General features: G+C 44.9%; 1 long non-coding RNA gene across 2 annotated transcripts; it reads left to right on the top strand.

Annotated features, from left to right (window-relative positions):
* The first annotated feature begins 15,518 nt into the window (after positions 1–15,518).
* On the top strand, positions 15,519–70,172 carry LOC108352313 (uncharacterized). Of its 2 annotated transcripts, XR_015633355.1 has the most exons (5): positions 15,520–15,591; positions 50,272–50,441; positions 50,791–50,964; positions 52,950–53,146; positions 69,840–70,165. It is a non-coding gene; the product is annotated as an uncharacterized LOC108352313 (long non-coding RNA). The 2 variants fall into 2 exon arrangements; XR_015633354.1 differs by lacking the exon at positions 52,950–53,146 and having other exon boundaries at positions 15,519–15,591; positions 69,840–70,172.
* The last annotated feature ends 1,917 nt before the right edge of the window (positions 70,173–72,089 follow it).

Genomic DNA, 72,089 nt, shown 5'->3' with positions numbered 1-72,089 from the left:
TCTCACTTCTTGTGAGAACTCTCCATTAGCAAAAAAAAATCATTCTTCCTTGCAGATTATAAAGTCTGTCTCATTAGACCAATGTGCTAAAAGGCAATAAACAAAGAGAATTTAAGGAATACAAGGCCCGGAAGAACAGAATTATTTTGTTTCAGCTGTGTTCAGCAGCCACTGGACACTTAATAAACGTTCATTTAGTTAGGGGAGGAAAGAAAGAATGTGTAAATAACTAAATTAATCTTGCTGACTCCTGAGTGGTTGGTGTTGGAAGTTGGAAGGTGTCTGTCTGAGAAACACAGCACATAGGACGACTGTACCTAGGGCTAGACCATTGGGTGTGGGAAGCTAGAGAGGAGAGCAGGAGCTAGCCCATCTGACCACCACCCACACATCACCTCCCATTCATAATTAGCAGGGGTGAGCTGAAATTCTCATCCTTTTGTGTCTGGTTTGGTCCTCTGATAGGAAACGAATTGCTTTAAGGACAGGAGAGTGTTATTTATTGGAATGTGCATTGATCAGACTGGGGAACCACTAAGTAACCAGGGCTCAGGCAACTCATAAGGAAGTTGAAACCTTGTCAAATGGCTTTGACCAGTACTGTCACCGTGCAAGCTCACAAGGCCTGGTCTCAAGGTCAGTAGGTGGTGTTTATGGGGACAGAGGAATAAAGACTGCAGGGACACAGAGCAGATCCCACATCATGGGGGAAGAAGTCCTTTGAGCAAACTGTCCTTGTTTGGAGGCACGGGGGTTTCATCTGTCTTTTGCTGCAGCTCAGCAGAGCTTTATCCTCCTCCAATGGAATTTAATAAGAGATGGGCTTGGTATTCAACTTCAGCCTGTTGACATTTTATTCCCAGATCATCTTAATGTTGACATTTAATCACATCTCAGAATCTTATATAAAGCTACGTTGGCAGTGTGGTTAGGTAACACGCAAAGCAATAAAGATAGGAATAAAATCTTATCCTGGATTTCAACATGGCTCAAAGTAAATTTGAATATTTTATTTGAATATTTTATTTGCTTCTTGCATATATATATTTCTCCTTGCTACCGGAAGTCTCAAGAAGATGCCCCAAGAGAAAGTGGTCGATGCTGAGGAGCGAGCCGGCCTGGCGAGGGGCTGGTGTGACATTTACCACGAAGAGGCACATAGCCAGGCCACTCTTCATCCCTGCATCCTCTGAAAGCACAGTTGAGTAACCGTGCTGGCCTCTCATTCCCCTCTTGCTGACCCTTTATCTGAGGAGCGATGTCTCATCTGCGGTGACAGCCACCCTTGGCGTATTGTCCATAGGTTAGGTGAAGACAAGTTATCGCAATACTGTAGACAGCTGGCAGTAGGTCTCTTCCCTTTCCTCACAGGACCGGTGAAAGACAGCAGTCTGGGTAAAATGTCTGACTTTAAATCCCCAGCTTACCCTCCTGGGATGCCCCAAAACAGACGGCAGAAGGGGTGAGCAGAGGTGGCAAACCCATCCAGGGACTGCCCTTTGATGAGCAGCAGAGCTGGCCTCCTGATCTCCATCTGTCTGGCTGTCACGTTGACTTCACAGTTGGCTCACAGCTCCAGTGGGAAAGAATGTTATTACAGACCTGTGGGAAGCCCCTCACGGTGGCTCCTACTGAGTGGGCACATGGGCCCATATGGCAAACCACTGCCAGCTTGGCTTTAGGAGGGTCTGTGCTGTGTGGGACCAGACCTGTGGTCATGTACTTTCCTAGGGCCCCTGCTGGTACCAGCTGCTGTCTGATGCTGAGGGAGCCTGTGAGAGGCTGGGTCTCTCTGGTAGAACTGCAGAGAGCGGCTGGGTGGTTGTAAGGAGTAAGTAGTATATAGACACATAAGTGCATGTAACCATGTAATATTGTACATATTGTGTGTCTATGCATATATGTAGATGTCTTATATATGTTGTGTATGTGTGTGTGTACTTGTACATGTGTATGCTTACAGAAGCTGTATGTGCACTTGCACATTGGTCATGTATACTGTTGCATGTGATATATACATATATATACATATATATATACATATATATATATATATATATATATATATATATATATATATCATGAGTGTATGTATGCACCTGCACATGCACCTCTAAAGTGTGGAAGTTGATGTGACGCCATTGTGGCCCAGAGCCTAGGGAAACCCCCTCCTTCCATAGGAAGGATAGCAAGTCCTCTTCTGTGACTCTCTTGGAGTCCCAAATTGACCCGGAATGTCCTTAGACATGGCCCCAGCCTCACTCATTCACGGGGGAAGAAAACGGCCCTTCTGTTTCCACAACTGTACTATTTAACATCAAAAAGTTCATTTTGCAAAGTGGGATTTAGGTTAGGAAGAAAATGGAGACATATGTGTCTCCCCCCCCAACCCAAAACTACATCGTCCTACAATGCTACTTCCTGTCCATTCCATGAATAGGGTTTTACTTCTTCAAAACTTTTCTTTAATAAGTGCGATGCCAAGGACCATAAGGATTGTGCATGCTTGGCAAGCATCTATGGCGGAACTGCATCTCTAGCCCTCGGGCTGTCTGTTTGTGACAGGGTCTTGCCATGTGGCCCAGACTGGCTTTGCAGCCTCTTCCTGCATCTGCCCCTGGAATGCTGGCATCATAGATACACGTTGTCTCACCTGCCCCAGCAAAGTGCGTACTTCATAAAATTAGAAAGTCAAGTGAATATGCTAGTAGTGTACACACAATGCCAGCACCCACAACATGTCCCTTCTAGGGGATCTGAAGTGTCATTACTGCCCTGGCATACGGGAGCTAACCAAGGAGCATGAACGACTGGCACAGACAGTCCAGGTTCCAACTTAAAAACCTTTCCAATATGATTATTTCAGTGCCGTTATGGACGGAGGCAGTAACTCCAATCACAAAGCCACAACGGTACCCAATCAATCAGAATCAACCTTACCTAAATGATCTATGAGATGCACCGGTGTGGTTTTGAAACACCAGAGTTAGACACCAGAGCTGGTGTCCTCCCTGCAGAGAATATCAACCCCAAGCTTCCCACCCCGAGATAATCGGACTCCTCTCCACCCACTGCCAGCTAGAGCCCTGAAGTCACCCCTCCGAATCAGTGTGTCAGATGTCTGGAGCTGTGATGAATCTGCGTGGATCCTTTAACAGCAGCCTGCTGCCCGTTTGTCTTCATCACAGCTGCTACAAGCGATGGCTGCAGTGTGTGGCTGTCAGCAGCTAATGCTTAAGGGAAACATGGCATTCGGAACAAGTGGTTGCCTGATTGCTAAGCAAACAGTCTGGGTGATATTTTTGGACAGAGGAGTCATTGTTCAACTAGGACGCTCCCAACAGGGTTCCTGCTAAAGGCTTCACTCACTGTGCTACTATGTCAGCACTACGGGGCCCTGAGGGGTGTAGCTCTCTGTGGCCTCTGGCACTGTGGTCATACTTTAGGTGGAAAACTATAGTGATTTCCTCAGAGCATGGAAAGAACTGTCGACAACAGCATTGCATCAGGTGGTTCAGTCAGGCGGGAAGCACCGAGGTACACTGCCCTCCTCTTCCTTCTGTGGGATAAATGTGGTCTAGGGAGATTGCCTGGAGGGACCCGGGAGGAACAGCTAGCTTTCTGCCTGCACACACACACACACACACACACACACACACACACACACACACACATCCAACAATACCGAGAGAACCAAAGTCCATTCTGTTAGAATCCCGAATCTACCTTTTAGAAGATTCATATCCAACCATGGGCGAGGTCTTGAACCCCTATGTCTCAGCTTCCCTGTCTTTAAAACAGGTTCAAGGCAATGAATGACTCTAGTTCACAAAGATGAGGTAAGACTGAAATGGGCACTCTTCCACCACAGTGCTTGGCACCTGATAAGTAACCAAGCAGTGTTAACTATTGTTATTATCAACAAGACAGGAAGGCAGTCCACACTAGAATATTCCATAGGTATCATCTTCTTCTAGAATTGTCATGAGTCTTTAGACCAAATAAATATTGAGGAGGTGGTTTCCAGTGTGTGAAGATAATCTGTCTGTAAAACAAGGACTTCTGCACATCTTTCTTCAGATACCATAGATTAAAGCTTGTGATGGCTGGGTTCTGACCCTCACTCCTCTCCCTGACCCTGGGATGTCCTGACCCACAGTTACTAGACTTGCTAACTCTAAATTTTCTCTACTGCTACAAGAGGGTGTGGTGCATACATAATCTCAGACATTGTCTCCAAAATAAAATTTCCATTTAATCAGTGTAAATCCTGTGCCTTAGAGAACTCATCTGCCATGCTTCCTCCACTCTCCTCGATCCTTGGGAGCCACAGGACGCTCTGCAGTTGTCTACAGAGTCAACAAGTAGGCAAATGGATTAAATCCTCCCAGGAAAGTCAACGCTGATTGATTGCTTCCCTCATGAAGTGACTCTGGTCAAATGCTTCACCAGAAGTCAATAATCTTGCCTGCTCTGTCATGTTGTCCATAAATCAAGACTGTATATCAATAACAAGAATGCTTCCTAGAGCTACAGCAGATACAATAAAATAAACTTCAGGGGTGTTTTATAGTGCATGTAAGTTCTAAACAAAGTTAACTATTTTAGTATCTTTACACTCCAAAAACACAGCTGATAGGCACTAGTTAGACAATTCTTTTACTAAGCTGATGTTTATGTTCATTTCTTTATTGCAATGTCTACAAGAATAGCTACTTAGCTTTCAGCAAGGAGGCTAAAAATACCTTCAAGAGAAATCGAAGAGAACAAGGACTTATTTTGTATCACGGTGGTGGAAATGTCCACCTGTCTATCACATTGGAGAATATGTGGAGGGAGGAACAGAACAGTTCACATGGTAGCCAAGCAGGGAACCATGGGAATGCTGTCTCTTGTGCAAGCTTCCTCTTGTTCTATCTGTCTTCCTGGCCTGATCCATGGAAAGGTGCTACCCATATCAGAGTGGGCTTCCTTAACTCAGTTAATCCTTTCTACACACACCCGAAGGTGCACCCCAACAGTCTACTAGGTGTTCTAAATCCAGAGGCATCTGTAGTGAACCATGGGGGTTTTGTTTTGGTTTTTTTGTTCTGTTGTTGTTTTGTGTGTATTTGATTTTAAAAACAGCATTGTGACAGTGACAAGAAATATGACATTGATTTCAAATTTCACCTTTTCTTTCCATTTTGCCCCAAGTTCAGCTTCTTTGTCCATCTAGAGAGAATCGAATCCCCAGTGTGATTGTTCTGGAGAAATCCATCCATTAAGGTCTTTAGGGACCATCTCAAAGTAGTGCTACTATTGTACTAATTGAGGCTCTGACACATTCATGTTACTTTGCTTTTCATGCCTGAGCTCATGACCCTGAAAGATGATTCTATGTGAGTTCCATTGTCTTACGGTGGTGTTCATGATGAAACTACTCCTTCCCCTGATTTCTTTATATATATGTATATATGTATATATATGTATATGTGTAAAATATCACTTGTTTGCCATGGCTATGTGCAATTGCTATGTGTCAGTTAAAATAAATTCAAAACGTAAGTCTAGGTGCTAAGTAAAGAATCGTGTGTGTGTGTGTGTGTGTGTGTGTGTGTGTGTGTGTGTGTGTACAAATACACATGGTGTATTACCCTTGGGATGCCTTCAACGGCCAGAGTTGAAGTGGGCTCGGGGGATCAAACTCCTATCCTCAAATTTGACCATTTAGCCATCTCCCCAGCCCCAAATTCACCTCAAAATTTTTACTTATTTGATAAAAATATTTATTTGTTATCACATGAGTATGGGTAGAGACCAGAAGAGGGAGTCCAATCTCCTCCTCTAACATCCTATCCCAATTTCCTTCTAGGCAGGAACTTTTAGTGAACCTGTGGTACCATGGTCACCTCTGAAACTGTAAGCAAGCCGTCTATTAAATGCTTTCCTTATAAGAGTTGACTTGGTCATGGTGTCTCTTCATAGCAATAGAACAGCAACTGAGACACACTTTCTCTGATTACAGAAGATGGCTGGTTCAGGCTCTGTATCCTCCATTATGTGGAGTCCTCGATAAGTCACCCTCATAGATTCCAGGAAATTTCCACTGCACTAGGTTTCCACAAAAGCCCCCCAATTCCATCATCTCTCTACTCTCTCTGCCTCTGTCTCTCCCTCTTGCTCCCATTCTCACCCACCTCAAGTCGATAAGCAAAATCCATTCTGTTTCTCCTTCCCAGTGAGATCCATGGGTCCTCTGTAGATCCCTCCTCATTTCTTAGCTTCTCTGAGTCTGCGTGTTGTCAGATGACTATCCTTTATAGCTAACATCCACTTATCAGTGGGTACACACCACGTTTGTCTTTCTTGGTCTAGATTACCTCACACAGGATGCTACTTTTTCTAGTTCTGTCCATTTGCCTGCAAATTTCATGATGTCTTTGATTTTAACACCTGAGAAATACTCCGTTGAGTAAATAGACCACATTTTCTTTATCCATTCTTCAGCTGAGGGACATCTAGGTTGTTTTCAGTTTCTGACTGCTATGAATAAAGCTGCGGTGAACATAATGGAGCAAGCGTCCTTGTGGGATGATGGAGCATCTTTTGGGTATATAATCAGGACTGATATAGCTGGGTCTTGAGGTAGATCAATTCCTAATTTTCTGGGGAACTGCCATATTGATTTCCAGAGTGGCTGTATGAGTTTGCATTCCCACCAACAACGGAGGGTGCTCCCCTTGCTCCACATCCTCTGGGGTTCGTGTTATTGATCTTAGTCGTTCTGACATGTGTAAGATGGACATGTGTCAAAGTCATTTCGATCTGCATTTTCCCAATGGCTAAGGAAGTTGAACACATCTTTAAGTGTTTCTCGGCTATTTGACACTCTTCTAACGAGAATTCTCTGTTTGGATCTCATTAGAGACCTCCTTTTTAAATTGAATCAGTTGGTTTGTTGATGTCTAGTTTCTTGAGTTCTTTCTATAGTTTGGATAAAGATGGTCTGTGAGGCAGCAGACCCTGGCAATCTGTTTCTGTCCTTGGAACTGTGGCTACATGTGTGTAGGACCATACGGCTGATTGTACCAATGCTGGGATCAGAATTCCAGCCCTGTGCCCTCAGAGAAAGTGTTCTGAACAACTGAGGCAACTTCGCAATGCCCCCTCAACCCTCAGAAACCTCACAAATGGTTGCTTTGTTTTGAGTTTCCAACACGGGAATTTTAACGCCAGGCTGCTAGGTGGCAACAAACGCTGAGACACCTCAGGGAAAGTTTCATATTAATTTGGACAAATAAATAGTTCCATTTTCCTGTGGTCATATCTGTGTCACAGAGATCTCTAATGCTATCTTCTCTGGCTTGAACGTCCTCTCCAAAACTAACAGGGAGAGTGACACTGCTCGGTGGGGCATCCCTGGAGGTGATTAGGCTGCAAGGCTCCACCCCCATAAAGTAATCCATGGACGCTGTCACCCCAAGAGTGAATGAATTCTTGAAGAAGCAAATGAACTTGGCCTGGCATTCTCTTGTTCTTACACCTGATGTCACGAAGCCGTACGAAGGGCCCCCCCCCAATAGCAGCTCCATGTGATTGGCCTCCACTTCCACAGCCATGACCCAAATGTTACCTCCTGTAAGCATCCAGTCTCCCATGGCCTGATAAACTAAGACACTGACCCAACACCAATGAACTCCTTTATCTCCAAGCTTCTTTCATGGCTCCAGTCATGTGACTTGGATCTGGCCAATGAAGCTCACTCTCACTTGTGTCCCATTCAGTGATGTCCTGACCCTAAAGGCGGTGTCACACAAGAGGCTCGACAGGCCAGGAGAGTGCCTATGTGCCAAGACACACTGCCCAGGTTAGGGATGGGTTATCTCACACTGTGCTCTCACCTCTATAAGGAATGCTCCCTCCACTCTACAGTCTGATTCTTACGTGCTGTGTGCAGCGAAGGGAACCTTTTCTTTGAGGGAGTAGCTACTGGCCATGCTGTGGCACTGAACGGGCAAACGCTGGCGCTTTCTGTCATTTGCTCGATTTCGCATATTCTAGCCAACTGTATTTATATGTACCCAGTCGGTCTAATTTCGGGACACATTTTCTCATTTAAGTAAATCAACTCTTGCAAAATGAGAAACGGTCCTAAAGAAAGCCTTCGAAATACCAATGATTTTCTTCACAGAAATAGTGGGAAATGATCCTAAAACTCACAGGGAACCACAAAAGGCCCAGCAGAGGCATCACTGTGCCTGACTTCAAAACATTCCTAAAACTATATAGAAATCATCGAGGTGTGGTAGGAGCAAGACAGATGACACGTGGGCTCCTGTAGTGACAGAGTTCTGTGTGCACACAGCAAACCGACCTTTGACAAAAATGAAAGAAAATGTATACAGTGGGAGGGAACCACCTCTTGGGTAAATAGTGCTGGCAAAACGGATACGCACATGCAGAAGCAGGAAGCCATGTGCTAACCTCCCACCATACACGTCAACTCAAACATACCACAGACCAAATCGGAAATCCCGATTCTGGAAGCTCTATAAGACAACAGAGGGAAACTCTTGAAAACGTTTGTGTGGATAGAACTCTTTAATGGGATCTCAAAGGCACAGGCTGATTTCTTTTTAATTTAAAACAAATAAATGGGATTACATCAAAGTATCAAGCTTTTAGCAAGCAGAAGAATCAGCTAACAGAGCAAAGAGGCATCCTGCAGAGTGGGGGATGCGTTTGCAAACCATTTGCCTGATGACGGATTTGTATACACGATAAAGAACTCAAAAGCCTGAGCACCAAAAGGAAGCCCAAATAATCAGTGTGGAAAAATGAGCACACATTTCTCAAATAGAAGGCATGCAAACTCCAGCAGTTGGAGGTTCTCCACACCACTAATGGTCAGGGAGACACGAGGAGGAAAACTACCATAAGGGATGATGTCGCCATAGTTGGACCATTCAAAGATAAAAAAAATAATAATAATAAAAGCTGAGGAAATGAGGAGGAAGAGGACTCCCATGTAACACTGGTAGGAATACACATTAATATAAGTGCAGTGGGAAAAGGACGAGGGGTCTACTGCTGTGAACAGACACCATGACCAAGGCAAGTCTTAAAAGGACAACGTTTAATTGGGGCTGGCTTACAGGTTCAGAGGTTCAGTCCATTATCATCAAGGCGGGAGCATGGCAGTGTCCAGGGAGGCATGGCGCAGGAGGAGCTGAGAATTCTACTTCTTCATTGGAAGGCTGCTAGCAGCTTCCAGACAGTAAGGATGAAGGTCTTAAAGCCCACACTCACAGTGACACACTTCCTCCAACAAGGCCACACCTACTGCATCAGGGTTACACGTTCTAATAGTGCCACTCCCTGGGCCGAGCACATATAAACCATAACGGATGGCTCAGCAGTGAAGAGCACTGGCTGCTCTAGCAGAGGACCTGTGTTCAGTTCCCAGCTCACAACTGCCTGGAACTCTGGTTTCGGGGTATTTAATTCTGTCTTCTGGCTTTCATGGGCACTGGGCATGCATGTGGTGCCCATACACATACATGAAAATTAATTAACTAAAACTAAGATTGTGGGCTGGAGAGATGGCTCAGTGGCTAACAGCACCAACGGCTTCACAGGAGACCTGAGTTCAGTTCTCAGCAGCTGTCATGGATGGGTCACGACCCACTATAAGTCCAGTTCCCAAAAGATCTGACACTGCTGAGCTTTATAGGCAATGTCCTTGCACGCACATAATCACAGGCATATGCACGCACACACACACACACATACACACACACAAACACACACACACACAAACACACACACACATACACACACACAATTATAAAATACTAAAAATAAACTTTTTTGTGGATAGAGGATCCTAACGAAAGTGACTTGTTAAGAGCTGACTTCCCTTACAGATGGCCCGTGTTTGCTTCCCAGCACCCACAAGGCAGCTCACAATCATCTGTAATTCCAAATCCAGGGGTTCCAATGTGCTCTTGCAGCCTCCAGGGGCGCCATACTTGTATGTGGTGCATGTACATGAATGCAAGCAAAGCACCCATACACAGAAAATAAAATACTCTTTTAGGAAAAGGATGGAGATTCTTAGAAAAAAAACAAAAAACAAAAAAACAAAAACAAAAACTGAAAGCAGAGCTGCCATAGATCCGGCAGTCCTGTTTCCAGGTGGGTGAGGCTACCACACCAGAGACGCTCACACCGCTGAGCTTACTGCACAGCAATGCCTACCAGCATAAGGAAGATGTGCAACGGGGCTGAAGAGAGGGCTCAGAGGGTAAGAGCACTTGCCGTGCAAGCACAGGGGCCTGAGTTCAGCTGGGTGCAGAGGGTCATAGGACAAGTTCCTGGGGCTTTATTTTGCCTCCAGCAATTTACAGGTGTGTGCACACACATACAATAGGTACACACACACATGCACACACACACACACACACACACACAAACAGGTACACACAAAACAGGCGCACGCATACAACAGGTGCACACACATAGACATACAAATAGGTGCACACCCATAAACAGGTACACACACATAACAGGTGCACACACACAACAGGTGCACACACATACACATACAAACAGGTGCACACCCATAAACAGGTACACACAAACAAACAGGTGCACACACACACAAACAGTTGTACACACATACATACGCACACACAAACAGGTACACACACAACAGGTGCACACACATACACACACATACAAAACAGGTACACACATACACAAACAGGTACACACACAACAGGTACACACAAACATATACACACAAACAGAGGTGCACACACACAAATATAGAAGTGTCATACAGAGAACATTCATACACAGAAAGAATGAACTATGTCATTAGGACCCAAGGTCATCCTGTTAAGTGAAGTAAGCCAGTTGTAGAACGGTAAGTCCTGAGCTGTCGATCATTTTCAGAAACTAGATAGCTGATCTCCTAACAGAGGTCACTAGAGACTGGTTGATTAGCAGGGAGGAAGGTTGGAAAGAAACTAAATAAAGAGCAACTGATGCCCTATGGTTACTGGGGTGGCTAGTGATAAAAACAATTTGTGGTATCTTTCAAAGTAACGGTGACTACGAATTCCCAGCACATAAAAGCAGCTGATCCTGGAAAAGATAAAGTTTCTTATTGCTGGGGAGTGCCTAGTGCATTATGTGCCCACTTAGCAGGCATCAAGACCTGAGTTTGGACCCCAGCACCCACAGTAAATCCAGGTGTGGTGGTTGATTCACAGCTGCATTGTGTAGACGTGGAGACCACCAGATCCCTGAAGCCTGTGGCCTAGGCAGTCTGGAAAATAGCAAGTTCTAGATTCAGTGAGAGATCATGCCTCAAAAATAAGGAGCGTGATTGAGATACCCAGCACTGAGCGCTGGCCCCCAGAAGCACAAACAAACATGCTGCACATACACACAAGCAGAACTGTCATCACTTCTGTTTGTTCATTTCACAGTAAACACATGTGTCTAATTATGATATATACAATAAAGCTGTGCAACAATGTTGCAGTAAAAATGCAACAATGTTAAACTTACGTATTGTAGAACATAGCAAAGGATTGCCAGCACAAACTGCCTTAAAGAATGACAGGAAAGGTATCCAATCACATTAGAGCAATGTTGGCTTCTTCTACCAGGATGGAGAACACTGAAAGGGCCATCATTTCCAAGAAGCCTATTTGAAATATAGTATTTCTCTTCATGAGTGTTTATTCTCCTACAGTGTAGGCAGTAGGGTGGGATGGGGTTGAATGTAGCCCTGTCTCACCCCAAGGTGATAAATGCATGCAAATGACAAAGCTGGGCAGCTATGGTAGCCATGTCTCTGCACAGAGTGCTAGAGTGGCCTTTCTAACAGGACACACTGGAGCAGACACTGAAGAAGTAGGATCCTGTGGATATCAAAGGGAGGCTCTTCCAGGCAAAAGGATGGACAGGGGCAAAGCCTGGAGAGAGGCTGCTTTGATCAGCTCAGCTCAGTCAGGGAGGCAAGGGGGAGGCAGATGCAAGCAATCCAGTTAAGCACTGGAGGCTGATTAAAGTGAAGTAGCTCAGGGGCCTGAAAAGATCTTGGCTTTCACTGTGAATGGGAAGAGGAGGTACCAGAGGTCCACATGAGGGTGAGCAGACTCTGAGCTGATGGCAAAGAAGAACAGTGGGCTCGGAATGACCAGACCACCTCGTGGCTCGGCACAAACTTTTCTTAGGAGGACCCGGTAAAGTATTAACAACAAACCCAGGGAACTCTTCAGCCAAGCCCTAGCTCAATGGACAGTGAATATAGTTGGTCTTACTTTGGGTACATGGGTAGGGGCTTTCTTACAGGTGCATGACTGACCCTCCACTGATTGAAAGTCTCATGCTATCTTGAGTGACGCCCTATAGCTTTACATATAGACTCACATACATACATACATACACACACACACACACACACACACACACACACACACACACACACACTTAGCCTTCTAGCCTCTACGTACTCTGGCACCGGCAAGTCCACATGCAACAGGTAGAAGAGGACACTGACACATAGGAGTAACAGCTGAGACTCTAGGTGAGGGTCTAAGGATCCTCTTTGCTTACTCTTTCTACAAAAGAACCTCAACTTTCAATCTTGTTGAGGCTGGAGTGCAGTAGTTACAGCTCCTGATTAAGACAGGGATGGCTGTGTGGCTGTCAGGTGCTCAACACCTGCCACCTGCCATATGGATACATACCTAGTCCCTCTAGCTTGCCCTGAGCTAGTGTTCATCCGTGCCCCATCAATACAGCAAGGCCCTTAGGCTCTGAAAGCTAAGATGCTTAAAATCCAAAACCTTATTGAAAACAAACATTTACTTAGTCATTTAGTCATTTATTTCCTTAAAGTTAAAATGATTGGCTTCCATCATTGGTTTAGAAGCTCCTTTCAGATTCTGAAATATTTTTACTCAGGAAAAAACCTTCCTACGGAAACACACCACGTGCAGCCTAATTGGCTATCCAACATGCTGGGTCACTGGATCTCTACAACTGCAAACATTACTCTTGGTCGACACTTGTGAAAGACAAGTGTGGTGGTTTGAATATGCCTAAGCCCACTATTAGGAGGTGTGGCCTCGTTGGAGTGGGTGTGTCCTTGTTGGAGTGGGTGTGGCCTTGTTGGAGGAAGTGATCACTATGGGTGTGGGCTTTAAAACCCTCATTCTAGCTGCCTGGAAGGCAGTCTTCTCCTGTTTGCCTTCAGAACAAGATGTAGACCTCTCAGCTCCTCCTGCACAATGCCTGCCTGGATGCTGCCACGCTCCCACCTTGATGATAATGGACTGAACCTCTAAGCCTGTAAGCCCGCTCCAATTTAATGTTGTCCTTATGAAAGTTGCCTTGGTCATAGTGTCTGTTCACAGCAGTAAAACCCCAAGACAGCAAAGAACAACAATCTTAAAGATAAAAACTCCAGAATGTGGTTTCTCAGTGAGCAATATTGAACTATCAGTTTGGGGAAACTGTGTTCTGCTAGGTTCTATTCCCATTCTGGACAGACAAAAGACATGGAGCATCTTTTAAAATGAGCCGTTCACTGACTGGGAGACTCATTGAAGGACACCCCATCAGAGTAATTTTCAAGATGAAAACAACCTACAATGTAGAAATGGCATTGAGATCCTCTGCTGCAGATGCCGAGATTTCTGGGTAAGAAGAACAGAATGAATGCTGGGTGATATGAGTGTGTACCCTTCAGAGGCCAACCATGGGTTCACACACACTTGCACACACAAAGGCAAATCTGTGCTCTGGTGTCAACAGCTGATCAACAAATCACTATATTAAGAGGCTTACATGGACACATGTTTAGTTTCCTAGTTTCTTAAGGTCAGGAGTCCAGTACCTGTACCTTTTGAATCAATGGATGTAGAGTTTGCATTCTGGGCAGGGGCAGGAGTAGGGGCTTGCCTGAGACCTGACTGAGGAAGGTCAGTCTCCGAACCCAAGGGACTGCCGGCAAGACTCAGGTTATCTCTGGCTGTTGGCTCAGCCCAGAGCTGTCTCTAGCTCCTGGTAATATGGGCCTTCCCAGTTGACCTCATCATTCACCTGTACCAGAAGATGGGAGCTCATAGGAAGCATGCCTACTGACTCATATGATTATAGACATGCCATCCCATATTCGATTGGGTCAAGCACACCGTATTTGCCACCCACGGGCAGGCAGAGGAGGTTCATTGTACAGGCCCATGGCAGGAGGTAGGAATGCCTGGCAACTTAGAGGCAGTCTGTCACAACCTGTGTAATGTGGTAATAAACTACCTGTCTTATAATCACTCTGGAATGAGCAGGAGATTTTATTTATTTATGTATTGCACAGTTCCAATTACTTTTTTTTTGACAAGTTACTTCAAAGAGTTGCCAATTTAGAAAACAATCAATTAAGTTCTCTGGTAAAATGGCAAGTGCTCCAGAAAACCCAGTGACAGTGATGGACGACCCTCTCAGGTATTCTGAAAAGAACAGTTAATGTTCCCTCTCAAAACAAGTGATGTCTTAATAATCATTTAGGAGTGGATCCGAGCGTGCTAGCCAGCATATGTAACCCCAGCACACACAAGAGAGAGGCAGAAGGATTCTGAATTTGAGGCCAGCCTGGGTTACACAGTGAGTTCCAGACCAGCCCTGACTGAAAAGAAAGAGCTTCTTGCCTGTGATGCTTAACCTTAGTTGTCAGTTGGGCAGGACAAACTCCTGGGTGAGTCTGTGAGGAATTTTCTAGATTCCATTGGCTTAGGTGGGAAGAATGACCCTGAGAACAGGTGACATCATCCCTTAGCAGAGACTCAGAGGAAAGGCTGATGACCAGCAGTTGTCTCTCTGCTTCCTGGCACAGGGCACTGTGAGCAGCTGCCTCACGCCCCTAACATTGTGCCTTTGCCACCACAATGGACTAAACCCTCACACTGAACACTTTCTTCTTAGAGCTGGATCTATCGGGCATTTTGCCAGAGCAATGAGAAAAGCAGCTAACACATTGAATCAGGAAAAATATCAATAAGAAATTTACTATAAGGTGAGAGTAGCACCAACCAATTCAAGCTGCTGGAGGAGGACAGCACAACCAGCAGACCAGGTCTCCACTGCTCTGGGGGCTGAAGAGGTCATGGGGCTGGGTGGACTCACTTCCTGGTGTTCAATGCCCGTTCTTCTTTATCTTCAGAGGATCAAGAGACAAAGCTCATTCTCTTCTTCCCTAGGCTGACTCCTCCCGCTCTTTAGGACTCCACCCTCCTGACTGAAGTGAATCCCAAAGGCTCCACCCCCTAATGCTACCATACGGACACATAGAATTTCACCATGTGAGTTCAAAGATACTTAGGATGTTCACGGAACAAGCATTTTCCAAGTGGGATACTGCAGATTTTCTACTTCCTGATCCAAACATTCCACTTCCTGTAAAGCTTTGACACCGGAGACTGTCTTTGTAAATAGAGGTTCTTGTTACCAAGGCTGACGGAACCCACACAGTAGACACAAGGAACAAGTTCCCTTAAGCTGTGCTGTGACCTCCATTCTTGGACTGTAGCCCATGTAAGCCTGCTTCTCGGGTATTTATAGTTTAGCTTGTAGGTACGGTTTGGGGAGGGGTGGTAATTTCTTGTCCCTCTTCTCTGACTCTGCCCTTCCATCCCTCCCTCTCTTTCACCGTCCTTGTTTATCATGGGAGAAGATTACCAGCTGTATCAGTGAACCATGGCTGATAGCTAAATTTGACCTACAAGTTCATGGTTCACTGGTTTGCTTTGTCACATCAGAGGTAAGGGTAGAGATAGATTTGGGAAAGCCATCCTGAAACCCCTACAGCATTGAATTGATATCACATCCTCATGGGCCCAGGTGGCCCTTAGGGAGCCCAAGGGTCTTCAGACCAGAAGCAAATTGGCTTTTGGGCTAAAATAAACTTAATTTAAATTCTAATCACATTGTAAATATATTGCTATGTTAAATTAGTTCTAGGTCATGCTGTACCCTTTGTCCTCTTGACAATGGGTAACTAGGGGGATGTCTTCATTAGGCTTTTACTCCTATGAACAGACACCATGACCAAGGCAACTCTTTTTTTTTTTTATTAACTTGAGTATTTCTTATATACATTTCGAGTGTTATTCCCTTTCCCGGTTTCCGGGCAAACATCCCCCTCCCCCCTCCCCTTCCTTATGGGTGTTCCCCTCCCAACCCTCCCCCCATTGCCGCCCTCCCCCCATAGACTAGTTCACTGGGGGTTCAGTCTTAGCAGGACCCAGGGCTTCCCCTTCCACTGGTGCTCTTACTAGGATATTCATTGCTACCTATGGGGTCAGAGTCCAGGGTCAGTCCATGTATAGTCTTTAGGTAGTGGCTTAGTCCCTGGAAGCTCTGGTTGCTTGGCATCGTTGTACTTTTGGGGTCTCGAGCCCCTTCAAGCTCTTCCAGTTCTTTCTCTGATTCCTTCAATAGGGGACCTATTCTCAGTTCAGTGGTTTGCTGCTGGCATTCGCCTCTGTATTTGCTGTATTCTGGCTGTGTCTCTCAGGAGCGATCTACATCCGGCTCCTGTCGGTCTGCACTTCTTTGCTTCATCCATCTTGTCTAATTGGGTGGCTGTATATGTATGGGCCACATGTGGGGCAGGCTCTGAATGGGTGTTCCTTCAGTCTCTGTTTTAATCTTTGCCTCTCCCTTCCCTGCCAAGGGTATTCTTTTTCCTCATTTAAAGAAAGAGTGAAGCATTCACATTTTGATCATCCGTCTTGAGTTTCGTTTGTTCTAGGGATCTAGGGTAATTCAAGCATTTGGGCTAATAGCCACTTATCAATGAGTGCATACCATGTATGTCTTTCTGTGATTGGGTTAGCTCACTCAGGATGATATTTTCCAGTTCCAACCATTTGCCTACGAATTTCATAAAGCCGTTGTTTTTGATAGCTGAGTAATATTCCATTGTGTAGATGTACCACATTTTCTGTATCCATTCCTCTGTTGAAGGGCATCTGGGTTCTTTCCATTTTCTGGCTATTATAAATAAGGCTGCGATGAACATAGTGGAGCACGTGTCTCTTTTATATGTTGAGGCATCTTTTGGGTATATGCCCAAGAGAGGTATAGCTGGATCCTCAGGCAGTTCAATGTCCAATTTTCTGAGGAACCTCCAGACTGATTTCCGGAATGGTTTTACCAGTCTGCAATCCCACCAACAATGGAGGAGTGTTCCTCTTTCTCCACATCCTCGCCAGCATCTGCTGTCACCTGAGTTTTTGATCTTAGCCAATTGCACTGGTGTGAGGTGAAATCTCAGGGTTGTTTTGATTTGCATTTCCCTTATGACTAAAGATGTTGAACATTTCTTTAGGTGTTTCTCAGCCATTCGGCATTCCTCAGCTGTGAATTCTTTGTTTAGCTCTGAACCCCATTTTTAATAGGGTTATTTGTTTCCCTGCGGTCTAACTTCTTGAGTTCTTTGTATATTTTGGATATAAGGCCTCTATCTGTTGTAGGATTGGTAAAGATCTTTTCCCAATCTGTTGGTTGCCGTTTTGTCCTAACCACAGTGTCCTTTGCCTTACAGAAGCTTTGCAGTTTTATGAGATCCCATTTGTCGATTCTTGATCTTAGAGCATAAGCCATTGGTGTTTTGTTCAGGAAATTTTTTCCAGTGCCCATGTGTTCCAGATGCTTCCCTAGTTTTTCTTCTATTAGTTTGAGTGTGTCTGGTTTGATGTGGAGGTCCTTGATCCACTTGGACTTAAGCTTTGTACAGGGTGATAAGCATGGATCGATCTGCATTCTTCTACATGTTGCCAAGGCAACTCTTATAAGGACAACATTTAATTGGGGCTAACTTACAGGTTCAGAGTTCAGTCCATTATCATCAAGGCAGGAACATGGCAGCATCCAGGCAGGCATGGTGCAGGAGGAGCTGAGAGTTCTGAAAGGTGCTAGCAGAAGACTGACTTTCAGGAAGCTAGGAGCAGGGCCTTTAAACCCACACCCACAGTGACATGCCTACTTCAACAAGGCCACACCTCCAAATAGTGCCACTCCCTGGGCCAAGCATATAAAAACCATCACAGTTACCAAGGCAGATCTAGATAAATTGGGAGGATGTAGCCATATTCCTGATACTCCAAGTGATTTTTTTCCTCCTTGAAGGGCAATGAGAATTTCTCAATTAAGTATACAGCACAGGCCCACTGTGGAGCTCTATAAGAGCCGGGTCTGAGTCCCCCATACCTCCAGTCCATTCCCCAGACTCCTCAAATGCACAGACATCAAATTACATTGAGTTCTGCTCACTAACTCATCTGGCTCCTTGAAAAACATGTTTAGGATACAAGTGTGTTTGCAACCTTGAACTAGCAATGTTTATACATTTCACTAGGAATAATATGGGAAGGTGAATGGAAAAACCCTCAGACTTTGCCTTGCCTAGAACACTCCACCAGCTGTCTGGAGCACTTGGTTCAGGTGCCACCATCCACCTGCTGCCTGGAGCACTTGGTTCAGGTGCCACCATCCACCTGCTGCCTGGAGCACTTGGTTCAGGTGCCACCATCCACCTGCTGCCTGGAACACTTGGTTCAGGTGCCACCGTCCACCTGCTGCCTGGAGCACTTGGTTCAGGTGCCACCATCCACCTGCTGCCTGGAGCACTTGGTTCAGGTGCCACCATCCGCCAGCTCTTGTGCTATGTCCTGAGAAGGATGCCCATTTGTGTTTTCACGTGAGCAGGTGCCCACTGATTTTCATATTGCCAAATAACTTTGGATGGGCTACCTACTTTTCATCTCTAGATTCTCGAAGTAATGAATGCCATGGTCTTTGAAGCCTTACAGCCAGGAAACCTACCTGCTTCTTAACGTGGCAGTTACCAAACACAGGACCCTTGAAATATCTTCACTCAATACAGTTCTTCTATCTGAACCCCTATCAGAAGGTTCCTTGATGTTCCAGGACAGTGCAGCCATTTAGAAAATGATCAAAGCAAATGTGGATAGGGGAGTAGGTAAAAGGTAATCAGCCGTGACCCATCAAGCAATTTCTCATCCTGGCCTCTAGACTGTGCCTTCTGCTTATTGACTACAGATCGCATGGCCTCCAAAACACACAGATGGGATCTATGGAGCAAGACGGAGTCCGTGACAGTGCACCACAGGAGCTGACAGCTGGTGGCTGGACCGAAGGCAAGGGTCACACTAATGACATAATTTTCAAGACACCAACATCTGCAGTAGCTTTGACTTCCTGGAAGACTTGGGTTGTGTAGAACACATTCTGGAGAATGCTAGCATCCTTCTTGAGGCTTATATGCATAGATTGTGGTAACACTGAGAGATAAGACAGGAACACATGAAGGAACTTAATCAAATAATGGAAAAATTTAAAAAGAAGATTTATTTTTCAATTGCCAATTTGTGTTTGTGTTTAAGTGTGTGGTGTGGTGTGTGTGTGTGTGTGTGTGTGTGTGTGTGTGTGTGTGTGTGCAAGAGTGTACAGTACTTGCAGAGGTCAGAAGATGGCACTGGATCTTCTGCAGCTGGAGTCTCAAGAGGCTGTGAGCCACCCACTGTGGATGTTAGGAATGAAGTGGGGTCCATTACAAACGTACTAAGCACTCTTGACAGCTGAGCCATCTCTCCAGGCCACCGTGAGAAACTTCCATTTTTTTTAAACAGCATTGTATCTGTGAATCTGCTTGGCAGCTAAATTTTGTGAACTCAAAATATTATTTAAACATGTACAGTGACGATTGATACAAATAGAGACACGCAGGCGAGATTCTCAGACTACGCAGAAATAGAGTTAAAACGGGCTGCTCCTGGCAGCTTGTATTAGATCCATTTCAAGATAATGTTTTTTGTCAGAGTCGGGCAAATCAGGTATGCTATTATGATTGAATAACCTACAGAGGGGAGGGAGGGAGAGGGAGAGGGAGAGAGAGGGAGGGAGGGAGAGAGAGAGAGAGAGAGAGAGAGAGAGAGAGAGAGAGAGAGAGAGAGAAAAGTAAGTGAGCTGGAATAAAATAAATATGGTCAATGAAAGCAGGAGCTGTAAGGCTTGCCCACCAGGACACGGTGAAAAGAACTGGGCTAGCCTGGGTCTTTGTTCCTTATAGTTTATTATTATTGTCATTATTGTCATTGTTGTTATTGTCATTGTTGGTGGTGGTGGTATTGCTATTATTATGTATTTAATGTGTGTTGGTGGTTTGCCTGTATGTATATCTGCACACCATGTACAAGCACTGCCCGAAGAGGCCAGAATAGGCTCTGGATCCCTGGAACTGGAGTTACAGATGGTTGTGAGCCACCACGTGGGTGCTTGGATTGAAGCCCTGGTCTTCTGGAAGAGCTCTGAGAAATCTCTCCACCAGACACCCCCTTTTTAAAGGGGGAGGGGTGATAACACCTGAGTGTGACCTGAACTTTGAGTAAGAAGCATTCCCCCTACCCTTCAGCCCACCAGGAAGTGAATGGTTACCTGACACATTATTGGTTTACCCTTGCGGTCAGCGGGGAGCACTCTGTGTGGCCTAGGACTGAGACTGTGTTTAAGCTAAGAGGAAATAATAACCAGCTATATTTATTGTTCTCAGCTTGCCTTTTAGCTTCGTGTTCTGGAGGCCGTAGCTGACAGTATTTACCTTTTAATTCTGTTGGCTTTGGGCCAGGAAAGAGCAGCTAATTTACTGTCACCAGTTCAGCCTTGAGCTTTGAGGACAGTTTAATGCTCCTGCCTTTGGGTCATCTTTAACCTTACAAGTAGTCACGAGTGGCCTGTGATCTTTACCTCCCCCCTGACAGAGCAGAGACGGTTTATTTTTAATCTAGTCATGCAAAGCCGGTTCTTAGAAGTAAGTTACAAGCAGCTTGGGGAGTTTTCCATTATATCTCTGGAGAATAGCTTCCTCTTTAGTGCTGTCTTTCCCTTTCATCTGCGTCTGTACTGCTGACTGCCGATTGTGCCTTCGCCTCAGAGGAAGCTGGGACAGTGATATTCATACGCCTCACACGGTCCCTGCCTGGCACGGCCCAGCTCCAGCCAGCCTCATAAAGAAGGGAAATTCTAGCATGTGCACAGATGCTGTTTGAAAGCCTTGCACTAAGTCTGAGGACCCAGGGACAACGCAATGGGTACTGTTAGCCCGTTAGATGTGGTGTTTAGAACAGATGAAGCTGCAGAAGCAAAAACCAGAATCATGACTGCTGGGCAGAGACAGCAAGAGTGGAATTTACCGCACTCTGACTTAGCACGCAACAAAACAGCTACTATGATAGCAAATTACAGATTATACGCGTTTCGCTCGGATAAAATTAATTTAAGTAATAAAAGACTCTGAAACGCAAAAGATAGATGGCCCAACCACCGTGGGAAAGTACGAACCACAGGAAGTTGCATGAGGAAGACTCCCCAGGGCTGAGAAGGTGATCGCGATATTGTGATACAGAGGAGGGTGGGAAGGCGACAAAGTGCCTGGTCTCCAGTGTGGTCCTTGAGTCTTATCCTTTTCCACCATTTCCTTGAGCGTTGTGGCGCCATCAATAGGAAAGACTACTGAACCCTTGACAGGCTCCTCCCACTTGGAGCCCCTTGGTCAGTCTCCTGTTGACTCACAGGGATGCCTGGGCCCAGCAACAGGGACAAGCTCAGTCTCAACAAAGCTCCTGCAGCCAGTCAAGACTCCTGAAAACGTCTCTTTTGAGTGACTACCTGCATGTGCTACGTGGGCTATAACCCGTCTACTGCTCACCACACCAGCTCTCATCTGGGTGAGGGTGACACCCTGACAATAAGAGACACAATGACTTGTGACTTCTTCACTCTTTGGAGCTTCTTCTATCTGCCCTTGTGGAAGACGACAGAAGTCAGCTGAAACCCTTGAAGAGCTTCCAAGCCATGTAATGGATTAAGTGTTGTGCAGGAGGTTAGGACAGAGTTACTGCGGTTAATAAATAAAGGTAACAACAGCCACAAAGTCCTAATTTGCTCAATTCCACTCGATTTATCTATCGGACCACTCACATCTTGTCTCCTAAGGGATTTATAGGGCTAATGGCTTAAGCATTATTCTTGTCACTGGGCACAAAGTATGGCCTGGAGCCTGGGGAGGCAGAGTAGCAAAAGGGAGCACTCTTGTTTTGAAAGAAATATATGTTTCTCTTAGGAGTTTGCATACGAGTATAAAAATTAAGTCTAGAGTACTTTCATGAGCCATAGATTTGTTTAAAGCAGCAGGCAAAATGTGTTATCATTTACAGCACACAGATTTATGTCATCGTAAAAGCTCTCACTTCATAAAACATACTGTGTGTGTGTGTGTGTGTGTGTGTGTGTGTAGAGAGAGAGAGAGAGAGAGAGAGCAGTTTTTCAAACTTTCATTTCTATCAAGCATAGTTTTTTATTAATTAAACTTGCTTTTTGATATTTTCACCCATAAAATAATGTTTTGATCATGCTGACCCCACCCCTTTTGCTCCCCAAGTCCTCACAGGCCCCTTTCCTATGTCCATGTGGTTTTTTGTTTGTTTCGTTTTGTGACCTACTGGGTTTAACAGAACTGTCTGTGTGAGCATGCCTGTGGTGTTTATGGCGATTCTGCCTACCAACCCTATGCTCCTAGAGATAAGACTCAGACTCAAATTATATTTACAAACACCTCGGCCATATAGCTAGGCTCCACTCTGACAGGATCATAACTAAAGATACCCATTTATTTTAACTTACATTGTGCCACATGGCTGGTTACCTGTGTCCAGGAGTCCATGTGTCCATGTGTCCATCTCCTAACCTCTTTTTGGGTTCCTCTCCCCACCTCCTTGTCTCCCAGAATTCTGTCCCACCTCTATTTCCTAAGCCATAGGCCATAGGTATTTTAATTGACAGGTGAGGCATCCATACAGCACACAGATGATCTCTGTAGTCAGAAGAGCCTGGGAGCTCACCAGTGGCTTGCACTCCTACCTGAGAATCCTTCAGTGGCCACCAGCATAGCACCTCCTCATTCCTGTAGGCCAGGGGCACCAAGGCATAGGTAAGGGGTTGGACTTTTTGGTGGACTCTTTGGTATCTAATTTATGGAAAGCATGCAGAGAGAAGCAGAGAGTTGCCAGGCTTGCTCTTCAGCTAGCAATGATCTCAGGAGGATTGAGGCAGGTGCTGAATTATTGCAGAAAGTTTGTCTTGTTTGGATTGAAGTCATTTGTGGTGACTGCAAAAAACTGATGGGTGTCAGCATCTCAGAGGACCACAAGGAACTGACAGAGGCCAGCATCTCAGAGGACCACAAGGAACTGATGGGTGTCAGGGTCTCAGAGGACCACAAGGAACTGACAGAGGCCAGCATCTCAGAGGACCGATTTGTTGACATTTATCTCACATTTTTACAGGTTTGAAAACTCAAATCATTAGTGTTTCTTACCATGAGGACAGCACCAGACACTGGCCACATGGCCCTTAGAACATATGACACCAGGGACCAGCAACAGGATACTTAAAACAGATGCCACCAGGGACAAGCAACTGGTCACTTAAAACAGATACCACCAGGAGCCAGCAACATTAGAACAGAGTGATGTTGCAGACACTGAAACCAGAGAACTCACAATCTACGTACTCTAGAGCAATAAAGCTGGTGGCTTCAGTGGTGAGTGTCAGGTGGAGTGTGACAGAGCTGAGGTGACAGCCATGGCACTGAGAACTCTAGATCTTACCCAGCCAGTCACTCCCCCAACCCAGGTCTCCCACAAAAACACACTGTACCCAGGAACAGCAGCCACAAGCTACAAGTCACACTAATGTCTGGAGTTCTTTCTGTATGCTGAAGCACTGTTAGAGACTGGGAGAAAGCTCCAAGTTCACACATGTGGCCAGACAAAGCTGGGCCTGAGACAAGGGGGCCCTTGGCTTAGTTCTTTCTCTTCTAGGCAAGCTTCACTCTTAGGCAGCCTTCCTTCTGTAGGAGCCCAGCATTTGTAAGGTGGGTCTTGTTGTCCGGGAACCTTAATAGAAGGTGTTTCTGCTTCCCCTGATCCATTCTGCTTTACGTCTGAATTGCTGGTCCCTTTCTAAGCCTTTTAGATAAAGATGTGGACTAGGCTAATTGGTCATGTCTCATCTGTGTGCCCATGCTAAGCAGGCCAGGTCATATTTAGAGTTCCATGGGACAGAAATAGTAGAGGAACAGTAAAAAGTACAGCAGTGGGGACGGAAGAGACAGCTCAGTGGGTAAAGTTCCTGATGACCTGAGTTTGTTCCCTCGGACCCACACAGTGGAAGAAGAAAGTAAATTTCATCAGCTTTTCCTCTGACTTCCACATGTACATCCTAGTATACACATGTGCACATTTACACACACACGTACACACATACACAGACACATGTACATGCGCGCACACACATATGCATGCACACACACAGACACATGCATACACAGACACACACATGCACATGCGTGTGCACACACATAGAGACACATGTGTGCACACACACAAACAGGCATGCATGAGCATGTGTACACACATGCACACAAGTAAGTAAGTAAATAAATAAGCAAAAAAATTAAAAGCTCAATAGTGAGATGCCAAACAAGGAATGGGGAGATAAGGTTGGGAAACGTGGCAGATCCACTCTGTCCTGAAATTCGAAACTTTGAAACAGAGAACTTAAACATGGAGGAGGGGGAAGGGACAGGGACAGAGAGGCATCTTAAGAATGCTATACAGAGTGAGTAGGACAGTAAGATGCTCTTTCTTGCTCAGCTCTCAGGTCCAGCCTGGGTCACTGTCCTGTGACACACTTCTTTAGGGTTGCGATGGCTGCTTTGTCACTTGCCCTTGACCTCCTACAGACAGACCTGTGTTTTCATAAACTCTGAGCCCATCACAGAGCCTGTTTCTAGTAACTCTTCAAGGATGGTTGGACAACAGATTCTCAGGAAAGAGAAGGAAGATCCATCTGAACTATGTCCCAGGATGTTTGTGTCAAGGAAACATGTCCTAGAGTCAAGCAAACTGCATGGCTTACAGGACAGAATTCAATCTCAGAACGAGACAGCCTCAAATTCTGATTTCTCCATCCTTGGGGGAAATTCCCTTCTGCCACATTCTGTGCTCTCATCTGTGAGGACCATCCACCTGCCCAGAACATGACGACCACACAATAAGTCTGTCCTTACTGGGCTTCTATTAACAACTGCTGTGTCCTACCCTCTCAGGCAGCTGAAAATCCAAGATGGTCCTTGAGAGAACTCTGCTCCTCAATGATGAGATTCTACTGGGAAGGGAGAGTGACCACATAGCTCAGAAGAGGTATTTCCTGTCCCTACCTTGTCTCTCCATATCCTACCCCACCATCTTCCTTTTCTGAGTGGAATCAGACTACAGAGCCGTCCAGCTCCCAGGTCTCACCGATGCAGTTTGGAGGATAGAATAAACACGAAGATATAATACTAGTAAGAAAACGCTGGCAGGTTTAGAAATCTTTCACTTGTATATGCACGTGCAAGTTACATATCCGTGCATGTGGCAGGGGTGCTCACATGTATGGTACATGTGGAGGCCACAATTTGATGGTAGGACCTTCCTGAATTACTCTTGAACTTGTGTTTGAGACAGGGTCTCTGACTGAACTTAAAAGTCCCCATATCAGCTAGACTGACTAGCTGGCAAGCCACTAGTATCCACCCGACTCTGTAATACCAGCACCAAGCGTTTATATAACCCTGGGGATCTGAACTTGTGTGTATTCAAAAGCACTTTACCCTCAATCCAAGAGACTTCCTAAATCTTACATCTATAAAATCTCCCAATGTTCTGTGTTATTCTTTTTGCTTTGCTTCTGCTGTTGGAAGGACATCTGCCCACCTCCATTTTTTCTCTCATTTCTGGGATGAATACCTGACAAAAAGAGTTTAGTTTGACTCACAGTTTGCAGAGCCCCCAGTCTACCATGGCAGAGAAGCCATGGCAGTAGGAAGCTGTAGGGTGGTAGGAGGATTCAGATGCTTGTCCGTATTTCAGTGGGCCAGGAACAAAAGGGAGCTGGGACCAACCTATAACCCTTTAGGCCTGATACCCAGCAACTCACTCCCTGCATCGTGGGCTCACTTCCTGTATATCTTACAACTTCCTGAAACAGTGCCACCATCTGGAAACTAAGTGTTCAGACACCACGTAAGCCCACGAGGGGCATTTCATATCCAAACTATCACAATATCTTAGGAAATTCTCTTGTGCCTGGAGGATTCTTCTTATGAACCTGTTTCCTCCCATCATCTTTAAGCATGGTGGAGATGTCATTTTAAAGTAAAACAGACAGTTTAATAAGGTGGAGGAATCTGACTCCATGACAAAACAGCAGACCAGTAAGCCCGATGGTGGACCGAGTTGGCTGGACAGCATCTCTCACACAGTGAGGCTTATTGTTCTGTTGATGTGTGAGTCATCTGCTCACCCTGGTTTCTCCCCCCACCCTGCCCCCTGCAACCACTTCCTGTACGTGTCACCCACACACTCCACTAGTCAATTCGGACTCGTAATAGTGGCCATTTCCCCCTGTTACTTTTGCGAGATTTTCCTGCCTTATTTTACCTTTAATTTTTATTCTCATTAATTTTCTTCTCCTCCTGGATGAGTCAAATATCCAGGTATAATTAATAGGAAGGAAGGCTTTGTTTACCCAGGCTCTGCTCACTGAAGCTTCCGGAGGTGTCCGGAACTTCTGTAGATAAGTACTCATTATGCTTTCCCAGGTGGGAAAAGATATTTTACCCGAAGATATTTTAGGGGGCATATACCAAAAATAGAAATGGGACAAAATGGTCTTGGCAGCACCAAAAAGGTAAAATTACAGAAATATAACAGGGCATAGGGGGTGAGGGGCAGTTAGGAGCGGATAAAAACCTTTCTGAAAGAGATGGACCCTCAGCTTCCATGGTTACTGAGCAGGACAGATGTAGCAGCGTCATAATAACAGATGTGTGGATTCACATGTGTGTTCTGTATAAGCAAATGAAGGCACACTACAGGGCTGGGCTGCTTAGACAGTGCCCAACTGTGCAAAACCCCCAAAAAGGTAGATCCTGGACACATCCTCATGCCTTCTCAGAAAACACTTCTGTAAATCCTGTGGCAGCTGCGACTCCACCATCAGAGGCAAAAATCAGTGCAGACAACAGAAAGGGAAAGTCATTGTGACTGGAAACTCAGCACCTTAGACAGAGCCATGACTGGCTGAACAGAGCGGCCCCATTCAAGATGCCCTGCAAGCCTCTGTAGAGGAGTTACACCTTCCTTGTCACTAAGCCCTACATTGGAGAGGAAACAGCCAGCCAGCTCTTTGCATTTGACACCACAGACCTGTTCTGAGAGGGAATACACTACTTCTAAGGTCTACTGCATGCTAGAGACAGTTAACTTCAATGACCAATGTGTTGAGACCCAGTAACATTCAAGATGTTCATGAAACACACCTTTGGACGTGTCTCTGAGGTCATTTCCAGAGAGGACTGACTGAGATAAGGAGACCCACTTTACAGGAGAGTGGCAGAAAGCTAGAGTCTTGAACTTAATAAAATGAGATAGGTCTCATCTGAGTGTCAACATTGACACCTGACCTTCTTGGATGCACGCAACCAGCCTCCCACTACAACTGCGCCAGCTCTGCTGCAAGACTGTATACCTTCTAACTGTGAGCCCAAAAAGCCCTAATTCTTTTAAGTTGTTCCTTGACAGATGTTAGGTCACACTATAGAAAAGACTCCTCATATATAGAATGAGTACGCTATAGAATGTGTACTCCCTTGCCTGCTTCCTTGAGCTCAGCTTAATTTTTCTATTCCTATTCAGTTCAGGAACCCTGCCTAGGGAATGAATGGTGTTTCCCGCAGTGAGCTGGGGAAACTATCTAGAGGTGATGGCTAGTTTTATGTCAACTTGACACAAGCTAGAGTCATCTCAGAAGCAGGGACCTCAATTGAGACTCCTCACCAAAATCACACACAGGAAGGAAGTTCACAGCACCTGGCACCAGAGAGAGTATCCTGAAGTCTTTCTCTGCCAAATCTTACGACTCTGAGAGGAAAGCAGGAACTGGTGGCTAGACCTGCGGCAGACATGCTGTGTCCTTGGATTAATGAAGATGGTGATCCCACGTGGAACCCAGCATGGAGGGGGGTTGTACAGGGTGTGTTCTGGAAGGTCAGCTCTGGAGTCATGTGGCTTTGGCTCACACGTCCTGGTGGAGCGCAGAGGGGAACGTCAAGACGGGATCCTCAGAAAAGCAGGCTGAAATCACAATGAATAATACTGAGGAGTTAGGACCTGTGTAGAAATGCCATGTCCCAGTGGAGGGATCCCTCGGAGAAGCAATGAACAGCATCTGGTTTGATATATTTCTCAGAGCTCCCGGGAAAGAACACAGGCGTGAAGCCAAGGCTGAGGAGGAGAAAGTAGGCCTGAGACATAGTCAGTTGTAGAAAGGGCGCATGTTTCCAATAGCTGAGGGTCAGCCTATGGCCCACAGGAGAGAGTAACACAGAAACAGCTCCCTCTTCCGAGCCGTGACATCACCCAGGCTGATCTAGTTCCCCCCTCCCATCTGCTATCACACCCATAGCGTTTCTTATGGTGCTCGATCGGAGCTGAGGACCAAATGCCATTTGTTCTGGAGATGTCACCACGTTAGGCCTCCCTTGGGTCCTGTTGGCTGACCCACAATAAACAAGGACTATTCTAGTGGAGCAACAGGAGCACCCATGTCCCAGACTCCATTCACAGAGTCTTCCCCAGTTTAACTTCTGACGCTCTGATGAAAACCTTTACAAAAAGTCAACTTAATGGAGAAAGGGCTCATTTCCACCCACAATTCCAGGCTGAGGTCTGTAATTGTGGGGAGTCAAAGCAGGGGCTTGAAACACAGTCTGATTATATCCACGGTAAAGAGCATAGAAAAATGAATGAATGTGTACTCCCTTGCCTGTTTCCTTGAGCTCAGCTCAATTTTTCTATTCCTATTCAGTTCAGGAGCCCGGCCTAGGGAATGAATGGTATTTCCCACAGTGAGCTGGGCCTTCCCAATCAACTAACTTAAATAAGATACTCCCTCAAAGACATACCCACAGACTGGTCCTATCTAGAGGTGATGGCCAGTTTTGTGTCAACTTTACACAACCTAGAGTCATTTCATAAGCAGGGACCTCAATTGAGAAAATGACTCCACTAGATTGGTTTTTGGGCCAGCCCGCAGCCAAGTTTCTGTACGTGCACCCACGCCTGGGCTGGTTGGTGGTCCTGGGTGCTGTAAGAAAGTAGGCTGACCAAGGCATGAGGAGCGAGCCAGTGAGCAGTACCCTCTGAAGTGGAGATGACTGAGAGACAGTTGGACATGAGCACTGAGCATTGGTTTGGTTTGCTCCGAATACCGCCATTGAGAGAAGCTTGCCCAAGAACTGCTCGTGAGGTTTCTGCGGCAGTTTGCTGCTTGCACAGCCTCACGACAGGCCGGTTGGTGAGCCTAACGCGTCCTTCAGCACTGGACAGCAGCTGCCATTTTGGGTGTGCCGGCTGCCTGACTTCAGCACTGGACAGCAGACGCTGGATAAAGCTTCTTTGTGCTGATTGCCTGTCTAGAGGACTGGTCTGGAGCCGATAAGTCATATTCGGTGTTTGCTATGGGACTGGACTGCTGAGGAAGAAGACCGATCTCGTCCCCCAAAGGACCATTGCTGAACGGGTCCACTTCTCCCATATCCTAACAGCTTTTCTCTTCTACTACCTTGGCTGGGTGGTGGGCTAGAGCAGAGGTTGAATCCTTATTAAAAATAGGCTGCAAAAAATTCTAAGCCTCCACTGCATCAGTTCTGGCCCAGATTCCTGCCTAGTCTGAGTTCTTGCCCTGGCTTTCCTCGGTCTTGGACTGTATTGTGGAACTCGAAGCTGAAATAAACCCTTTCCTCTCCGAGTTGCCTGTAGTCAGGGTCTTTTATCGCAGCAGTAAAAATTCTAACTAAACAGTAGGCAATCTCTATTGGGATTCTCTTCCCAGGTCATGCTAGAATGAGAGTTCTATCCCTGGTTGTGGGTAAATATGATTCGAGCAGTGTTGTTCTGTTAATCCTTCATAACCGTTATCTCTTTGCTTGAGACCATGCACTGCATTCAAACTACAAACACGTTCAAAATTCTATTCAACCCGACTTGAAAATGAATCTTTCTCTTCCACATTTGGGGGAGGGGACGCTATATTTATTCCAGAAAGACATGACCTAGTTAGCATATAAAATAACTCTGACTACATTAACCAGGAACAAGGCAGCAATTCTCACAGCCAATTCAGGCTTCGGTCATGAAACTCTTCTTGGAGTTCCATGAGAGCCAGTTACAGAGACACACTGGCCCTTCGTCTGGCCTGTGGAGTCCTCTTTTTCCCGACTTGCTTGGTGGCTGCATCTGAGGATCTCTGTTCAGAAGGAAGAGGACATATGTGACACACTGCCACTTCTTACGTCCTCCTCATCAAAGAACACTCAGCCTCTCAGGCCACACTATTTGGTATTATTTCTTTCTACATTTCTATTTTTAAGAGCACAAATTGAATTTAGCACTTTAGTTATTTCCAAATGCATCTCTTGGTGTAGTCGTGTTGTGGAACAAACTCCATGGTGTTTTCATCTTGCAGAATTGAAACTCTGCCCGTTAAACTCCCTCCATCCAGCCTTGGCAACCATTTCAGACTTTGTGAGCTTCGTTACTCTGGTGACTCCGCAGGGATAGGTCTTACATTTATGCTTTTGTGACTGGCTGACTTTGCTGAACATGATATCGCCGGTGTCCTCCACACGGTAGCATGTGTCAGAGCCTCCTTCGTGAGACTAAGCAACATCACTGTGTGCTTTACTACATCACCATTATCCATTTCCCTGAGGGCGAACCCTGCCTTGCTCCCTCCTTGGCTTTGCTGCTGGTTCCATGATGAAGACAGTTGGGTAATTACTTTCTTAAGATTCTTATTTCAGGCCATATTGTTGGTTCAGTTTTAGGGCACTTGTTCTTGTTTTGTTTTGTGTTTCTTTCGTTTCTCTTAAGGGATACCCTACTGTGTCTGCATAGTGGCTGTATGCTATACAGGGCTACCAAAATACCAGGGTTCGAGTTTTTCTACATCCTCACCAGCAATTGCTATTTTTGTGGGTTTTAATTTTGCTTTTGTTTTGCCAGTTGTCACTATTTTAATGATTTGGGGGAGATACTTTTCTGTAATTTTTATTGGATTTGGCTGCATTGAAAGTTTTAATGTGTGCTGGCCATTTGCAAATCATCTTCGGAAAAATGGTTCTTAAAATCCTTTGCCCATCATCTTTTAATTAAGCTAGGTTTTTGAGTGATGGGAGTTACGTATATATCCCGGAAATTAACTCATCATCCAATACACAATTTCCCTTTTCTTTCTTGGAATGTGGTGCTCTGAGATGCACTGGAGTTGTGGGGGGAATCTACTCTGTCTATTTTAATTTTTCATGGCATGTGTCTTAGATGCAGGATCCTGGAAACACAGAACCAGTGACGTCCTTCATCTTTATTAAGTATCTTACAGACACTATGCTAATTAGTCACATACAACAGTTGAATTTTGACAGCTCTCTCAAGTGTAAGGCCAGTCAGTGCCTATGGGTGAAATGGGTCTTCTGTGGTTACTGATATGAAGAGAACATGTCCTGGGTGTTGACCCACATGACTCCAAGTTAGCATAGCACAGAGATGCCACCTCTCAGTGTTTACTGCAGCACTATCCCCATGGCTCCATTATGGAAGAAGCCTTGATGGTAAGCAGTAGAGAAATGGGTTAGGAAATGTGGCAAATAAACACAATGTGGTCTTTAGTGCTGAAGAGAAGGTGCTGCAACTGTCTTGTCTGGTGGACCCACTCTCCCTAGCTAAGTCCCACCAATGGTCCCTTCTCCAAGCAAAACCTCTTGACTCTCCAAATGATATAAGGTAACCCCCAGCCCCCACCATAACTCTCACCCAGTTTCCACACCAGCTCCCACACCAGCCACACTCACTTCGCTGCTTCATCAGTGCCTGTCCTCTAATAACCTGACAGATCACAGTTCCACAAGAACGTTTTTATACCCATAATATCCCTGGTTCCTCATGTCTGCTACCTGGTACATGAACAATCAGTCAGCCATTAATAACTATTTATTTTTAGAAGAATATTCTATGAGATCTTTTAGTCAATGAACTATACATGATATTATTATATGATACCCTTTTTAACTAATGACATAGGACTGTAAGCCAATTACTTATAATAGTGATTTGTGGTTGTTGATCAGTGATTGGTGGTTTGTGATTGGTAGTCAGTGATTGGTGGTCGGTGATTGGTGGTTGGTGATTGGTGGTTGGTGATTAGTGGTTGGTGGTTGGTGATTTGTGTTTGGTGACTGGTGGTTGGTGATTGGTGGTTGGTGATTGGTGGTTGGTGTTGGTGATTGGTGGTTGGTGATTAGTGGTTGGTGGTTGGTGATTGGTGGTTGGTGATTAGTGGTTGGTGATTGGTGGTTGGTGGTTGGTGTTGGTGATTGGTGGTTGGTGATTGGTGGTTGGTGATTGGTGGTTGGTGTTGGTGATTGGTGGTTGGTGATTAGTGGTTGGTGATTGGTGGTTGGTGGTTGGTGGTTGGTGATTAGTGGTTGGTGGTTGGTGATTGGTGGTTGGTGATTGGTGGTTGGTGTTGGTGATTGGTGGTTGGTGATTAGTGGTTGGTGGTTAGTGGTTGGTGATTGGTGGTTGGTGATTGGTGGTTGGTGGTTGGTGTTGGTGATTGGTGGTTGGTGATTGGTGGTTGGTGGTTGGTGTTGGTGATTGGTGGTTGGTGATTAGTGGTTGGTGTTGGTGATTGGTGGTTGGTGATTAGTGGTTGGTGGTTGGTGATTGGTGGTTGGTGATTAGTGGTTGGTGGTTGGTGGTTGGTGGTTGGTGGTTGGTGATTTGTGATTGGTGACTGGTGGTTGGTGATTGGTGGTTGGTGATTGGTGATTGGGGTGTTGAGACTTGTTTTGCATGGTCAGAGATAGAACTGAGCCTTACACATGATAGGCAAGTGCCCCATGGAGCCTCACCTATACGCTTTAAATGTTATTCTGAGGCAAGATATTGCTAAGTTGTACAAGGTGGCCCTCAATCTTTCTGCCTCAGCTTCTGTAGTAGCCAGGATTGCAGGCTGGTGCCAATGTCCTCTGCTAGAGCACTTCTTTGACATTTTAATGTTAACTGATTTTTCCCTACAATAAAAACTACATCACATAATTTGTTGTGTAGTAAAACCCACAGGCAGAAAAATACCATGTTCCAAGTCGTTGTATTTTAAAATATCCAGAGGTTTCTAGACATTAATCCCAGTCAGCAGCCTTCTAAATCATTAACGCTGTCTGTTATACTCACAAAAATACACAGTTCATTTGAGGGACATTTGCAATGGTCAAGGCTCCTATATGCTAATGCTTACACTTATACAGACCATTTGCTTTTAAGTGTCACTTTTGGAAATGTTGTTATAATTTCAACAGCATTTGAATTGGTCCTTGAATCCCTTTAGCAAGTGAAGAAAACCAAATATTCCCTTCCCCTTTATGCTTCCTAAGAGGCCAGTCTCCAACCACAGCATTGCATTAAAGAGTGGATCACTGTGTTCAGAAATGTCTGCCCACCTTAGGGCTTAATTAAGCTCTCAAGACAAAATAAATGAGTGAATTAAAAGTGAAGATTAAAAAAGAACCAGTGCAGTGAAACATGGGAATAGAACAGCTGGAGAGTTTGTGGTGGTTTTCATTAGAATTGGCAGGTAAGGACTGAAGGGGCTTTCTCTCTCCATAGTTCATCCTAACTGTACTTTCCAATCTCTCTTGCTATTTACTGGCTTCCTAAAACCTTTTAGTGGGACAAATAGCCAATCCACCAACCTGCAGACATCCTTTCTTCCTATATTGTTATGTTTGCTAGACCCATACATGTTTCTTACCTTTAAAAGGGAATTCAATTATTTTTGGCATCACTTGAACACAAAGCATAAATTGGTTAACAAATCATGGAGGGAAGCTAGGGGACCCTGGATAGTGTGAAACTATAAATTTTGGTTCCCTTATTGTGAAACAGAACTTCAGTAATTTTGCAAACATCCTAGCTTCAGTTTCTAGGTTTTCCCCACTTGAATTTTAGTGAATATTATATGATACATTTATGTATATAGTCTAATTTATTAAATAGCAAATTAAATGAGTATCTAGGGAAAGCAAATGATTCTCCATGATCTATAGAATACAACCATAGAGTCTGTTGCACAGTGGCTCTACTACCTGAAGAGCTCCACCTCAGGGGATGAATCAAAAACCATTGATCTTACCACCTGGCTTGCCCTGTGGTTTTTGGAGGTGTCTGCTTCTGGAGGTGTTTGCTTCTGACTTCATTTAGATCTGAATCTCTCTGATCACCTTCTAGCCTGTGATGGTTAGTGTTAATTGTTGACTTGACAGAATCTCTGGTTACCAGTGAGATGGACCTCCAGGTATGTTGTTAATTCAAATGGGAAGACCTGTCCACTGTGGGTGGCAGCATTCCCTAGGCAAGCAATCCTGGTCTGTATTAAAAGTGGAGAAAATGAGCTGAGCACTTGCATGAACCCTCCAAGGTTGTATTCTGACTGTACTGAGATGTTCCTGTCCTGATGGACTGCAACCGGAGCTGAGATAAAATACAGCATGTCGCCTGTAACTTGCTTTTGTCGGGATGTTTTATTAAAGTGACAGAAGAGAAATTAAGACGTGGTCTAAGGCTGGGTGAGAATAGAGTAGACCACCATGCTGTCCACTGCGTGAGTTGGCCTCTGAAACTATGGTTGTATGCAAACCACACCCAGCCTTGGGAAACCACAAAGGCTGAAGCTCCTGGGGTCTTTAGAAAGACTCAGCAATGAGATGGGAGGCTAGGCATGACCTCCTTAGGGAACACCCCCAGAGAACCAACCCTACACAAGCACGTCTCAGCAGCCCTTCCCATTGCCCAGGCCTGAAGGCATGATGGCAGCTTTCGGGGTCCCCCTTAGCACCTTTTCTTCCTACTCTGTGTCCAGAGGGGTAACATTTCAGCACTTCTTTCACAGAGAAGAAACATTAACCAAACTCTCCTCTAAAAACGAGTTATTTCAAACCCTGCATCCTCCTGAGGTAATCACACACAGAATATTGAGGGGTGTTTATGAGGTACCACACACTTTCCAATAAGCTCTCTCTCTCTCGCTTTCATGGACTGACAGAAGCCATCTAGGGAAGGCTATGGCAAGCAAGTGAGTTTCCTGGAGATGGCCCACCATTTTGCGTGGCTGTCATGGGTGCACTCTGGAGACTTCATTCCAGGATTGCTTCTCACCGCTGATGTCGTTCCTGTCATTGTTGCATAGCCTAATGGTCCTTGGTCATCAGCCCACCCTATTGGGCAAGTTTCCTGCAGATCAACCTGAAGTTGACCTTTTCATGAATTAATGCTGTTGGATTAACTAATGATTTTATATAATTCAAATAATTTTAGGAACAAAGTTTAAGGAGACAGTTTTAGTTGTTTTGCCAGAAAGATGTGATAAAGTTAGTGTCTTGGTTTGTATATGCCCAGGGAGTGTCACTATTAGAGGGAGTAGCCATGTTGGGGTGGGTGTGGCCTTGTTGAAATAGGTGTGTCATCATGGGCATTGGCTTTAAGACCTTCAGCCTTGCTGCCTGGAAGTCAGTATTCTGCTAGCAGCCTTCAGATGAAGATGTAGAACTCTCAGCTCTGCCTGCACCATTCCTGCCTGGATGCTCCCATGCTACTGCCTTGATGATAATGAACTGAACTTCTGAACCTGTAAGCCAGCACCAATTAAATGTCATTCTTGTAAGAGTTGCTTTGGCCATGGTGTCTGTTCACAGCAGTAAAACCCTAAGGCTGAGTCAAGAATAGAGGGTGCCCACTCCTCATAGAGTAGTAAGTAAAGACTGAATGAAAAGGTAGCCAGCGGGAGATGGCTAGACATGAGGGGGCAGAGGAATGGTGTGTGGGAATGACTGAACTTCATTATATAAATGTATAAAACTGTCAAGCAATTAAAAATGGAAATGGAGTGTGCTGCTAGGTTAGAGATTAGAGAATCTTAAAATATGTGGGATATTCAAAATAAGTCAGGCTGCACAATAAGGAATACAATGAGCTTTCATAAGTTGTGCTAAGAAGGGAGATGGGCTCTTTGCAAAAGAGCTGTCTCCCAGAGTCCTCTGCTGCCCCAATAGAGTGTGCCATCTCTTTCTACTAGGACCCTGCTTGAAGAGAGGTTAGGGAACCTTTAGGGGATAAAGTCTTGCTGGAAGAAATAGGTGGGGTTTTAAGGTTTTAGACCCCACTTCCTGTACTCTGTGTGCTGTGGAAAACTGTGATCATCCATCTTCTTGGTCCTGCTACCATGCCTGCTTAGCACCGTGTCCTCCACACTGTGTGCCAATGACAGGCTTTGGCATCCGTGTGGTGGGTAAACCAAGGCAGCCAGCCACTGGAGGTCAGTGCTTAGGGCCACTGACCAGGGTGGATCCAGATACCTACAGGGGCTGCTGCCAAAAGCAGCCAGCGATCAGAGAAGTCAATCAACAGACTTTTTATAGATTAACAAAGTGTGAGCAAGCAAGGTAGTTTTCTCAGCCAGTTCCTCTTGCTGGCAGGCAGCAACGTGTGGTTACAAAGAAAGGAGTAACTGTTTTATTATTCATCTTTAAGAGTGATCTTGTAAAAATCTTAAACCTTTATATAAAAGTCAGTCATATCTATCTTAAATCCTCAGAACACTTGTCTACTCATCAGAAATTCTTAGTAAGTCATATCAGGAAGCTGAGGGCAAACATGGGTACAAGAAATCAGTCATCACCAGTGCAGCTTCAGTGAGAGTCATGTCATCCAGTGCCGCCGTTGTTCTTGTTCCCTGATCATAAAACGTCCCTAGCTTAACTAATAAGAGTGTGCCTTTCTGAACTTCTAATTGTTCCCTAAGATTTTCTACATCAGAGCCAATAGCAAAACCATCTCAACCTAGCTTCACTAACAACTTTATTCTTCCAAAGTTTTCTAAGAGTGGTAGACATAGCTGGCAGTCTACATCTCTAAGTTCTTTCCTAGAGTGGTGACTGAATTGTTACTCTGCTCCAGCAGCAGTGCCTGAATGAGACCAAGCACTATTATTGTGAGTGCCGGAGACACTGCCCACTTAAAGTTCCTACATAATTCTTAGATTAGGAGGGATGTGAGGGCAGCAAGCAGAGCAGAACTCTATCTATAACAGCATAAGGTCCTCAGGACACAGAGTCCTTGGGGTTGGGCCACACCAAGACCCATCCATGTGGCCGTGGTAACCTATAGGCTGCATTCCATGAGTTCTAAAGGTATTTGTCATTCCTCCTGCATGGTCTCAGCAAGTGTGTCCTCCCTACCGAGTCCTCCTCACTGTGTCCTCCCCTCCATATCCTCCCCTCTGTGTCCTCCCTACCATGTCCTCCCCTCTGTGTCCTCCCTCTGTGTCCTCCCCTCTGTGTCTTCTCTTCCTTGTCCTCCGCTCCATGTCCTCCCCTCTGTGTCGACCCCACCATGCCCTCCCCTCTATGTCCTCCCTACTATGTCCTCCCCACCGTGTCCTCCCCTCTGTGTCCACTCCACCGTGTCCTCCCTTCCATGTCCTCCCCTCTGTGTTCTCTCCACCATGTCCTCCCCACCGTGTCCTCCCCATTGTGTCCTCCCCACCGTGTCCTCCCCACCATGTCCTCCCCACTGTGTCCTCCCCACAGTGTCCTCTCCACCACGGAGGACCCTACCCTTTCTGGAACTATGAGCCTAAATACTCCATTTCTTCTTATGTTGCTTTTGGCAATGGTGTTTTATCAGAGCCACAGTCATGTGACTGACACAGATGGGAGCTTCAGTATGTGGATTCCCTTAGTAAAGGTGGCTGCCACCAGCATGAGGTCACCAGCTGTGCTGTTCCTACAGAGTCCTGTCTACAGCACTGCTCTTAAGAGCATGTTTGATAACACTCATGTTCTTTCTTAATGTAAATGAGGCTCAGAAACATGAGGAGAGTGATTCTTGTCAAACAATTTACTGTATTTAAGCAGGACATGCAGCACGTCTAAGGTCTTCAAGAGATACTGCATTGGTCAGGCACAAATAAACTAGAGTGAGGTTATTAGAACTTGCCTTAACAATGCCTATGGGTAAAGTTCGGACAGCTAGAGGAGAGGATGGCTCAGTCCCAGTCCAGGATCCCCATTCCCAAGGATGCTGACAGAAGCCCCAGTTCAAGGTCAAATGCCGCAGAGCCCTTGGGGGTTTCGGTGCAAATCCCAGGATGAAAGGCTGGAGAACCTGAACTCCAGTGTAGGGCAGTGTAGGTGGGAGGAGGGAGGAAGTCTGAGGTGAATCGTATAGCTTTCTCCCTCTGCTCTCAGGTCTCAGACCTACTGGGAAGTGCCCAAGATACATGAGTCTTCCCCAGTCAGTCTGCTTCCAGCTTTGGGGGCTCTCCTGGAAACACCTTTGGGGACACACCCAGAGCTCTGTCCTTATCAAAGCCTCTCAGTCCAGTCATAATGACACTCAACAGTAGCCATCACACCTGCTCTGAGAAATGATCAGGAGGGAGGTGTGGCAATTATCCAAAAGCAAACCTCAGTCCAAATAAGACTGCAGAGTTCACAGACAAGCACCTGTGTGATTGGGGTCATAAGGGTCCTGTGTGACATTGTGTAGGGGTCACTAGTTTGTAACTGTAGAGGCAGATGTTGTAGGGCGTCTTCTGGTCCTGGAGTCCCAAGGAAGAAATGATGTCCCAGATGTGAGGTGAACACTTGCTCCACTAGGGTAACTTTCCATGAGGTGTTGTCATGGTGATCTGCTACCAGGAGGTGTTGTCTTGGTGATCTACAACCATGAGGTCTTGTCATGATGATCTACATCCTTGAGGTGTTGTCATGGTGATCTACAACCATGAGGTGTAGTCATGGTGATCTACAACCATGAGGTCTTGTCATGGTGATCTACTACCACGAGACATGGCCCAAGGCCAAACAGTCAGTTGAAATCCTCCATAAATTATCCAAATCAGTGTGTTTTCTGAGTAAGTTGATTGTCTGAGGTGGTAGCTACAGAAATAAGAACAAGACTGTAACAAACAGCATAGGCTTGCATCTTGGACTGTTGCCATGGTAACATGAGAGGGTGACATTAGGGGACTGTGGATAAGGGATACAGAAGGAAGCTCTGTGAACTCTTTGGAAAACCTAAAATCATCCCATTTTTTGAGTTTAATTCTGTCTTGTTTACTCATGAGCCTAACACAATATGAAAGCTAATAACAAAGTATAAATCTGTATATCCATACCAAAACTCACATTTCCTGATATCTACCAACAAAATCTAATATCTGAGCAGAATTTAATTTTCAGGAGGTGAGCACTCAGGAGCCTGCTGCTCCCAAGCACCCTCCCCGCCATTTCTTCCCTTTATTACTTGCCTGATTTGAGGCTTTCTGCCACAAATCTGCATTATTTTATAAGAAAATCGTGGTGTTTACGTTATCAAAACCATAGGTGACAGACCTCCTCGACATTTTGCAGAACAGATAGTACCCTTCAGAGTGTAATATTTTATATCTGAGAATCATATGTCATGGTAAAAACCCATTTTAGATTTAGTTGGGTTTTTTTTAAGTCCTCTGTGGAGAAATGTGTGCTCAACATTATCCCACCTCCAACCCCAGCTGACCTTTCGTTTGATAGGAGAGATCCTGGTTTGTTATAGGAAGTTCTGTGTCAGCTGTGCCGCCCTCAGTTTCCCCAGCGAGCAGGACATTTTCCTACCCCTGACGTCTGCCCCTCGGTGTCTCCCTTCCCTGTGCACTGCTGCCTTCACCTTCATGCAAGGCTCCTCCATCCCTCAGTGGGAAGACCAGTCCCTTCCCTGGGGAAGGCCAGCGACCTCTCAGCTGGAAACATAAGACAATCGCGATGAAGAATTAAGATATCACTTAGCTATAATGAAGAACAGGACAGACAGGAAAAGAAGTGGGTTTTGTTCCCGAGTAACATTTGCAGAGTGTTTCCGAATTGTTTCCTCAAAGGGTGGCACTAGTGATAAGTCAGTGCTCCCAGTAAGGCCTGCCCCAAAGATCTTCAGTTACAGTCTTCCATAGTGCAAATGAAGAAACTGAGGCACAGAGAGATTATAGAGTAGTAGAAGAAGAAGACTGGAACAGAGACAGCCATGGCTTTAAGAAGCAGATTCCTGACTTGTAGATCTCTCTCTCTCTCTCTCTCTCTCTCTCTCTCTCTCTCTCTCTCTCTCTCTCTCTCTCTCTCTGTACATGTGCACATGCATGTCTCGTCTGCACACTTTGTGCTTGTACATATCAAGGCCGATGTCGAGTGTCAGGCATCATTTCCCAGGTGCCACCCACCTCTCTTAAGACAGAGTCTCTCACTAACCTGGAGCTTGCCAAGTGCCTGAGGCTAGTTAGCTAGCAAACACCAAGGATCCTCCTGGTTCTGTCTCCCCAGCCCTGGAATTATGAGAGCATGTAAGCCACCTTCTTATTGCATTCTGGGGAGTGAGTCCAGGGCCTCTTTCCCGCACAGCAAACATTTTATAGATTGAAGAATCTCCAAGTAAGCCCCAAGACCATGTCCAATACTCTAATAACCTGATGTGGGATGCACTTCTTACTCCCAGACAATTAAAATACTATCTAATCTGAGGGACGTTTCCATTCATTGAGATAATGACATGGCCACCATATTTACTTTTGGGAGAAGAGCTGGCAGTTAGTTCCAAGCCCACTGAGCACTCTGATGTAAGTGAGCTGCTCCTTCGAGTCCCACAACACTGAAGTTAATGTCTGTCTAAAAGACAAAAAGCCCCTCCCGGTTCTGTAGGTGGACAGGAAGCAGCAGCTGGTCCCTCCCAGCACCCTCTCCACAGGGATTCCATGCACTGTTTGACTCTTTGCTGGGCAATCTGTCAGGAGCTGTGCTGGTTATCCAGCCCAGAGCAAGCTAGTGGGCCTTCGTGGCATTTACCCTTCCATAGGAGGCCAATTGTTTATGATCTGGAACAAAACTGTTCATTTCACTTTCATGACGAGTCAAATGGAAGAAACAGCGTTTTCCTCTCTGTCTCAGAGGAGGAAATTTGCTGTCCCCTGCTCTCCACAGCCCCACCTCCCTTGGTTTCCATGTGTAAAGTACCCTGAGGCAATGGGTTCTGCCTCCCTAATCCCCCAGGACAGGGGTCTCCTGTTACTGCTCCACTGTGTGCCCCTCTCTTCCTCTGCAGCCTGCTGCAGTAACATTTGGGTCTCTATGGCCAGACCGTGCGCTGCACATTGCTGGAGTCTCTTGTGTCTGATCTTCTGAGGAAGATCTTGTCCTGCTTTAACTCCTGTTGTCTTCCTGTGCTGACATCCATACTTGGATTGCTATCTTCCGGAGACAAGGACTAGCCTCGGCTCCTGTGCACTTTTCTGGGTACCTGTGTACTGCCTTCCAGTGGGAGGTGCCAGGCCCCAATCTCTATTCCCCTGCCTCAGGCACTGCAGTCAGTCTTCCCAAAGGGGTGAGGATGCAGGTAGCCCCTTCCTACCTGTATTACACTATTAGCAGGATTCTCTAGAGGAAGGGAACTGATAGAAGGAACCCTGATAGGAAGGGAGTTGGGAAGGAAACTGGATGCTGCTTCCTGTCCTCATATAGAACTGTGAGAGGCATATGTGCATACATACATATGTATGTATGTGTGTATATATGTATAAATGTGTGTGTATATAATGTACATGTGTACATACAAATATGCACGTATATAATGTATGTGTACATACGTATATATGTGTGTGTTATGTATATAATGTATATGTGTATGAATGTATATGTGCATGTGTGTATATAATGTGTGATGTATATACATGTATAAATGTAAATTTATATAATATATGTGTATATATGTATATGTGTGCATGTATGTGTATGATGTATATTTTTATATATGTATACATATGTGCATATATAATGTCTGTATAAATGTGCATGTATATGTATATAATGTATATGTGTACATATTTATATGTGTGTATACATATTACATGTATGTATAAGGGTGTGTGTATATAGTATGTATGTAATCATATGTGTATATATGATTTATATGTCTATGGTATGTATGTAAAGGAGGTTTATTAGAGTGGCTTATAGGATGTGGTCTAGCTACTCCAACAATGACTGTCCAGCCGCAGAAGGTTCAAGAAACCAGTAATTCTTCAGTTCCATGAGGCTAAACGCCTCAGCTGGTCTCCATATATGCCAGGATTCTGAAAAAGTGGGCCTCAGTGCCAGTGGAGGAATGGGCTTGCCAGCAAGGACAAAGAGGCAAACAGCAAGCCGTCTTCTTCCACATCCTTATTTAGGCTTCTGGAACAGAAGGTGTGGCCCAAATTAAAGTTGGATCTTCCCAGCTCAGAAGATCCAGATTAAAAATGGGGCTTCCCACTTCAAATGGTTTAATTAAGAAAGAAATGCCTCACAGAAGTGCCCAACAGCACGGGCTTTAGTTAATTCCAGATGGAGTCAGGTTGGCAACCAGGAACAGCCACCCCAGCACCCCAGCACCCCAGCTGGCACCAGTTCCAACCCAGAAGCTGCTCTTAGCTTTCCCATCACGATGCACCATGAGGGACTTCTCTATTCCTCCACCTGCAGCGCCCCTTTGCCGTCGTCCTTGCTCTCCCCCTGACAGCCCTGATCAGGAGTCACCTAAAGCAGCATCCTGGATAGATTGTTATGTTCTAACAATAGTGTGAAAACCTAATTCACATATTTTATAACTCACTCGCTGAAAGTGTTCACTCAGAGCTGGAGAGATGGCTCGGTCCAGTAAAGTACTCTCCGTGCAATCATAAGGACCTGAGTTTGGACCACCAGAGTCCACATAAAAATGCTAAGCATGGCGGTGCTTCTGGAACCCCAGGACTGAGCACCCCTGGGACTTCTCCATCACCTACTCTGGCCAACTGTTGAGTTCTAGAGTCAGTGAGAAACCATCTCAAAAACTAAGGTGGAGAAGCAGTTGAGGAAGCCACTTGACATCAAGCTCTGGCCCCCAAACCCCAAACACATTAGACACGGAAAACACAGGAAGTGATTAAGTCTACAGTTCAGTGGGTCTTAAGACATCCACAGAGCTGTGCAACAACCACTATAGTAGCTTTTAGAAGATGTCTGTCCCCCAAATGACCAGCAGTGTGTTAATTACCTCCATAGCCCAGCAACCAAATGTTGCACAGAGACAACTTAAAGAAAGTTCATGATTTCAGAGGTTTCAGCATCAGAAGGAAATACCAGTGTACTGTTAGCTTTGTCTTTCCCACTTTCTGTTCTATTGAGAAGGCTCTACACACCTTCAAGGTAGATCTTCCCTCCCGAATCAATCATGTGTGGAAACAATCTCACAGACATACCCAGTGTTGTGTATCTGACCCAACTCGTAGGTCATCTTAAATCTAGTCAAGTTGACAATAAACGTTAGCCAGTATAGCCCAACCTTATTGCTGTTGTTGATTCTAGATGTGTCTGTGTTTATTGCAAGATAGGGTCTCACTATGTAGCCCTGTCTGACCTGGAACTCACCTGAGTTCCTGTATGACCTGGAACTTTAATCCCAGCACTTAGGAGGCACAACTCACCACCTCTGCCTCCTAAGTGCTGGGATTAAAGTCCTGTGCCATCAAAAAAAAGGGCCCTCACTTCATCTATAATTACTCCAAGTTACTAACTCAGCCCAGCAACAAGGGCTGAACACTCTGCTGCCTCCAGACCTTGTCATCTGCCTTGCCCTCTTTCCTCAGAGTCTGCACAGCCCCCACACTTCAGTACCCTTTTGCAGATCTAGGTTTCTCAGGTAGCTGAAAGCCCCTGATCAAGACTTCGTGCTGCTTTATGTTGTGTCTGAAGTGGCTCCTCCTGATGACACACTTTGAATCTGAAATCTCACTTGTGCCTCTTTCTTTCCTACCTCTCCAACCCAACCAGGAGATGACTAGGTAACATCCACCATGTCCTCTGTTGCTGTAAAATTATAAAAAATGTTGTCTTTTATCCCACACTAGGTCCGGCACTGCAGTGCCCCAAGATATCTGGTAGACATCTTCATCTCAGTCAGCAAAGCCTCTCACCTGCTTTGCTCCATCCCATATCACACTGCCGATGGCTTCTCTCTGAGCCTGGCAGCAATCTCTCTAGTTCCCAAGGCAGGTTTCTTCCATGCCAGAAATATACATCCCAATTCCGTGGCGGCCTAGTGTCTCCAGCCACCACATACTCTCTTGAACTTAAATCACCACATGAAAGAACACACAACACAATAACCTCTGATCCAGTTGATAAGATATAATTGCCCACCTAGGCATACAAAGCCCTGTACACATCCATCCATTAAGAACATTCATAACAACCTGTACATGTGCAGAGAGGAGTCTTAACATCCGCCTCCCTGTTCTCTCCTCTGCTTCTCTCCTCCCTCACTCCAGTCTCCTCCTCTCTCTAAAACTTTTCTCCCGCCCCTCCTTCCTTCTTGTTTAATGACAGGCCTCGTTCTATCTTGTACCTGCCTTCACCTGTGTGACATCATCCTACAGTCCTCATCACCGACAGTGAGCTTATGCTGTTCAGTGCTAACCATTCGCCTGGAAATCAACCCACACGACAGGTCATGTTCACTCAAGGCACACATTCCTTTAAGCAAATATGTGTGTTCCACTACGTAGCTTAGAAGCACGATTCTAAGTTTATCCATTTTGTAGTTTTTGATTTTATTTTCAACAGAATGCACTTTTGAGCCATCCAAAGGTGCTTGTAACAGCCCCCCTCCCCAAAATATTGAGATGAGCATATGAAATACAAAGGGCTATTCTGAGTTCTACTCTTGCTACAAAAGGGAAAGACAGCATCACGTACTTGGTCGATCCTGAATCAGTTATGAAAGCAAATAGCAGCGGCTTTCTGCTTGGCTTTGGAAGTATGTTTATTCCCTGGATTGATGTGGGAATTTTCCCTTCCATTATTTAGAAACCAAACTGATAAGGTAATTAAATCTCCTCGAATTACAATACTCACTGTCATTAGTCTCAATAAACCAGCAGCTGAGTCTCTTCCATTATGGAATGACAGGTTGATCGACAGCTATAGTCCTTTGACTAAGGCACCTGTTCTTCCTTTTGTTGTCTGTGGGCCACCTCTCAGCTTTCTTTGATCATCATGATGTTATTTTCTCAGACTCACTCTTGTTCTCTTCCCCATGCCCCAGCACCCCTCCCTCCACCAACCCCTCTCTTCCTCCAGAGACATCATCTGAGTCAGCACTTCCGCAGCTATTGTCCAACACACCAAGATGTTCTAATTCCTGGCTAGTGTTGTAGTGGTCTCCTGACCGCCCCTGTCATCATGAGTAAAAAGGAAACCATCTCTGTTCTCTTACAAAGCTGTTGGGATGATTCCTTTAAAGCCTAAGTCCTTGCATGGCAGCCCATGTCTACAGCCTTCAGCTCATCCAGACAAAAGCCATATTCTACCAGCAGCTGTACATCTGGACCCTTAGTGTTGTGAACCCTGGACTGGACACATACTATCTCAAGACTGTTGCGCTTGATACCCTTCTGTCTAGACCATTCTTCCAGGTAACAGCTGTCTCCCATCTCTCCCTCATATCATCCATCATTCAACATCCACCTTTTCTAGGGAGGCCTTTTCCAACCACTATGTAAAAGATGGCGGTGCACACGTCAGTCAGCATGCTTATCTGATGGAGTCTGTGTTCTGCCCGTGTGGTTCATGGTTTTACCTAGGTCTTCACTATGTTGTAAGCTAAGTAAATTTCCTTCCTTCTTTCTTTCTTTCCTTCCTCCCTTCCCTTCCTTCTTTCTTGTTTGCTTTTTTGTTTGTTTGGTTTGGTTTGGTTTTCAGTCCTGGGGACCAAGCCCAGCACCTTCAGCATTCTATATAAGAATCTACAACTGAGCTACAACCCCATCCGCTCTGTAAAGCTGGGACCTATTATCTTTAGTTCATTATGTTCCAGTGCCTAACAAATGCACATCCTCATTATTTATTGAATGGATGAGATAAATGACTTGTATGCACATTGGCTGCCCACAAGAGTAACACTGTAGCAGTCCCTGAAAACCCCCACAGGCCGATGTGTCTCCATCTTGTGTCTTAGGTGTATACCTAGGAACAGGATCCTGCATTCTGTGTAAATCTTTTTGAAGAACTGGTAGACTGATGTTTTCTCAGTATTTTTCATGTTGCTGTTATAAAATACCCTGTACATGAACAACTTGAGAGAAAGAGTTCTTTATCTCCATCCAGTCCATTGTGGTGGGAGAAGCAAGGATTGAGCAGGCAGTCACATTAGATCCAGTCAGAAAGAAGAGAGCAATAAACAGGAAGTAGATCTGGACCACAAAGGCCTAAGGCCCGCCTCCCAGTGACCCACATCCTAAGAAGACTCTACTACCTAAAAGCTTCACAAGCTTCCTGAACAGCACCACCAGGTGGGGACAAAGTGTTCAATGGAAGAGTGATTAAGAATGATTCCCAATGTCAACCTCTTGCCTCTGCATGCATGGGCACACATGTGCATGTGCACCTGTGCAGATGTACACACACACACCTGACACATGCACCCACATGCATCTAAACAAATGCATACATATACATGTAAAGTAGGAATAATTTTAGAATCTTCTCTAGGAAGTGAAGTCCATCTTATCCTGTTTTCCCCTTTGGTGCCCACCAAGCCAGCACAAACTCCCAATGGACATAAAAGGACTCCCTGAACTATGCCTGGGCCAGTGTGGTGCAGAACTATGTGGAGACACACACAGAAAATGATGGGTGCAAATGAAAGGGAGCTGAAAGCAGGGTCATCTCATTTGGCTTGCAGCATTTCGGCTGGTTTCAGTGCAGTCGCAGCTAGACACCTCCAAGCGTTCATCCACCTCTGGGTGCTTCAGAAGGCAAGCTCGCTCCTTCATGCCTTTAAATACACAAATGTGGGATCCAGAGATGTGCAGTTATTTATTTAATGCCCTAAGGCAATTTTCCTTGTGAGGTTACCACAGAGTTTCTACCTTCTCCTTCAAGCTCAGAAATTCAGGCCATAGAAATTTTAAAATCTCTTTTTTAAGTAGCCTTTTCATCCCTTTGAGACATCCCCCTTGGTCTTCAAAGGCTGTCTCTTTTCTCTTTGTACTAATAACATGTTGCCTTCTGGTCTGCAGTCTGCTCATCAGACCCATGTAGTGAACTCAATAAATATGGTGAGCACATGAAAGCTTCTAGGCATGTGATGAAGCAGAAGTCCTGTGTGAACTCACAAATTTTTCATGACAGGTGGGCACAACAGTCCTTGTGATCCTGACAGTGATCCCAGCCCTTGGCAGACCACATGAAGCAGCTGTCTTTAGGATTACTTTCTCTCCATCAGTGCCCTTCAAACTTACTCTCCTTCCCTACCGAATGCACCTTCCAATTTTGTCTCTTGGGGGCTCATATTGTACTTGGGTCTTTGAATTAGCCATCTGCTAGTTGATGAGCATTTTAAAATTTTCTGTCAGACGTAAGTGTTCCTGAAAGACTATTAACAGGAATACTCGCTCTCAGACGAAGCAAAGAGCTGGTGATGGTCTCCATTGAGCAGGCTGCATTATTGCACCCTAGAAGCTGGATGGCAGCCATATTGCTTTCCTGTCTGTCAGTAGAATGTCGATATACAGTGACCCTGTATCACAAGGTCAGAGAAGGAAATGTGTCCAAAGGTAAGGAAGTCAAGTAGTGAGGTGTCAGCATCAGTGCCACACCCCCATCACCCATGATGGTCGAGTTTCCAGTTCAGTTGGCCACATCCTATCACAAGAGACACCAAGACTATGCCCTGCCGGGGAATTGTGCCTTCAGACATCTTGAGAAAAAAATGAGGAGAGTCACTTGTCTTTGTCAGTTCTCTGGAGGGAACTTCTGTCAAGAGCCATATTTCAAATCACAGCTCTGTCTCTCCCAGACTGGGCTACCATGGCACTATTACCTTAGGAGGGGTTTTGAGCTGCATCAGAGGCTGACTAAGCAATCCACCAAGTGTTCCCAGGCTGGTAGTTTGGCAGCCTCTGAGGCCACTTAAAGCTGATGCAATGCATCTTGGGAAGGAGGCTTCCTTCAGTCTACAAACTGCAAGTCTCTCATTCTCTTAGTTGGTTGCTCAATCTGTTAAGAAATTGCCTATATTGTGTTCAGCTTTAATAGCAAGTTGTCCTGATGCTAGAACATCCTCTCCAGAACACGCTGAGAGGAAGTAACAATAGGAACACGTAGTACAGACACTGCCCTTCAGCGTTGGCTTATCAGAGGATGGGGCATTTGGTCCCCGGATGAAGGCCTCACTACATGGGACTTGAAGATTTGTACTCTACACAAGACAAAACTCATGAGCTATAACAACATGTAACTGTATTCAAGGGGCTTGGAATCAGACAGTATTTAGCAAGCTCTTTCTGCCCCCAAGTAGAAGGCATCTTTGGTGGCTAATCATTGTTATATGTCTCCATATATGTATAAAAAAACAGTAGAATTCACCTTTTTGTCAATGAAGAGTTAGTTAATGAGAAATAAATGCATGATACCAAAGAATCAGCTGTTTTCCCTTGAGTAATTCACTACCAATTAAAAAAGTATGATTGGGAAGATCTTTGGATAACAATAGTAACAAAACTTAAAGTAGTCATCAATGAGAAATATACTAATAAAGGTGTAATTTCCCTTGTTGGTGTTGACAAAACACTTGACAAGAAAACCCTTAGAAGGACTTTATTTCCATTTATGGTTTGAAGGGCTATAGTCCATCACTGCAGGAAAGCATGAAGGTGGGTGTGTGAGAGAGCTCAACATCCAATCCACCATTGGGAGACAGAGAAGGAATCCTGATGGTCAATTTGCTTCCTGCTTTTTATTGAGTCTGGGATCCTAGCCCATGAATTGTCCTGACATAATCCAGTAGATCTTCTGAGGTGCTTGCCACCCCGGTCATTCTACATCATGCAAAGTTGATAATACTAACCATTATAACATAAAGAAGGACCATATGGAGCCCATATGAAGAAATACTTTAAACTTCAAGGAAATAACATAGTATGGACTTTCATATTCCTGGGTAGGAAAACTCAATATAACAGAGATGTTCATTCTTCAAATTACATGTTCAACCCAACAAAGTCTTTTTTTTTTTCGGAGACAAAAATATGTATATGTATGCTACAGATTTTTAAACGGCCTATGCTGAGACACCTTTGCTCAAATGTCATCTTTAACAATTTTGTAAGCACACTTAAGGTATTTTGTCATGGCCACACCCACCATCCTCTTCTCTTCCTGAGGAACTTCCTCCTGATTTGCTAACTATGCGGAGTTTAATTACTGTGGTTTGCACCTTTAAATGGAATGGATCAATAGCAAAACACCTTGAAAAATTATTGATTTAAAAAATGAATGACAAAGTCTATCAGGTATCGAGAATATTAGCAAAGTAATAGTAACTTATCAAGCAACTGTTCCAGGTGAAAACTCTGTGGGAAGAAAAGTGAAGCAGAAAGGATCCTGTAGAGCAGTCCTGGACATGAGAATGAGAATAGAATTCATTGCAAAAAGAAAAATAGTAATTTTTGAAGTGGAGTAGAATAACTAGTTAAATATTTAGAGAGGAAAAATTGAAACTCTAGCTTTATACTGCTCTCAAAAGAAAATTCCTAGTGGATTCAAAAAAATGTCAATAATGAAAAACCTTCATAAAAATTTTTTTGATCTAGAGATGAGAAAGCCAACTTCTGAGTTTGAGACATAACGAAGGAAAAGTCATAAAAATTGAGATGTCCATACATCAAAAAAAATGAAAAATGTTAAAGGACAAAATGAGACAGAAAACGCGTTAGAAACATCACAGATAAAATGTTCAGAGTAGGGAATGTATAAAATATTTACAACCCAAAAAAATAGGCAAGAATCGTGTCCAATTAACTTGAAATATTTGGCCTTGCTCAAATCAAGATATTACCTCTTATCCGTCAAATTGAATTTTCCTCCAGTAAGAACTTCCACTCTCAGTCGTGAGAGGAGACTCTTCCTCCTGCAGAAGCTTTGAGCTCACACAAGTTTCCTAATCAAGCAGCTGAGAGGGTGACTCCTTGTCAGAAGAGGAGGATCCTGTGCAAGCACTGAGTTCTCTGGAACATTAAAGGCGAGCCATCGTTGATTGGTGAGTTGACCATTTAAGCTGAAACTTCTTGAGGAACAGATGTCAGAGACATGTGGTCCACCTTCTACATGTGATACATTCTGAAGATTCTTCTAGAAGGGACATCCCTTGGTTACCAAGCTGGAAAATAGCTTTTAACACCAGATTCGATCACTAGGGTTGTAGTAACCTGAGTACAAAAGTTTACTGGGGTAGCTGTTATCATCTGCTGTACGTTATGCCCCTGGTGTGTTAATATCTTTCAGTGATGTCTCTAAAATGTTCTGTTTAAGTTCTGAGTGCCATTCTCAAATTTCCTGCATTTGTTTTGCTTAAATGTATAAGCAACTTGTGGTGTTCCCTTCTTCAGGCCTCAACTCTTGTGAAGGGTCTCATTCGCATGAAAATATGCTACAACCTCTGAGCTTGTCTCTGCCGACACTCACAAAAGTAAAAGATGTCACACAGAACACCCAAGTCCATCATCTTCCATCTCAGGGACCAACGGTAATGGCTTCAGCGGCATCACCGTGCCCATTGAAAGGTCAGTTTATTTCAATATTTGAGTCATTGTCAAGGACTCAGCAGAGACCCACTGCACTAAGCCCACCCCTACTCCAACCACCAATGAGTCCATCCTCACTCCACCCACCACAGTGAGCCCACCCCTACTCCACCCACCACAGTGAGCTCACCCCTACTGCACCCACCACAGTGAGCTCACCCCTACTCCACCCACCACAGTGTGCCCACCCCTACTCCACCCACCACAGTGAGCTCACCCCTACTTTACCCACCACAGTGAGCTCACCCCTACTTTACCCACCACAGTGAGCCCACCCCTACTCCACCCACCACAGTGAGCTCACCCCTACTTTACCCACCACAGTGAGCTCACCCCTACTTTACCCACCACAGTGAGCCCACCCCTACTCCACCCACCACAGTGAGCTCACCCCTACTCCACCCACCACAGTGAGCTCACCCCTACTTTACCCACCACAGTGAGCTCACCCCTACTTTACCCACCACAGTGAGCTCACCCCTACTTTACCCACCACAGTGAGCCCACCCCTACTCCACCCACCACAGTGAGCTCACCCCTACTCCACCCACCACAGTGAGCTCACCCCTACTTTACCCACCACAGTGAGCCCACCCCTACTCCACCCACCACAGTGAGCTCACCCCTACTCCACCCACCACAGTGAGCTCACCCCTACTTTACCCACCACAGTGAGCTCACCCCTACTCCACCCACCACAGTGAGCTCACCCCTACTTTACCCACCACAGTGAGCTCACCCCTACTCCACCCACCACAGTGAGCTCACCCCTACTCCACCCACCACAGTGAGCCCACCCCTACTCCACCCACCACAGTGAGCTCACCCCTACTCCACCCACCACAGTGAGCTCACCCCTACTTTACCCACCACAGTGAGCTCACCCCTACTTTACCCACCACAGTGAGCCCACCCCTACTCCACCCACCACAGTGAGCTCACCCCTACTCCACCCACCACAGTGAGCTCACCCCTACTTTACCCACCACAGTGAGTCCACCCCTACTCCACCCACCACAGTGAGTCCACCCCTACTCCACCCACCACAGTGAGCTCACCCCTACTCCACCCACCACAGTGAGCCCACCCCTACTCCACCCACCACAGTGAGCTCACCCCTACTTTACCCACCACAGTGAGCTCACCCCTACTTTACCCACCACAGTGAGCTCACCCCTACTTTACCCACCACAGTGAGTCCACCCCTACTCCACCCACCACAGTGAGCTCACCCCTACTCCACCCACCACAGTGAGCTCACCCCTACTCCACCCACCACAGTGAGCTCACCCCTACTTTACCCACCACAGTGAGCCCACCCCTACTCCACCCACCACAGTGAGCTCACCCCTACTCCACCCACCACAGTGAGCTCACCCCTACTCCACCCACAATGACCCCATCCCCACTCCACCCACCAAATAAACCCACATCCACTACAATGAGAACCCCCACTAGGAGGAAGCCTACACCTGAACCTTCCATGACCGAGGGCTGAGATCTGCTTTAAACTTTCAAGGTTAAAGGCTACATGATAGTCCCTGCAGCTCTCTCTCTCCATCTCTCCTGTTCTTCCTCCTGATTATCTTGCCCAGTTCTCTCCAGACAGACACCATCCTTCAGGCTAGTTCCTCTATAAGTCCGTGGCTCCATGCCCACCCCACAGGCTTTCTACAGGCAGTGGATGATAGGAGTTACTTCTCCAACCTGAACAGGCTCCAGCCTCCTGGCCCAACCATCTGTCCCTTCTGTCAAGGTGGTGGAAGTCGCTGGGACGTCTTGGCTTGCCAGACCCCCTTTGAGATGCATATGCTTTGCTTATACTAACATAATATATAATGTGTGATCATCAAGCTGGGAATTTAGAAATGATTTTAAGGAAAGGAGACTCATTTTGGTTTCAGAGTTTGTCATCAGAACCATCTTAAAAGCAGTAGAAAAAGAAATGACTGCTCTTCTTTCAGGATGGAAATGACAACCGAGAGCCGCAATGTGGCCAGGCTGCAGGGGCCAGACCGAGGTTGCATGGGCAGGGTTTCTGTTGCTGGGATGAAGCGCCATGACCAAAAATAAACCAACTCAGGGAGGAAATTGGTTATTTGGCTTACACTTCAAAGTCACTGTTGACCATCAAAGGAGTCAGGATGGGAACATAAACAAGGTAGGAACCTGGAGGCAGGGGATGGTGCAGAGATCATGGAGGGTGCTGCTTACTGGCTTGCACCCCATGGTTTGCTCATCTTGCTTTCTTCCAAGATCACCAGCTCAGGGATGACATCACCCACAATAGACTTGGCTCTCTCCCATCAATCACTAATTAAGAAAATGCCTTACAGGCCTGCCTACAACCCTATCTACTGGAGACTTTCTCTCAATTGAGGCTCCCTCCTCTCAGATTATTTTAACTTGTGTCAAGTTGAAGAAGACTATCCAGCACATAGGAGAAGAGTGCTGTGGACCAGCACGGTCTCTGGTCCGCAGTGAAGGCAGCACAGAATAGCCTGCCTCTGGCCCAGCAAGGCTCACACTGCTCTTCGACACATGGTTCTCTGACCTCTGTGTCCCTACTCCGGTGGGTGCAGGGTTAAAGCCTGAGGCCTTTGTTGCCATCTGGTGTCATCTCTATTGTGTTTTAAGAGTTCCTACCATAACCATAGTGTTAATAGACATTTCTCCCTTTGCTCAATTTGAAAGCACGTTGAATGGAGAGGAAACACCATGCTCTGTTTCAAGGAGCATTATTTGTTTGGAAGGGATACTTACAGATATGACAAAGAACAAACAGAGAGCTTTGCTCATCCGAGGAAAACTGGAGAAATGAGTTTAATACATATCTATTTCCATCCCAAACTCCATTGTGAATTTTATCTAAACTGGGGTTGGCAAGCATTTTATGTAAAGGATGAGACAGTAGGCATTTTAGGACTTTTGGACCATCCACTTGCTATAACAATAACTCAACTCTTTTCTGCAGCAGGAAGGGAGCCAGAGATGGCCCACTAAACAAAGATTTAGCATCCAGAGCAGGGGGACCAAGATACACTCATGCGGGGCTGAACTAGAGCCAAAGCCAGATAGCTTAATAGAGAATAAGAGTTCCCACCAGAGAGTAAGTAGGGAACACTCAAGGAACATCTGCTCTTCTTAGCTGAATACTTTAATTAATTTACTCTCACATGATAAGAAAGAATTTGTCCTTGATAGTCTGTGTGAGAAATACAGCTTGTACATACTGCCTATGTTTAATAGAGAGGATGAAACTTCAAACATATTAAGAACCAGAGGCATTCCCAAGAACTTGTGATGTGAATAGCATCAGGGGATAGTGAATACATCTATGACTTTACCTGGTGAGACAAAAGATGGAGTCCTCTCACCCCAAACAGAGCACTAACACCATACCAAAAAATAATCCCACCATGGTAAACTTAGTGAAACAATGGGTTTATGGATTTACTTACAGAGCAAGGGTGACAGATGACTTACGGAAGCATGGATGGCCACATCACACAAAAGACTATCCCCCAGAGTGAGAGACCACTCACTCAGACATATCTGGGCCTCCCTGCTGAAAATAGCTGCTTCAGAGTCTCTTCTCCAGGAATTCTTAGTACCTGTATAATCTTGGGGAGGAGTATTTAATTTTGTAATTTTCAGGAGCTTCCTGAGCCTTTAAAGTTATGTTGACTTCTTGGGTCTTAAGAGACACCCTCCAGGAGAAAGTTGTTTAATTTGGAGGAAATGTCTGCACAATTTTGGATCTGAATATCTACAGAGTTGATGTTCTCCTTTGTAACTTTTCCTCAGACAACACAGAAAGTAATTATTTAAAACCTTCCATGTGTTACCCAAGCAATAAAACATAAAGTACAATAGTGGAAGAGAGTCAGAACAATGCAGCTGTCTATGCGGTGGCAACTGAACAAAAAAGTTTGAAATAAGTTTTATGTGTGACTCAAAATAGCTAAATGATGTGTTACTTTAATGCAGTTCTTAGAGACAGTCAAAAGTGTGGAGTGTAGAAATGATGGAAGGGGTCCAAACCACATCAAAGAATTCACCTTCACCCAGCTCCTAGTTTTGAGCAACACAAACAATATCCAGTGATACTAATTAAATATCAACATTATAAATGCTCTGCTAAGACGCAATCACACTTTATATATATTAGAAACAGAGATATGTGATGATGACCAGATGGATATAACAGAAAGTGTTGCCACGTGTTTTGCTGAAGAAAAAAATCTTTATTCAAATGATGAAGCAATGTCTCTGCTCCCACCTGAAGCTCCGGCATAAATATACAGAGCCCACTGGGAGACACCATAAGGGGACCCAGGGACTACACCTCAGCTCTTACATGCCTTGGCTTGACACTCACTGCACATGCCTTAACTTGACACTCCCATGGTTCCTCCATCAGCACACTGCTCACAGCATCTGGATACATGCACCCATGGACAGCTGTGAGCAAATATTCCACATGTCATACTGTGGGTACCAGTTTGAGATGAGAAGCAGTCAAGGCTGTAGCAACTGAATATGTGTCTAGACATGGAGAGGTCAAAGAGAGATCAGCTAAAGCGGGGGAGAAGGGGATGAGGGATGGCCTCACTGAAGTCCCCAAGCCCAGCTATCTACTGGAAGACACTCGGGAAACAAGACAGGCAAATATAAGGCACCATAAGTAAACCACACATTAGGTTTTAAAAGGAGAAATCTGCTCTCAGCAAAAGTAGGCAGAAGCTCATTGGCTTCTCAGCCACCCAAGTTATGGTTGGGACATTGTTTTCAAACTGAACAATGACAGAAAAATAAGCTGGTGAATATATACATACACACACACACACACACACACACACACACACACACACACACACACGGTGTAGTGCTTCAAAGAGACTATAAAACTACTATTCTTTCCCACAAAATACCTGACTTGCCATGGGTAAATGATACCTGGTACTAAGGACTGGGGGTTATACTTCTGGTCACCACTGAGGGATGTGGGTCATTGAGGGAAGGGGGGTCACTGAGGGATGGGGACCACTGATACACAGGAGCACCCAGATCTTCAGCACCTGTGGTGTAAAGACTCTAATGGGTGAGCTATTTCAGCTTGACAAAGAGACATGTATCATAGACACAGTAATGACACTTTAATTGCCTGCTTAATCTTGGGTTAGTGAACTGAGACAGCAGAACCCAGTTGTCGTGAGAGGACATGTAGTGTTAGCCTGGTCTTGCAAACCCAGTGCCCCAAAGAACTCTCACCAGCCTCCATATTTTCAGAAGACCGAGTTGCTACACTTACCATCAATATTCAATATTTTTCCTCATATAATTTTAGTATAAGAAAAATTAAATTGGAACAAGTAATAAAATTTTGCATTATTTTACTATGGAAAAACAATAAAGTTCTTAAACGTACTGAAACTATAGCCTCCACTGAAAGACCACTTTTGTCGCTATTAATGGGAATATTCAGTAACCAAATATTGATTGCCTGCATGTTTTAGTCAGGGTTTCTATTGCTGTGGACAGACACCATGACCAAGGCAAAATTCTTATAAGTGACAACATTTGATTGAGAATAACTTATAGTTTCAGAGATTCAGTCCACTGTCATCATGGCGGGAAGCATGTCAGTGTCCAGACAGGCATGGTGCTAGAGAAGGAGCTGAGAGGTCTACGTCTTCATCTGAAGGCTACTAGGAGAAGACTGGCATGGCAGCTAAGAGGAGTATCCAAGCCCACCCCCGCAGTGACACACTTCCTCCAACAAGGCCACAACTACTCCACCAAGGCCACAACTAATAGTGCCACACCCTGGACCAAGCATATCTGAACCACCACAGCTTATGACTGCAACTTCAGTCCTTGTCCTTTTCTGGCCAATCCTGCACCAAGCAAGATGGAGGCTAAAACTACAAATCCTGCAATTTCATAATTAGAAGTTGATTTATAACACCTGGGTTCTGGCCAATGAGCTATAACAAAAATTTAAGATTCATTTCTAGAAAATAATTTCCCTCTGTATTCAAAGATCTAGAGGAAGAGAGACCTCACCCTATTTTAGATTTTGAATAGTCATATTTACTCATTTTACCCTAGCTGTGAAAACAGTGTGATTAAATTCATCTAGAGTGGTTATAGCAAACTATCTGAAGCTCTATTTACAAAATGTCGAAGAAGTCCACTTAGCTCATGGTCCTAGAAGTTGCAGGTCCACAGCCTGGACCCCAGCATCTTCCTGCATCACGGCAGAGGGTATCACAGAGTGAGAGCAGAACAAAGGCACTAGCTTTCAACTCTCTTCCTCTTCATAGACAGCACTGGTCCTATCATGAGTCCCTACTCTTATGACCTCATCTCTTCCCCATTATCTCTCAAAGACACCCCTCTAAAAATCCATCAACCTGTGGGTGCAGATAAAGATTCCTGTGCACCTCAGAGAGAAAACTCAAACCTTGGCGTGGGGTGTGGGTCAGACACTGATTTCCCATTAAATAATGGTTGATGGTGAAGCATGTGTCTAACCACTGTTCCCATTGCCCTGGGGCTTACGAAAGAGGCAACATAGTAATAACCAATGAGAGATTTTCCTACACAGGGACCTGACACTCCCTAGGCAAGAGTCAAAATAATAAATGATTTTACACTATTTCTAAATGGGGGTAAGGCCTCTATCCATCTAAAAGTGTCTTTCCTCACTCCTGAAATTTTATACACACACACACACATACACATATATGTATATATATATATATATATATATATATATATATATATATATATATATCCACACCATGTAGCTACATGAAAGTGGGAATGGATGGGGGAGGGGATTCCTCACTCTATTTCCCATTGTAATACAGAGTCATGTGACACATACTGCTGCCATACATACATTGTGTGTCCATACATAACAATGACATATAAGACAGTGGTCCCATAAAGTTATATCATCCAATAACATCATTTCTGTAGGTATGTTTAATGATGCTTACATGACAAATGGCCCAATGACAGGCTTCACAGAACATTCCTGTTGCTAAGCAACATATATCTACCTAAGCTGGCTTTCCCAGGCATCCTACATCCCAGGAGCTGAACCAGGGATCCCATTCTGCTGTAATTGTTCTGCCCTTTGGAAGAGATGAGAGAAATTCATTTCCTCTTGAACTGTATAGACTGGAAGCTATGGTGTGGGATTCATGAAGGATCTTAGGAGCAGGCTTTCTGAAATACCACTGAGAATTCCCAGGGAGTCATGTTGTCCACATCTACCTTCTGATAATAAGACACAGTCATTTTAGGACGTGGTGTTTGTGATGGAGCAATTATATGGCCCCCATAGGGAGAAAGGCTCCTATAACCCCAAGGGTGACAGGGGAAAAAGACATGAAACACAAGTTCCCTGGGCATCGCTGAACCACTGAACTGCCTTTTTCAAACACTATTGAGACAGTAAATGCCCTGACTTATTGAAATCACACTAGGCTAGATGCATGCCAGCCTCAGAGAAAGGTTTCCTGGTTCCTATAAATTCACACAAGAAGATCTTTCATATTCCTTCCTCCCTTTCTTTCTTCCATTCTGCTCCCTTCACATTTTCCTTTCTTTTCTTTTCTCTTGTTCATGAAGCATCTGTTTTCCATAAGACACATCACTAAAAGTAGGTTTCCCAGAATTAGAGTGACTTTATTTTAAAGAAAACCCCAAGTCTTGGCATCTAAAGATCAGAAGTAAAGGAGTCAAGAATTGGATATTTGTTAGATTCATATCCCTTTTATATCACAGAACAAGTGAAAGGAGACAAAAAGCCCCCTGTGGTCAGGAACAAATTTGAAATCAGCTCTCAGATCCCAACAGACCATTTTACCCTTCTGACGTCCCCTGTATCCACCCTCACACCCCCTCTGTCTATCCTCACACTACCTCTCTCCACCCTCATACTACCTCTGTCCACTCCCACGACTCCTGTGTCCACTCTCACACCCCCTCTGGCCACCCTCATACCACCTCTGTCCACCCCCACATCCCCTCTGTCCACCCCCACATCCCCTCTGGCCACCCTCACATCCCCTCTGGCCACCCTCACACCACCTCTGGCCACCCCCACATCCCCTCTGGCCACCCCCACACCCCCTCTGGCCACCCCCACACCACCTCTGTCCACCCTCACACTACCTCTGTCCACCCCCACATCCCCTCTGGCCACCCTCACACTACCTCTGTCCACCCCCACATCCCCTCTGGCCACCCTCACACCACCTCTGTCCACCCCCACATCCCCTCTGTCCACCCCATCCCCTCTGGCCACCCCCACATCCCCTCTGGCCACCCTCACACCACCTCTGTCCACCCCCACATCCCCTCTGTCCACCCCCACATCCCCTCTGGCCACCCCCACATCCCCTCTGGCCACCCCCACATCCCCTCTGGCCACCCTCACACCACCTCTGTCCACCCCCACATCCCCTCTGTCCACCCCCACATCCCCTCTGTCCGCCCCCACATCCCCTCTGGCCACCCCCACATCCCCTCTGGCCACCCCCACATCCCCTCTGGCCACCCCCACATCCCCTCTGGCCACCCTCATGTCGCTGTCCATGGTACCAGGTTTCACAATGGGAGTAAACAGGCTGCTCAAGGGTAGTGTGGGCATGAGGGCAGGACACGAAGATGAATGTAGCATTCATCTCTTTCGATTTCTGAAAAGATAATCCCACCTGTAGTGGGGCATCCAAGAAAGAGAAACGAGCTGCTTAGCATTGATGATACTTCCTACAAGTTTGTTCAAAGTCATTGCCCGACCTTCCCATCAGAAGCTAATGCTGAGGACTTGCAGCAGCTTAATTCACCAGAGAAACAGCCAAGGCAGCTGTCAATTAAGCAGAGCTAAACTCTATTATCAAATACAGGAAGAGGGGCACACCTGGTTGGGGTGTACTGTCCAGGTTTGTGGTCTTGGACACTTGGGTAGGTCTGACCAGGAAGTTGCTAAGGGATCCTTGCATCATGTGTCTAAGTATTTCTTGCTCTCTGTCTACAGAATACCATGGACTGGGGATATTGATCAATAGACATTTATCCTCTCACAATTCTGCAGTCTGAGAGATCCAGGAGCAAAGTAACTCTTTAATTGATCTCACTTAACTTTCCTTTGTAAAGACTTCTAGGCTTGGGTCTGTTGGTGATTCTTGTTACTATAATTAAATACCACAGTCCAGATACTTTATAGATTAGAAACTTGTTTAATTCGCAGTTATCAAGGCTGACAACTCCAAGATCACAAAAATAGCTTCCGTGAGGCCCTGAGTTACGTTGTAGGATGGAGGAGGGCCCGTATAGTGTGATGGCCACTGTTGACTTTCAGCTTCACAGAACGTGGGATCACCTGAGAGTCGAGCCGCCGGGTATGCTTATGGGGAATAATCACAGTTACGTCAAATGATGGAATGCCCATCTTAATGGTAGGAAGATGCCATTCTCTGGGAAGAATGTTCTGTATTGCATGAGTGGAATGGGGAGCTGAGATTCACCTACTCACCAGTTGTTCTCGGCCTCTTTGCTGCAGATGAGATGTGACCAGCTCCCTCAAGCTCCTGCCACTACAGTTCCCTTGCCCTGATGGGTGGTAACTTTGAACTGTGAGCTAAAAATCAGACTTTTCTGCCTCGAGTTGCATGTTCAGAACATTTTATCACAGCATCAGGAAAAGAAAGCAAGACAAAATTTGGTACTGAGAGCTAGGGCCATTGTAGTGATAAAGCTGACCATGTGGTTGACAGGTCTTTGAACTGTTTTGTGGCTGGAATATGAGAGTTTCCAAGTTATTGTCTCTTTATGACAAGTTCCTAGGCAAGAAAAAAGTTGGGATTGGATGCATTTTACCTAATAGCATGGTCATAAGCCAATGGGGACAAGGGGCAGATGATTATGGATTAAAAGTGGTGTATTTGGTTGTTGAGTTGACAAGGAGTGGAGGCATAATTGTTGTTCTTAATTACCAGCCTGACAGGATCTAGACTGGCATGGGAGATGAGCCTCAGAGTTTGTCTGTGGGGGCTACCTTGATGTTCTTTTACTTGAGAACACCCATGTTAGTGGTTGGTGTGGTCCGTTCCTCACGCAGTGGATCATGCACTGTACCCATGAAGAAAAGGAGCTGGCGTGCTTGCACAGATGGATCTTTGTTTCTCTCTGCCTCTTTTCTGTGTCTAGAGTGTGACCAGCTGTCTCAAGCTCCTGGGTTGTGAGCTCCCCCACAGCAACGGTTATAACCTTGGACTGTGAACCAAAATCAGTTTTTCCCTTTGGGTTGCTTTTGTCAGAGGGTTCTGTCTCAGCAACAGCAAAACAAGTTAAGAGACACCATTGAGGCAGAGAAAGAAAGGTAGTTCAAGTCTCTCTTCCTTTTCTTATAAAGCCACTAATACCAGCATGTGAGCGCCTCCCCCATTCTTTCAGCTGACACTCATGATAGTTTAGTCATAGTTCCCCAAGGTCCCACCTCCAAATACCATCAACACATGAATCTGGGGATTAAATGCATAAAACAAACTCTTGAAGGGCACATTAAATGATATCATCCCATTTCCAAATGCAGCAACCCTCAGGGGTAAGGATTCACTAGATTTTAGAGGAGAGAACATATCCTGTCTCACTAAAAAGCATGCCTTCCTCACTGTTGAGTTTCTGGCCATTTCCCACAGCACTTTTTTTTTCAGAGCTGGGGACTGAACCCAGGGCCTTGTGCTCGCTAGGCAAGCGCTCTACCACTGAGCTAAATCCCCAACCCCTCCCACAGCACTTTTAATTCTCTGTGTAACTATGTGTAAGTCCTAGGGCATGTAGAGGCTCTTTCTGCATCTGACTCTTCTGTACATCCCTTGCAAGAGTCTCTCCATCATGACAGAATGAAGCCTTTCCTTGCTTCCTCTGGAGCATTTCCCTATCTCAGAAATGTCTGAAGGAAAAGGCAAACTCTATGCTTCCTCTGTCTCCTTGGGTCTTTGAGGAACTCAGGAAAAGTGGCTCCCTCTCTGCTCATCTCTGCTCTGGGGAATGGCCATACACTACCAATGGTCCACTCCCCAGGGACCCAACTTAAGCCATAAAAACAATTGTACCACCATCTTTTCTGCTGTCCCCAGGACTTCTTCCACCTTCTGGGTTTATCTCGATTCCACTGGCTCTGAGTGAGATGTGAATATGCGCTGATTTACTTCTATATCTGTTAAAACCTCCAGAACTTCTGAATTCGAGCTTGTCTTGATAGTCTTTAGAGGCAACTGTGGTAAAGAAGGTGGGAAGGGTGGGTCCTCATCCACTCTAATTTATATCCTTGTAGGAGGAGAGCACGAAAGGACACAGAAATAAGACAACCATCTCCACAGTAGAGAAGGTCTTGGGAAGTCAAGTCTAATGGCATCCAGTCTCAGACTTTAAGCTCCCAGAGCCTCAAGAAGGTTCATTTTGGTTTTAAAAGCTACCAAGTCTGTGAAATCTTATTTTAGAAGCTTAAGGGAGCCAATATGGATGTCAATGGGCTTCCCAAAGGATGCTTAGAACATGGATGTCAAGGGCTTCCCAAAGGATGCTTAGAATAATAGTAAAACGAGTTTTGGATAGCATAAGTTTAGGCACATTCATGACCTTATTAAACATGTTTACTGCCTAATTATTTCCCTAGAAATTATCTTTGAACAATGAAAGAACACACATGTATATTGTATGTATAATTCTGAGTTAGTGAAGACTCTCTAAGTCATGTTTTCACATTAGGATTAGTGATGGGAAACTGGCAAGGATGTTGCTGTTGGAAACCAGAGACCAATGGTCAAAGGAAGGGCTTACTGTCTGCCCAGGCAGAAAGAGTCTAACGCAAGGAAGCATTCTGTATGACTTCTTCCGGAATCCATGTTCCTGCCTTAGGCAGCCTGGAAGGCAGCCTGGAGCAAGTGACTCACCCTATAAACAAGCACAAGGCTAGAGACCGCCCAGGTTCTTGCCTCAGGGGCTTTGCCAGGAGGCAGAGAAGATATTTCCTCTAAACAAAGTGCTCATTACAGGGAGGGATGAGCCATCTACACACACAAACTGGAGGGCCATGACGTAGAAATATTACCCAGCAAACATCCTGCTACGGGGCAGGAAGTCATAAACTAAGCAAATTTTGTTTATATTTTATAGTGTGTCTTACACCTGGGAATGGATCTTTAGAGGATGTTCTGATACAGAGAATTTGCAAGTTGTAAGGCTGAAATAGATCTAGCAGCCTCTGTGTGATTTAAAAAAAAAAAGAGTTTAATTGATAACATCTAAGTTACAGAACTAATCTGATGCCCACTGACTGAGGAACAAGGAAAACATTGTGTCTATTCATTATGGAATTTTATCCAGTTGTAAAGAAGAACAAAACTATTATCTACAGGAAAGTGCATGAAACTGGAGATTATCATTTCAGACTAATTAAGCCTGTCTCAGAAAGACAGATATTGTGTGTGTTCCTCTTATTTTGAGTTCCTGAATTTTATATAGCTATGGAAAATCATTTATCAGATCATATATACAAATATACACAGAGAGAGTGAAAGTAGAAACAAGGGGAACGTAGGTTGGGGCATATGCTCAAAATACATTATCAACTTGTGCCAAATAGCCTCCTGAAACCCAGTTCCATGTGCACTGAACACACATCAAGTCTTCAAGAAGAGTTTCTCATTATGAAGAGAAAATGTTCATGACATCTGCGGACCCAGGGAAGTGGTCAGATACTCCAAGTGCCTCCCTCGCAGGCAAAGTGGTGACAATGTGGACAGCTTCAGCAAATCTGAGATAGCATCTTTCAGAAAACAATCGACTGCAGGCATAAGGCAATGGCCAGACTCATTTTTAAGTAATGCTCCTCTTTCAGTACACTTCAACACTCTGAACACTGTTATAGTCCTGATCCTTATGGTTTTGGAGGCAACCTTGAGAAGAAAAACTAAAGATTAATTTCTTCAAGTGTTTGTGTGCGTGTGTGTGTGTGTGTGTGTGTGTGTGTGTGTGTGTGTGTGCTCCATGTATGTGTACCACCAGAGACTGAAAGAGCATGATGGATTCCATGGTCCTCATGGGATAGGGAATCATCAAATGCCATGTGAAACGATGGAAACAGAACCCAGATTTTCTGTAAGAGCAGTGAGTGCTCTAGCCACTGAGTTTTTCAGCAACCTCCATAAACCATTATTTTAATTCAGATCTGTTAGCTGTCTACTAGTGCCTAGCAAGTTGCCACCAATTTTATGGCTCCAGTAGCATGCATAATTAGTTTTCAGTTTCTGTGGGTTGTGCTTTTCCATGAGATCCATCTATGTTCTCTTCTCAAGGTATCCCTGGTAACATCGAGATGGTGGTTGGGCTATGTTCTTATCTGGAGGCTTGGTAGGGATTTATTTCCACATTCATACAATCTTAGAAGGTAAAGTTGAACACAAAAACATATTGTCAGTTAACTGGGTCTATATGCTGGTATACCAACATTGACTATAAATGCCACTTTTATTTCCTCAGCTGAAGTGATTAGATGAGAGTTGTACTCAAGCTGTGCAAATACATGGCTTGGGTATTTCCTTCTCTATTCTAACTATCCCTAGACCTATGCCTAGAAGCTTCCAGCCTCTGTACAAAGTAATCTTCCAAGCTGACTGATTCAAACTGGCTCCTCTTGGCTTCTGACTGAATTGTTCTGCCTGGCCTCATCCTAACTTTGACAATTTGTTCTAATTTTCTGGATCCTTCTTGTTCCCTGGCTCATTCTGTCTTCACCTGTATCTAGCGTGTTTTCTCTGTAACCTATCTCTGCAGAACTGTCTCTGCGAAACTGCCATACCCTCACACCACACCACACACACACACACACACACACACACACACACACACACACACACCACCACCACCACCACCACCACCACCACCACACACTTTTTTCTCACTCTCCCTGCTTTATATGTAGCCTCTCTCCCTCTGCTGTTCTCATGTGAGTTGAGCATATCCTATCTCTGACTCATTCTGTCAAATCTTTCTCTGATTTGCCACTTTGTCTGACCCTCAATTAGACACCACTTTCAAACATGGCTTCTTCCTTCTACAAACTAACTTTACCTTCATTGTTAGGAATTAAAGACGTGTACTAAAGGTGTGTCTATATTCCAGCCAGATTATACTGTAATCCAGGGTGTGTCTGCTTTCTTGCAGGATCATATCTTTGGATGGGATCCCTTGCCAGAGCAGCTATGTTGCTGGATTAAAAATCTTCTACAATTGACCTGGTATACCAAGCCAATGCCATTTTCTGTCTCACATGATCTATTTTGGCCTCAGAAATGTCATTGTCTTGCCCATTTGAAGGCTAGGTCATCTCTGAGGACAAGACTTTCCAGAGTTCTGGTTGTCCCCAAAGTCACCTGTGTCCTCTTCCAAAGCCAAGAGCTCTACCACTTGCCTCAGTGTCTGTGGTCAAGTCTAACAGGCAGAGATGTGACAGGTACCTACCTTCTATATTGCAAGGCATGGGCTATAGCACATCAGTCAACAGGAGCTTACAACGGGCAGGGTAAAACATCATGAATGCAATCAGCTTTATGACTCCCTAGAAGGAGAAGTGAATTCATTTGTGAAATTTAAGTTTGAGTCAGTTAATATCCATGGGAACTCTTCCAACTTCTACTTACATAGGTCATTCTATGTGGTCTTTATTAATTCAGTTGTTTTCATGTAAAATTTGAGTAACTGTCTCTCCAGGCAGCTTCCTTTAAGAGGATATTTTTCCTGAATATAAGGCAATTTGTTACATAAAAGACAGTAACATGCTTATAATAGTTATAACTATTATTTTTAAAAAACTATGTCTTCTTACAGTATTTCTTTTCCTTAAAGTTATTTTTTTAACTTACGTGTACATGTGTGCACCTGTATGTGTGTTCATGTGTGTGTTCATGTGTGTGGGCACATGGGTGGAGTGAGTGAGCTTAGCCCAGAAGACACTGTGAGACCTCCAGGAGCTGGAATTACCAGCAGTTGTGAGCCTCCCCATGTGGGTACTGGATGTGAGCTCCAGCCTTCTACAAGACAGCAAATGCTCTTAACAACTGAGCCTTCTCTCCAGACCTGTTATTATATTCCATGTGTGGTTTGTTATGCCACCTTCACAGTTTACAGAGGTAAATATTACTTACTTTTATGTGTGTAGAAAAAAATAGAGGCTTAGAAATTTCAGAATTGGCCATGGTACACAGACAGAAGGCATGGAAATGAAATCTGGGCATGTCACCCAAAAATGGCTTTCATCCTGTCCAATGCAGTTAAAAGAAAAAGGGAAATGGGCCTGAGGTTCCCTTTGGTGCCCCCGAGACGTGTGCAGCTGTGGCTGAGGCGGCCTCATTAATCTCCACATTTATTATTGACAGAGGAGAAAGAGTGAGCGAGCACGCTGACTGCATCACAGCTCGCTCGTTTCCGCCTCTCAGCAGTCAACCTCAAACATTTTTTCCAGATCAATATGTATAGATCATTTTTTTTCTTTTCTGTTCCATTCCTTGCACTTCAGGGTTGGGACCTTCTCTTCTGAATCATGTTACATGTGGCATGAGACCTGGGGACAAGCATCATCTACCCCCAGCTCTTGACTCGACTGTCCACTCTGTCACTGAGTCCTTCTTTTCCACGGAAGCACTCTTCTTTGAATCTCATCCCGTTAGGCTCTGGCACTAGCCCTGTACTACAGTCTTAGAGCCTCTCTAAGGTCTACTTTAAAAAGCTTGGTCCCCAGCTTTATGTGCTGTGCCACAACACAGAGCACAAAGCAGTAAAACCCAGAGGCCGAAAACAAAGCCAGTGAAGCCCCAAGCACAGACGATCTGTGCTCATTATAAGCAGTCACAAATGTCTGGCTCATTAGATATGCCTTGCTCACAGGTACCTCCCAGCTGGTCACTATTACTGACGAAGCGGCCCTTCACCCTTTGGGGGAATACTTAATTCACAACTTCCTCACCTCACAGAGGGCAAGGGAGTTTTCCAATCAAAACCTTCACCTATGTCTTAATTTTTGGTTACATGACATGAATCTGCCAAAACCTAGTGGGCTAACTCATAAAAATGGCGTTTGTGCCAGGTGGAATATAGATGTAGCTGGCGTGTATAAAATTCTATACTGAGAGCCTCCTTGTTTATAGCACATTCTCCAATCACAGTGGTTAATAGAAAACTAATAGTGTCACCTTTGTTTGAAGTAGAAGCCGGGTTGCAGAAAGCTGGAAGAATTCGCCCACCTTTGTACAGCTAGTGGGTACCACTTTTATTTGTGTGATGCATTATCTCTTGAGATGCAGGTAGACTGAGCAGAGATGAGAGTGCTCAAAACCCTGCTGTATAAAGTCAAAAGGAGATGGAAGTGTCCATTTTCACTAAACGGGAACATGAAAGTCAATGCCAGCTTGGCAGGCACAGTAGAGAAATACCTGCATGGTGCCTAGTCAAAGGAGGGCCACTGAAGAGGAAGGGATAAGGAGATGAGCATTCTGGAGTGACAAGAGCCTCAAATAGCCAGCCGCAGCCTCAATCTGCCCACAGCCTGTGATCTTGACCAATGCACAGGGGAACACAAGATGGGAAAAGCCCTGAGCTCTAAATCTCACTCTGGAATTGTGAGCTAGTCAGCCGAGCAGGCTACAGGATGAGCATGCAACGTTGGGACCCTGACTTCTTCTCCTCAGTCCCTTCCACAGCCTTCAGTGCTCAGGATACAGCTAGCACGTGGCGCAAGACAAGTGTTCAATGAAAGGATGTTTTCTGCTTTATGTTGAAGAGAAGAAACTCCCAGAAATATATGGTGATACCCACCAGAATGTGCCTCAAGCTCCAGCATAACTGACATACCACACTTTGACCCATCATCTCTGTGTCCCTAAGCTTCTCTCAGCAACAGTCTGTCACTAAGGCAGACACAGGGATTCTTACCAGCCCTGTAGAACATTCTAGATGCTTCAGTGTAGCAGTTAGGCTGGATGGATAGATAGATAGATAGATAGATAGATAGATAGATAGATAGATAGATAGACAGACACATACATACATACATAGATACATAGATGATAGAAAGATAAAGATATAGATGATATAGATAGATATTGATAGATGATTAAATATAAATATAGAAATAGACAGAAATAGTGATAGATAAATAGTTAGATAAATAGGTAGATGATAGGTAGATAGATGATAGAGAGAGATAGATAGATAGATAGATAGATAGATAGATAGATAGATAGATAGATAGATGATACATACATACATACATACATACATACATACATACATACATACATACATAGACACATACACACACAGAGTCACACAGAAGCCCTGTATTCAAACTCATCTGTGCTGAATCCTAGTTCCAAGACCTAGACCGATGCATATGTTGGTGCTACATGTTGAAAGACCCTCCGTCAGATTTCCCTGTGGTCCCCAAGCTTTCTGATCTGCGCTGCCCGAGTATCCCTATCTCTCTTCTCTAAGCACTGTCACTGTTCACTCTGAGACATGCAAAGACTTTCTCTAGAAGATTGCTTGCATGTTCTGTTACACAAACTTAGAAAAAAAAAAGCCCCAAATGTTTTCCATTACACCACCGTGAATCCTAGCAAACAGCTCAGTAGCGGGACCACCTTTGCCCCAGGAAGATCAACCACTCAAGCAGGGTGTTTCCTACTGGAAGCAAATGCTTACGAGGGGCCCTGCCACCTATAACCACTGGCTCAAAACTGCAGCCATCACCCCTCAGATCCAACGACACCCACAAACACAATACCTTACTCGATGCTCACAGAGACTTTGTGTCTGCAGTCTGAGGGACCCTGTTTGGGGCAAAAGGACCAACAGTCACCCTTAAAAACATCCTCAGGATCACTTCGTGTATTGGAAATTTACAGGGATGGTTTTGGATGTTTGGGTCTGGAATTACCAAGCTCACCCCCAGTGGTAGTGGGCACCATGAAGCATGGTGGTGCCTAACATGGCAATCCAGGATCCCCAACACTGGCAAGCAGATATCCTGGGGAAGAGTGGGCTGCATGAGGGGAGATGGAGCGGGTCTCCGGCTTACGTCAAAGGGTTTGTCCAAAGCTCTGAATCAGGAGCCAAATTAAGATCATTTAAAACTCATTTCCCCTGAGAGGAGCCCCTTCCAGCTGCTAGAGATACTACAAATTAGATCAACCCGGTGAAAACTGGTTTGGAGGGAGTTCCCTAATAAACTCAGAACAGGTCCAGGACATGGCCGATCTATAGCACCCCAGATGCTCACCCAGAGAACTCCAAGCAGCAGATCACAGAGATGCTCACATTGATGGTAACATAACCCTGATCATACTAGCAAAGGAACAGAGCTGATGTGCTATCTAGTAACAGAAGTACAGAGGAATAAAACAATCTGTATAAATATATAGAAAACGGTGTGTATAAATATATAGAAAACAGTCTGTATAAATATATAGAAAATGGTATATATATAAATATATAGAAAATGGTATATATAAATATATAGAAAATGGTATATGTATAGAAAATAGTGTATATAAATATATAGAAAACAGTGTATAAATATACAGAAAATAGTATATATAAATATATAAAAACAGTATATATAACAATATAGAAAGTGGTCTACATAAAATATAGAAAATGGTCTATATAAATGTATAGAAAATGGTCTATATAAATATATAGAAAAAGGTATATATAAACAAATGTATATGACTTTTCATCCATAAAAACAAATGAAACTACTTCGTTTTCAGTACAACGAATGGATACAACTGAGAGGCATCATATGAAGAAAAGCAACTCAAACTCAACAAACATCGCATCCTCTCTGGTCTGTGGATCTTACATTTATACAGAGACATAAGCTCATCATGAGTACCTGACCTGACGTAGACATGAACGTGTCCAGAAAGACAAAGAGGATTAACGGGAGGCAGGAAAGAAGTCAGGGGTAGAGTGGCGTGGTCAAAGTGTAAGATATATTTCTATAAACGCATCCTTATGAAACTCACTGCCATGGACAATGAATGCATGCCAATAAAAACAAAATAACAACAATAAAAATAAAATCGTTTCCCTCCGAGAGCTCTGCCTGTCTGACAGATCCGTCAGTCTCTCTGCCACCGAACACTGAAAAGCAAGGAGCCAGTCACTGGTAGGGCTGGTGGCACGCGTCCAGTGACCTTCATTGGGCGTCCAGAGCAGAATGAAAGATGTCCCCCGCACGCCTGTGGTGACACCTCTGAGTAGAATTATTCACGTCCAAGGCAAGCTGAGGAGTGGGGTCGTTCCCTCCCCAGTCAGGAAGAAAGCCTGGGGCGTTTGTACCAATGGCAGGACACGGTCTCATTAATATTCATTTTCCTGGCTGCCACAGTGATCAGGGAATGTTTGAAATTGTTTACTGCCAGGGTCTTGCCAAGGCTTTCTGTTGTAAAAGCTGAATTAACAACAGAGGAGAGCAGTTCTCACTGCTATTTCCATACTGAGTACAGAGAAACTTCGCATCTAATAAGTTTTCCAACCGTGTTAAATTGATGTCAGTAATAAAAGGGAGCCTGGACCATTAGCACCCCATGTACATTAACTGTTATTATGAATATTAACATTAGTAACTCTACTTTCATTTTAACATTCATATTCACACATACACAGAGATACATACATACATACACACATACATACATATACACACAGAGAGGCACATATATCCATACATTTATACATACACACAAAAATACAGAGTCACATATATATACATACACAGACACATATATCCATATATTTATACATACACACAAAAATACAGAGTCACATATATATACATACACAGACACATATATCCATATATTTATACATACACACAAAAATACACAGAGATTCATACATACATACATATATACATACGTATAGACACATAAATCCATACATTTATATAAACACACAAATGCATATATACATTCACATATACACTGAAAGAGACATGCATATAAGTCTACCCATTTGTACACACACACATACACATACACACGCACACACACCACCACCACACTTCTTCTAAATCCAGATCTTACAGACCTGTCAAACTGCCAAACACAGCCTCATGGTAGCCTTTGGCATCTCCATTTCCTTTACAGCCACCCTCATTGTCCCCAAGCTGCTCCTTCTTAAACAAAGACAAGTTCCTTTGCCAATAAAAAAAAACAACGACAACATCACAAAATGATAAAGTAAATGTCTTTCGGAGAGGTGCAGCCAGCTGTGTGTCTGCTGCAGCCCAGATCTTTCTTACAGAACCCCAAATCTGGCTCCCTCTTGTTCTGGCAGAAACAACTCACACAGGTTCAAACGTACCTAATAGATAACCATGCCTAAGACCATCCTTGGGCCACATTGCTATTCACAGGAAGAACCAAACAGAATGAGTTGTCATTTCAGGAACACAGGAATCCCAGCATCATCTAGGGGAGCCACATCCGGGATGAGATAGAGACCCAGGAGAAGGGAGGCATTCAAGAATCACTGGGGGTGACCTTAGCTGTCACTCACTGCATTGGAGATGTAGAACCTGAAGAGGCCACCTACTGTAGCCACACAGGAACCCCAGTGGAATGATAGAAACACTAACCCACCCACAAAATTTTCAACCCAAAATTTATCCTGTCTACAAGTAATGCAGACACGGAGGAGGGAGCAGAGACCGAGGGAATGGCCAACCAAACCGAGCCCAACTTGAGTTACATCCCATGGGCAAGCACCAATCCTTGATAGTATTAATGATACTCTGTTGTGCTTACAGACAGGAGCATATTGTCCTCTGACAGGCTGCACCCAGCAGCTGACTCAGATGCAGACACCCATAGACAAACAGTGGATGAAGCTTGGGGACTCTTATAGGAGAAGGATTAAGGCCCGAAGGGGATAGGAACTTCACAGGAAGGCCAACAGAGTCAACTAACCTAGACCCTTGGAGCTCTCGGAGTCTGAACCACCAACCACAGAAC

The sequence above is a fragment of the Rattus norvegicus genome, chromosome 11 (genome assembly GCF_021556685.1).
Source record: "Rattus norvegicus strain SHRSP/BbbUtx chromosome 11, alternate assembly SHRSP_T2T, whole genome shotgun sequence".
NCBI classification, from domain to species: domain Eukaryota; kingdom Metazoa; phylum Chordata; class Mammalia; order Rodentia; family Muridae; genus Rattus; species Rattus norvegicus.
This window is presented reverse-complemented; position numbering and strand designations above follow the sequence as displayed.